This window comes from Solanum dulcamara, chromosome 10 (assembly GCF_947179165.1).
Source record: "Solanum dulcamara chromosome 10, daSolDulc1.2, whole genome shotgun sequence".
NCBI classification, from domain to species: domain Eukaryota; kingdom Viridiplantae; phylum Streptophyta; class Magnoliopsida; order Solanales; family Solanaceae; genus Solanum; species Solanum dulcamara.
This window is the reverse complement of record NC_077246.1, coordinates 39,435,373-39,507,461: the sequence shown is the minus strand read 5'-3', so window position 1 is coordinate 39,507,461 and position 72,089 is coordinate 39,435,373. Positions and strand designations below refer to the sequence as shown.

Sequence of the window (72,089 nt, the reverse complement as noted above, 5' to 3'; positions counted from 1 at the left end):
GCTCGAAATGCCTCTTAAGCTTCTTAGAAGTTACTATGTGAGTCAGATATTCTACGACACTATCAAATGACTTTAAGGAAGGGAGAATGTGATACCCCATAGTAGAGAAGGTTGGAAATAGAGTCATAAGAATTCGGAAGGAATTGGAGGCCAAGTGATGGGTTGTAGGATTCGATTTACCTACGTAAACTACTAAACTTAGAAGTTTTATACACTTGAGCTACTTCAGGATATACCAAGTTTGTGAAGTACGGATTACATAGGCTCTTAAAATAAGATGAGATTACGAACCCACGAGAAAGGGAAAAAAAGATATGTGGCAGCCAATGAGGGAGTGACACATGGCAGTACCTCAAGCAAATAGGTGAACCACCTGCTTGAGGTTAAGTAGGTGACCCACCTACTTGGGGGAGGTGGACCCCACCACCATGTGGCAGCCTCTTATTGGTAGCATGGATATGTGGCCTAATAGGGGTTGGACACGTATCACCATATGGGGATGACATGTGTCACCTCCAAAGACACCCTATATATGTGTAATATGTGACTAAGTACTCCATTATTCATCCAAAACTCAGCCAAGAATAAGAGAGAAAACGTGAGAGCAAGAGGCAGCCATGGTTTGAAAAGTTCAAGGTGAGTTTTTCAATTTTTCTCCATGAATTAATTATCTACAATATTCCTCAACCACATGGAGATGTATATATATATATCTTAGAATGTCTCGGAATTAATTCTTCAGCTTTGAACTTGAGAGGAAGTTGAAAGAACAAAGAGAAAAAATGTTAAGAAGTAGTTAACAAACCCATTTTTAGAAGGGACTATTGTTAGTAATATTGGTATAACTTCCTGTGTACACCTTCTTTTCGAGTGATTCAATATGTTTTGGAAAGGTATTTCATAAGTCTATAACTTTCATTTAGCCATTAAAATCCAATTTTGCATTTAGCTTATCGAAAAAGGGTGATGCAGTATAGAGGAGGTCTACTGTTGGTATTTTAGGCATATATTTTTGTAAGGAATTAATGTAGGGGTGATTCGAAATTGTATGAGACCCTCAGACACATTTATATAACTTTCATGAAGGACATACATCTTGTTTCCCTCAATTACCCCTTCAAAATGAAGCAACAATGCAAGATAGTAAGTTGTCCAGAATTCACGTTTTGATAGTTTTGAGTGAGTTGTTTGGGGTTTGTTTTGTGTAATGTTGGTGTGAATTGCTTGTATATATGTTGCAGGTTGTTGTTGTTGGTTGGCTGTAGCTATTACGGGTATGATTGGAAATTTGGATAAGGCACATTATAGGGGAGGTGCTGCCTAATTTTCATTAACGCCTTAACTAATTAAAGGACTAGTCGAGGAAACGAATAAGGAAATAGATTCCATGAATACTAAGGTGCAACTGAAGGTGCTGGAAAGTCCAGAGTGGTTGATATTCGCATTACTTCCATGTTGAATAGGTCCAAAGGATGTTGAGGCAAATGGGATAAAGAGTAACTCATAAAAGGTATGTAAAGCTTTCTCTTGACATGTTTTGGTATAAGTACGTACAACTATCTTTCTTTCCTTTTGGCAAGTCTTAGCCTTAAGTGAATTGTATGCGGAATGTGGGGATAATTCCATTCCCATAACTCCAAGTACGCCTCATAATCCCTAACTCCAGTCAGGTGTTGACACCCCTACAAGAATTGAGCATTGCTTGTTAAGGCTTCTACGTGCTAAAGAGTAGTGTATGGGAAACTATCTTTCCTTTCTCTTGATATGTACTTGGTATGAAAATGAGATTATGATGCCATAGTTGTTCACCGAGCCCCAGGATGGGCCGGGTATGAGATGTGTACATAATGACCACCTGAAGAAAAGTACAGGCTATATAGAGTTTACTCTCTTTCTTTTTTGGCATGTCTTAGTGGTAATTTAAATATGATGTGAGCTCCAGAGTAACACCATTTTTAATATCTCTTATTTACTTTTGAATATCGAAATCTGATAGTAGTGAACTATTTCCCTGGAATATTCTATATGTTAAGGAGGTACCAAATGTACAGGCCCTAAGTCTTAAAGACTATACGAGACTAAGTGTTTTGATTCCATAAATGATTTGGCCCTATGTTGATACATGTTCAGGGTCCCCGAGATTACTTTTGAGGCAGCCCATAATGGCATTTAGAGGACACTCGAGATGACTACACCGTTACTCGGGTCCTCAAACAAAAGCTTAACTATCTTATTTTGTCAAGTCTCTGATAATGATTTAAATTGCATATAGTTACTCACTACTCTACTCGTGTATATTGTAGCACTTCTTTCACCGAGTCCCGGGTCGGAAATAGTAATCGTGCATAATTCACTACATTGTACACCAAGCCCCTCACTAGAGGACCGAGATACGTATGTATATATATATGATGATGTATTATAATAAGGTGGTGATGGAATTAGGGCCATGATGGTTTTACAGAGGTGATTCACCGGACCCCCGAAAGGGCCGGCTATATGATATGATTCGAACATGCATGTTTTTGTAATTCACAATGTACTAGTACAAGTTTCTGATTTGATATCTTATCCCTTGTTCCTTTATCTCAGATATGCTTCCAGTTGTATTATGTTATGTTTTACATACTTAGTACATATATCGTACTGACCCCCTTTCTTCGGAGGGTTGTATTTCATTCCCGCAGGTATAGGTACAGGTACAGGTTTTGGGAGTTCGTCAGCTTAGGATTCCGCTCAGCTCAGCTGGAGAAGGCTCCATTGTATCGAAGCCTAGTTTTGATATTGACCATTAATAAATAGAATTGTTTTGTCTATTTAGGGGTACGGCGGGGGCCCTGTCCCGCCATATATTATCTTTAATATTTTTAGAGGTCTGCAGATATGTATATGTGGGTTGTGTATGTCATTTTGATTCAACTTGGTCTACATGATGTATAATATATGTTATTATGTTATGGAAGCCTTGTCGGCTTGCGTTCCCTCTCATGTTGTGATACAAATGAAAAGGGTCACAAGTTTATGAAAATATTATCGCCTAGTGGGGCTCTGTTACATGATATTGTTTTATTTACAGTTCAATTTGACCACAGCTGATAATTAGGTATATGGGGGGTCTAGGTTGGACCCCAGTCGTGGCCTATGGGGTTGGATCGTAATAGGTATCCACGATTCGTAGAAGTATCTTTGAGTTGCAGGTGGCCATTAGTAGGTCAGCCCAATACTTAGTCAACTCACAGTGGTCAAGGACCACTTTTACGACCCCATCTTATGATCCGTAGAGTGTTTTACGAGCTGTAGAAGTGGCTCGTGGAACCCCTCTATACTTAGCCAGATTTCAAAGCCAAAGATTAGTTCTAAGAGTGTGAGTTATGACCTGTAGGAAGAGTTATGAACCGTACATGAGGATCGTATATGTATATTAGAGACTTAGGACTTTTTATATGAAGGACGAGTTGGCATGACGGCCTGTCTTCAAGACTACGACCCGTAGAAAGGGTTCGTAGGTCCAACTTTAGAAAATTAGGTAAAACCCTAGCTTCCTACGAGCTATTCCCAATATCAATGAGTCATAAAAGGGTGGTCGTAGACCCTTTATACAAATTTTAGTAGGGTCTAATGTTGGACCCCTAGCTCTGCGAAAGGGATGCTACAATCTCTAGATATAATGACCCTTGAGGTTATTTTTGCCTTAATGCCTACTTTTCACCATTTAGAGCATTCATGTTTGGTCGCCTGATCGTTCGTTTAGGTTTTAGGCTCGTTTTCCTATTTTACAGATTTTATAACTTAAAAAGTTGACTTCAGTCATAACATCAGACAAACAACCTCAAAATAGAATTTTGACGGTCTCATCAGCTACGGAATGGCTAAATTAGGCTAGTAGTATGGTTGGTATGAGTATTGAGGAAATAGTTTGAGGCCATTTGACACTTTAACCTTTGAAATTTGGCCCAAGATTGACTTTGGTCAATATTTTTGGAAAATGCACTTGAGTAAAAATTCCATCCACGCTATTAGTTTTAAAATATCGAGTTTGGTTTAGAACAATTTTTTGTTCGCCTCCTAAGGCTGCTGGTCTAATCCTGAGGTCTGTTGTAAAATTTGGCTAAAAATGACACTTGAGTATGGAATCCACTTTTTGTTAAAATGACATCGTATGAGAATTTTAAATACGCCATTGTGTTCGGAACATCAAATTTGAGGGATAGTATATCTCGTTAAAGTGCACAAGATTCTGAGTAAATTTCGAGCACCCCATCGGAGATTTGGACTTGGCCAAAATGTGTTATTGCAGCATTTGATGGTGTAGGCCACCATGACCTTCATGTTTATGAGGTCCTTGTGCTTCGCGATTGCAAGCACCCTTACACGATTGCGGTGAGTAGTTTTCCATTATCTCGCGATCACGAGCCTTGTGCTTCATGATTGTAATGAGAAAATATGTCTGGTCTTTTACTTAAAATACAGATGTGTATCTTTTACTTAATGTTCGTATCTTTTATCAGAGGTAAAATTCATGAAATAGTTGATGCCATTGTTGTATTTTTTAGCTTAAATAGTAAATTTTATGCATGTTGTATTTGTCGCTGTTTCGAGCCCCAAATTATGTTCTATTTTCAAACACACATTTGGGGTAGTGTTTGAGACCATTTAATGGAGTTAATTTTAAAATTTCTACAGCGGGTCCCACATATCTATTTTGACTACAAAATTAGTCCATCTCTGAATTTAGGAATTTTAGTTTTAAAATGATCGTATTTACGTTGTGTACCTAATTTTAATAGTGTTGCAGCATTCAGAGGCTGTTCGAAAGGGGAAATCTCTGATTAAGTGAATTTAGAGCACCCGTAATCGGCCTACAGGTAGGCTATAATTTTCCTTTTTTTAGATTGAGTTTGGGAATGTAATTGTGTGTTGATTAGTTAGATTTGGGATTGGGTAGTATTGAATCATGCTTAGTCATTAGAAATCATGTTTTAGGTCTTTTGGGGGTTTTATCGGGTATTTATGACATGTTATTTGCCTTGTTGATCATCCATGCCTTGTTGTGCATTCATAGACTTATTCTATTGTCTATTTAAACCATGTTCGACCTTAGTCTAGGATTGACTAGTGCTTACCTTAGAAATACATGTAATAGACCAGATATGCCTTAATTTATCCCGATGTCGTTCGGCCAACTTATATCCCTGTAGACTAGTGTAGCAAACTTAAGTTTGATAGTTTGGGCCTTAGGTAGGCGATATGCTTGCTCAAATGACATTCTGCCCATACTTGAATGATTCTGCGGTGTCAGGAGTTTCAGCAGCGACATCGTGTTCCCTTCTACGATTCAAGATTACTGTGGGGTTCAGTTATGATGGTTTTACTGATTGAGTAAGTGTGGACGGCGATCCATGAAATTTGTCTTCTATCAATTGTTGGGAGCATTTGCAGTAGCTATATTGGGCATCCTCGTCAGATATCCAGATTCAAGCTTTGGCCTCGACCGTATTGGCACTTCGACGAGCATGCAGTTAGAAGGTCTGGCCTCGAACATTCGAGTCCTTATAACTAGTATCCGGCCACTATTACTAGATACTTGATCAATTTTTGGGGTGCTTCTAGTGAGCATCCATTGAGAGGTCCGGCCTCCGTGCTGTCAGAGTTTATTGGTTTGGGTTGAGGTTCTTGCTCTATATTCAAAGATCTTGAGTTCTTAATTTCGGTTCTCAATAGTTATAGCTATTATGTGTACTCGTCGGGCTTATAGGGTCCATTCGGATTTTTACTTAAACTTGTGCACGAGTGTACCTACTAGGCTTATGGGGGTCCAATTAGTTGTAGTTTAGCTACAAATTACTTTAGTTAGTTTTTCTGCACTCGTGTGTATCTTGTTATATTACCTTACTTTAGACTTCTGCTCTTGACCTCTGTTCTACTTTATTCTCTATTTTCATATCATTTTTACTTTCAAGCTCAGTTGGCCTATGATGCCTACTGGATACCTGTTATTTTGGTATTTATACTACACTCTGTATCTAATTTTGTGATGCAGGTCCAAGCAGCAGCGGACAGTGTTCATTCGAGCTTGGACCGGTCTGATCCGGAGGATAAACACTTGGCGTTTATACTATTCTGGTCTACATTTGTATACATATAAACTACATTTGTATATATATGCACTTTTGTGTATACATTAATTTTGGTTTATCTTTCACTTATCTATAATTGTTATTTATATTAGAATTGCTTATTCTTATTTAGTTTCCACCCTTAAACCTATTACTAGCTATTCTAGGTTAAGGGTTGGTTTACTTATATATGGATTATAGTAGGTGCCATCATGATTATAGAAATCGCATCGTGACAATTTGGTATCAGAGCCCTAGGTTCACCGGTCTCTTTTGTACAGAGCTAACATCTAGTAGAGTCGTGCGGATTGATGCGGAGACGTTCGTGACTTATCTTCAAGATGATGTCGTTAGGAAAAGTTCCCCTTTTGTCTCACTTTTATGCAGCGTGTGCCTTATTGGTTTCTTGAAATCCTACTTGTTTCACTTTTTTGCATGATATCTCACACGCGAGGCATATCGGCTGGGGATAATGCACTCGAGCCCGCAAATAGAGCCCTAGTTTGAGTTAAAGGCCGACTAAGAGTTTGTACTAGGGCTGCAGCACCGTCCCATTACAGAGAGGAGGCTCCTAAGATTAAGGAAGAGATGTAGGCAGCATATGTACCTCCATAGCCGATGGGGTCGAGACCACCGCAGCCACCACCCGCACCAACTATAGTACTAGAGATTTAGACTATACTCACTCAGATTCTGGCAGCTATAGTCAAGATGAGACATGCACCATCTCCAGCCTCGGCCCTATAAGGTCAGCCTGCAGCAATAGCCCAAAGGGATAACCTATAGTAGTAGCCCAAAGGGCTAGCCACCACCGACTCACTTAGACGCATAGACGGGTATAGATGATGGGGTCATGCCACTGCGCGAGCAGAAGATGCTTTGGGTATTTTAGAGGCTTTCCTTACCTATATTTGCTGTAGCGAAGGGGGAGGACATCTATGAGTTCTTAACTACATGCCAAGAGAAACTCCAATCCTTAGGCCTCATAGGGTCAAGAGGAGCCAACTTCACCGCACATCGGTTCTACGGGGCCACCAAATAGTAATCGCGCTTGTACTTATAATTTAGGCCGGCTGGGCCACCTCTCATGTCTTGGGATGAGCTTTTAGAGGCCTTTTTGGCCAAGTATATACCACAAAGCATTAAGGAAAGGCTTAGTGATCAGTTCTCTAAATTGGAGCAGGATCCGTGATCGTCTCAGAGTACGAGGCAAGGTTACATGAGTTTTCCCGCTATGCCACCATGTTTTTACCCACTGAGAATGAGAGAAATCGTTGTTTTATGCATGGGTTGCGATACAGACTGGGTTAACATGGAGCATCTGGCTTCAGCAAGCTATTTGTTTTTAGATGTGGTCGACCTTCTCTGGTCCATGGAGCATATTCATCATAAGGCTCGAGGGGGCAGTAATAAGAGTCCTCGCTACCGGGGTGCTACAATGAGTCCCAAACTAGAAGGAAAGACTTATATGATAGGTTCGACCAAATATTTCATCAAGGTTAGTCCAGCCGGCCTCTTCAGGTGGCATTACCTGCTTCCAAGAGCAGCTAGCGTTAGTAGGGTGGTCCTAGCACGGTCCAGAGCTCGAGGGGACCAAACTCGCTCCCTTTTTATCGCAGTTGAGTTATTATAGGGCGTTCAGCTTTAAGATGTTATGATTATGGTTAACTTAATTATTTGTCCCGATAGTGCCCTCTTGCGAGGGCGAGGAGCAATTATACTAGCTCCTCCAGTAGCTAGACTAGTGACAACTATGCCTCCTCCAGTTAGAGGTGAAGTTCAGGATCAGTATCGTCGGGGTAGTCGACAGAGGGCTAGAGGTGGAGGACGGGGAAGCAGGTCAGATAAATTGGGAAGAAGTGCTCAAGGTCATTTCTATGCTGCTCTAGCGAGGGGAAAGGTTGAGGAATCTGATGATGTCATTACAGGTACACTTCTATTATGCCACCAGCCTGCCACATGTTTATTTGATCCAAGATCCACTTATTCATATGTATTTGTATATTATGCTCCCTAATTAGGTATGAGGTCCGATTCCTTAGTAGAGCCAGTTCATGTTTTGACCCCGGTGGGTGAGTCTTTAGCAGTGGATCAAGTGTTTCATTCTTGCTTAGTGGCCATCTTAGGTTATGATACTAGAGTTGACCTTATTCTGCTAGATATGCTAGATTTTGATGTTTTCCTAGGCATGGACAGGTTATCCCCGTACCATGCTGTCTTTGATTATTATTCTAATACCGTTACCTTAGCCATGCCCAGCATCCCTCCAGTGTTGTGGCAGGTGCCTACAGTCACACATCGACGGGGACTATCTATTTTATATGGACTTGGTGGTTGTTTGCTTTGGATGTCTAGCTTACTTGGCCTATGTGCATAATGTTAGTAGCGATGGACCTTCACTTGACTCAGTTCCAGTGGTTAGAGATATTGTGGATATGTTCCTTACGGACCTACTGGCCTTCCGCTAGAGCACGTGATATTGACTTTGTCATAGACTTGGAGCCAGGCGCCCGACCTATTTCTATTCTACCTAATCAGATATCACCTGCAGAGCTCAAAGAGCTTAGTGTTCAGCTTGAAAACCTCTTAGGTAAGGGGTTCATCCGTCCGAGCGTGTCACTATGGGGTGCTCCTATTCTGTTTGTGAAATAGAAATACGGGACAATAAGGATGTGCATCAACAATAGACAGCAGAATAAGGTGATAGTGAAGAACTGTTACCCTATACCTCATATTGATGACCTATTTGATCAGCTTCAGGGTTGCCGCAGTATTTTCTAAGATTGACTTGAGATCCAGTTACCATTAGCTGGGGATTAGGGCAACAGACATCCCTAAGACTGCATTTAGGACTCGTTACGGCCATTGTGAGTTTCTTGTAATATGATTTTGGTTGACTAATGCCCCTACCGCCTTCATGGACTTGATGACTTGAGTATTCAAACCATATCTTGATTTTTTTTTCATTGTCTTTATTGATGACATTTGGTGTACTCGAGGAGCCAGAGTGAGCATGAGCAACATTTAAGGATAGTGCTCCAGACTTTGAGAGATCAGCGGTTTTATGCCAAGTTCTTAAAGTGCGAGTTTTGTCTTGAGTCTGTAGCATTCTTGGGGCATGTGATGTCCAAGAAGGGTATCATGGTTGATCCGGCAAAGATTGAGGCTATTCGAGATTAGGATATGCCTACTTCTGTTACTAAGTTTATAGCTTCGTCGGATTAGCTAGTTACTATAGACGCTTTGTCGAGGGATTTTCTACTATTGCATCCCCGTTAACTTGGTTGACTCGCCAGGATATTCCTTTTACGTAGAAGGAGGAGTGTGAGATTAGCTTTCAGAGGATCAAGGAGTTACTTACTATTGCTCCTTTTCTAACTCTTCCAGTTGAGGGCGAGGGTTTTACGGTATATTGTGACGCATCTGGTATGGTTTGGGTTGTGTAATGATGTAGCAAAGACAAGTTATTGCTTATGAGTTGAGGTAGCTTAAGTTGCATGAACATAACTACCCTATTCATGACTTAGAGTTGGCAGCAATAGTTTTTGCGCTTAAGATCTAGAGGCACTACCTATATGGAGTTCTTGTGAGATCTACACTGATAACAAGAGCCTTTAGTATATTATGAGCCAGAAGGACCTTAATTTGAGATAGCGTCGGTGGATTGAGCTCCTGAAGGACTATGACCTATCTATTCTCTACCATCCGAATAAGGCGAATGCAGTAGCGGATGCCTTGAGTCAGAAGGTGATGAGTATGGGTACTCTAGCCTTCTTCTCATTTTTAAAGCGATCGTTGGCATTAGACATCTAATCCTTATCTAACCGGATAATTCGACTTGATATCTCAAATTCCAGATGGGTATTAGCCCATGTAAGGTTTAGTCATCTTTGATAGATGAGATCCGGGGTCATCAATTTGAGGATAAGTCTTTGGTGGCACTCAGATATAGGGTGTTAGCCGGTGATGCTAGTCATGCTACTTTAGATTTGGATGGGGTTTTGAGATTTTATGGCTGATTATGTATTCTGAGAGTTGGGGGTTAATTCAGGTTATCCTTAACGAGGCCCATGATTCTAGATATTCCATCCATCCGAGCACAACTAAGATGTATTATCATTTGAAGCAGCATTATTGGTGGAGCGGTATGAGGAGAGACATCTCAGACAATGTGTCATGTTGTTTGTGTTGCAAGCAGGTGGAGGCCGAGCATTTGAGGCCTGGTGGTGAGTTTCAAATATTACCCATTCCGGAGTAGAAGTGGGAGCGTATTACCATGGACTTCATTGTTAGTTTGCCTCAGACTTCTAGAGGCGTTAGCAGTATTTGGGTCATAGTGGATCAATTGACCAAGTCAGCACACTTCCTACCCATTCATACATAGTGCCGAGAGGTTAGATCGTATCTACATTCAGAAGGTGGTTCATCTTTATGGTGTGCATTCAACTTTGAATGTACAAAGTATGTAGGCATGCATTAACATTAAGGAAATATTAAAACATTTATGTAATATGAAACATAATGCAATGCATGCATAATCAATCATATAGATATTCTTTAAAACATTCATTTTGTGGAAAGATGACCAATGACTATAGCCGACATTTAAGACCAGGCGAGCTATTACATGGAATCCAACATAACCCCCTATGTTGGCCGAGGAGACTACTTGCCGGTTAGAACTCTATCAACTTTATTCATTTTTTTAACTTTAACTTTAAGGGCTTTCATTGATCCATTAGCCTAAGCCTACAAGGGCTTCTATGTTGACACAGAGTTAATGAGATAAGGGATTGCTACAGGAATCCCTTACCGAATCCCACCTCAATACCTCATTCGGTGCTAAGTCAATTCCACAAAATAGTTTAATACTTGAAAATAGTCATAGCATATAGCTTGAGAATTCAAAAACATCGCATTCAATGGAATAGCTCATTAAAATCTTTAGTGATTCAAGAATACAAGAATTGTCCTTATAGCATAAAGAATTTATCATTTATAGCATTTCATCATTCTTTTATTTTATAAGACTCTTTTTTTATCATAGACATTGCTTTCATAAATATTTATTTTGAGTCAAAGCTTTCAGGTGAAACTTCATTGAAAATATAGTAAAACTAGGTGGTTCAAATCACTTCAACTTTAAAACATGTATGTAATTGAAATTATGCATAAATACTTTGACATCCATTAATTAAAAATCATGTTTTAAACAACCACCATGAATTTCAAAAAAATTTAAAGAGATAAATAGAGAAATTACTCGCAAACCATCAATTCATACATATGAAATTATTTTGCATCAAAATAGACCAATAATCATTAGTTTAACTATGATTCATGCTATTAAGTAGATATAAGAATTACCCATAACAAAATATTACTTAAAATCAAGATATTTAATTGAAAGAGTTTTGGACTACATAGGTGGAAGAACCCATGGATGAATACCCATATAACTTAGAGTAAAATTTAAAGAAAATAAACATAATTTATCATATAATCAAAATACTTTAGGCATGAGAGTGAAGGAATATTCTCATTGAAGCCTTACATATGCTAATATAAGATAGGTAATTAAACTTCAAATACCTAATAATCTATACATTTAGAATCATGATATGAAAATCCATAAAGTTTCATACTTGAATTAAATAGAAGACTTTGATAATTCATTTGGGCTTCATGGATGAAAGGATTCATGAATCAATACCAACATACCTTAGATCCAAAGCTTTATTCAGAATCAAAAGGACTTAATTAACACTCTTGAATCCCAACCTTTTCTCTTCGCTGGAGCATTTTATGTACTACCCGGAGTATATGAATCACCAAAATAGTATTTCTATACTACTAAAACCTAAAATTATATTTTGACAATGAATAAAGAAATGTATAGAAAGAAGAGTTGGTTGAGAAAGATTGATAGAACAAAATGATGAAACAAGGTAGATATTTATAGGTGTGAAGTATGGACCTAACAATAATTAAAATAATTATAAAGAAAAATCTGAAAATTTAATGGAGAATTGTAATGTCATAGGTAATGTCAAATGGAGGACTATTGATGTCATAGTGATATCAAATGGATCTAGATCTTTCATGGTTGGTGAGATGAATCTTTTTTTTACGTAATATCCTTTTTCAGAGCTACGTCTAAATAAGATAACTTCCTAATTAGGATTTGGTATCACATATGAATTGTATCTATAGAAGTCTCCTTTCATGTCATTCAAGAATCAACTAATTTGGAGCAACCTACAGTGAGATATGATTTTTCCTATACAAACACTCCATTTTGTCACAGCACCAGGTCTTGCAAAGATTAATTTATTTGACCTACTTAGCCTCCGAATATTAAGCTATTGTCTCACAAAAGTTGTAGTTAATAACGTTGGACTAAGTTTGTTCTTATGCCCTACATGTTCCTATAGTCAAGAGTTTGAGTTTGAGTTTCAATTTCAATAAAGTGAATTCTTGAGTTATTTATATAATTTCTTATTGAGTTATAGTTTATGTTTGATTTTTCTTTATTGAGTTGAGTTTTGAGATTATGGATTCATGTTTGCATCCACATGAATGCTAGTTGAGCCTTGCATTAATTATTTTATGCACTCCATGAGTTAAAGAATGATTATTTTCATCATTTAATTGAGAAAGAATTTAAGCATGAGTTGAGTTGAGAAGTCTCTTAATCATATTTTGAGCATGAGTATAAATACTTTTAAACATCTATTTTTAGATTGAGTTGAGAAGCTAATCCATACTTTTAATGCATTTATTGAGTTGAGATCATATCTATTTTAAAGAGACAAGATGAGTTGAGTTTTGAGTTAAGTCCAAAAAAGACTAAATCAGTAAATTGAGTAAATATACTCACTTAAGTTATGCGCATAATAAACTATATTTTTTAAGAGTAATATTGAGCACCGATTTGGTTAAGAGTATAGAATAACTTGAACCCCATAAACTATGTGGTCAACGTAGGATAGGATCGTACTGTTCATTCGCGAGACTTTTCATTGTCCCAAAAGAAGACTTTTATTGGATTCAGAGATAAGTGCATCTCTTACCCCAACAATGTATTGGACGGCTGTGGAAATGACAACAGTTCGTTGTATTATCACGTAGCTCATAAGTGATGTTTGTCGATTAGAGAAACTCCCAAACAATCAAAGTATTATATTTTCATATACCGAGTTACATTTGCTATTTTATTTCTTTTAAAGTATTTTTTTAATGATATTGCATGCTTTATTGAGTTGAGCTATTTTTAGAGTTGAGTTCCTTGAGTTTAGTGTCTCGAGTAAGTTTCTTTTTATCTATTTTACATACAGTACATTCCATGTGATGACACCATTTGGTGCTGCATATTTTTATGATACAGACACAGGTGATAAAGGTCCTCAACAGGTACACCATTAAAGATCAGCTTTCTATTCAGCTTTGGTGAGCCCTCTTTGCATTTAGAGGAGCACTTGAGTCTTATTTCAGTCTTTACTTTCAGACCTTTTATTTATCAGTTGGGTTAGCCTGGGCATGTCCCGGTACCCATTTCAGAATCAGTACTTTAGAGGCTTCATAGACTAGCCAGACAGTGTTTAGTTATTTATTTGAGTATGTTTTGAAAACATTGAGTTATGTCCCTTATATATATACACACACACACATATATATATATATATATATATTTGAACTTTATGATTTAAACTAAGAGTATTAAGTTTGTATATTTTATTGTGCCCATCTGAGTACTTTTACGAGTTAAAATCTTTCACTAGTGAGTTAGCCAGGCCAAGGGTTCGCTTGGAACCACAATAATTTTTGAGTATCGGCCAGGCCTAGAGTGTAGACTTAGGGTGTGACAACATGAAATATACAGTATGTAAAATATCTGAAAGGAAACATACTCAAAGAATGAGATGTAGAAGATACTTAAGGCTATGCATGATAATGAGATTAAAAGAGTCGAACTTGCTGCTTATCAACTCAATGATTTAGTGAAAATAGTTGGTATAATCAGTGGGAGGGAAGTAACGGTGAGGATATTGAACCAGCTGCATGGGATAAGTTTGATAGCATTCTTAGACCACTTCTTTCCCCAAGAGCTAATGGAGGCGAAGGTAGAAGTGTTAGTGAACTCGAAGCAAAAAGGATTGACTATGAAAGAGTACAGTCTCAAATTCATCCATCCATCTAGATATGCTCCAGACATGGTCCTAGATATGAGATCTAGAATGAGGAAGGTTTTCTCTAGGTTGGGCAAATATGTGAAGAAGGAAAATAAGGCTACACTTCTAATTTCTGACATGGACATCTCTAAGATTATGATGTATGCAAAATATATTGAGAAAGATAAGAAGAGTGATAGGGAAGAGTATTAGAACAAGAGATAAAAGTCGAGAGGACATGAGCACAGTCAGTATAGGAGTTGTAATGGAGACAGGTCATTCTTCGAGACAAGGTTATCAAGTCACGCGCCATCATCAACAAGCGCACCTACACTGAGTAATAAGAATGATCAGAAAATTTTAAGGCAGACAAAACTTCAAAGCTTAGGGCTCTCAGACGCAAGGTAGTATGGCATAAGGATCTTCTCAAAACCCACCTTGGGGTAAGTATGGTAGGCTCCATCTGGGAGAGTGTCGTGACAGTACTCGTGGTTGCTAAAAGTATGGGAAAATGGGTCTTTTTCTTAAAGACTATCCAATGTGGAAACAAGGTAATGAGGGTTAACAAAGCCTAGTCTTCATCGGCGGCTCCATCAGGTGGAGTTACCCAAATGGGTGCTATATTGGGATGGGTGGAGGCTCAAACCATCTTATGCTATGTCTAGTCTCTAGGATCCGGAGAATTCTCAAGACTTCTTCACTGGTATGCTTGAATTCTTCTCTCCTATTGTTTATGCCTTACTTGATCTAGGTGTAAATTTATATTTTTTGACTCCTTATATTGCCATGAAGTTTGGGATCTATCCTAAATGCCTTCTAGAGCCTTTCAATATTTCTACTCTATTGGTAAGTCTATTCTTGCTAGGAGAGTTTATTGAGATTGTATCATCTCGATCTATCATAAAGACACCATAACAGACTTAGTAGGTATGTTTATGTTGGATTTTAATGTTATTCTAGGTATGGATTGACTTCATTCTTGTTGTGCCTCAATTGATTATAGAACTTAGTAGTCAAGTTTCATAATGAGTCTTTCATAGAGTGGAACGGTAATCCGAATGTGCCTAAGGATCATTTCATTTCATACCTTAAGGCCAGGAAGTTAGTTTCCAAGGGTGTATTTATCACATAGTTTAAGTTAACGACTCTAGTGTTGAGACACCATCCCTTCAGTCAAGTGAATGAGTTTCCAAAAGTCATCCATGATGATCTTCATGAAGTCCCTAGAAAATAGACTTTGGGATAGATGTCCTTCCTGATCCTCAACTTATCTTTATTCCGCAATATATAATGGATCCTGCGGACTTGGAAAAGTCAAAAAAAGTACTTGAAAGTTCTCTTTGAAAAGGGTTTTATCAGACCGAGTGCCTCACCCTAGGGCGCTCCTATCCTATTCGTGTGACAGAAAAATAATTCCCTTAGAATATGTATTGACCATCATTAGTTGAACAAGGTCACCATAAAGAATAAGTATTCTCTTCCTAGAATTGATGACCTGTTCGACCCATTTCAGAGTGCTACTTGTTACTCCAAGATAGACCTCATATCCAGTTATCATCAGTTGAAAGTGAGAGAAAGTGACATCCCGAACAAGGCCAAACTTTCTCTAGATTTAGCTATTAAATGAAATAATTCAAGTAATCGTCAACCGAATCATCTCACATTTATCTTCTCTTTCCAGCAAAATAAGAGACCTATAAATAACTAGAGTTTGCAACTTCTAATTATTAATAAAAATAAGAAAAAATAGTTGAACCCATATCAAACCAACATTAGAAGCAACCAATACTCAATCACATAGTATAATTCACACATTACACATCCCTAAGAATTGGGGATTTAGCTAGACGTAACAAGAGAAATGATAAAATTACCATTGCTTCCAGTCATATTAGCCTTGTTCTCAACAATCTACAATAGAATCTTCAATTAAATGAAGACGCTCAACTCAATCTTCACCCAAACTTAGCTACTTGCTTTACAAGCTTCTCAACATCTCCAAAAGTGAAAAATAATATTTAAAAGTATAAAAAGTAAGGCTTTAATGCCACAATTCCCTATTTACAACTGAGGGGAATTCAGGCCAAAATAATTATAAATTTTGCCACTAGCACTAGTTTGATAATTTAGATCGGGTTCGCTAAATAGATTGGCGATGCACCATCACAGAACTATTCATGTGCATTTGGTTTTCATTCAAACATCTGTCAATTTTGGCGGCATATTTTTATTTCACCAAACCATTTTGACGACACAAGAAAATTGCTCTTACTTTGCCAATCTTTGAAGTACATGACCTGAACTTTCTGCTTACTTTGGCGATCCACAAGTAGTTTGGAGACCTGCCAAATTTCTTGGGCGATGTGGCTTTTTGACTTTGCCTTTGCCTTTTTCTTTTATTTTTTCTACTTTTTTTCCCTCTTTTTGATGCTTGAAAGCACCCGTGACGTCAAGTTTGAAATTCAAACAAACTATGTTATAAATAGTTCACAAATAGCATTTAGGGCATTGATTTCATATAAGAAATATGTTAAATTAAGTAAAATTTTGACTCATTAGTTACATATATTCTCATCACCAAACTACTTTGGTGACTCACTTTACTTGATTTTTTACTTGGTCAAACTTTGATGCATATGCGTTGAATTTCTGTTAATTTTTGGTAACTCACATGCAGTTTGGCGACACACAAACTCCTTGAATGATGTGGCCTTTTGACTTTTGCCTCTTTCTTCCATATTTTGCTTCCCCCCTTATTTTTGCTAGTTGAATGCATTTTTACTTCAAACCTGAAATTTAAACAATTAGATATTATAATTGGTTCGAAATAACATTACGAACATCGATTTCATGTCAGAATTAGGTTAAATAGTCATAAAATCCCCACTCATCACTAAGCATATATCGCAATACATAATTAGTTCTATTGCCTACTTCCTATCAAATTAAAGATGTATGAGTCTACTTTTCAACATATTATACAGTTTGTCAATGCGATTTTAGAATAAAAAGATATTAATATTTTTGTAAGACTAGTCAAGCGAACATGTCAGAGTGAGCCCTACGTCAGTAAAATGATATATAACAGATTTAAACTTCATAAAATCATTCCCTCTTCAAACAACTTTTCCAAACTTCATAAAACAATGGTCTAACCCCAAGGTAATCCTCATCAAAATACTCTTTTGAAGATTAGAATCTACTGTTTCTCTTACGGGGTATGTACATCAGGGTTTTGAAAAAATTAAGGGTATACGGTTGTAGCTATATGTTTTTTTAATGTAGGAGCTCTTATACATCTCTCCATCATTAATTTGAAGTTATACATTATTATCCACAAGAGGTTATCGACTTCAAAATTCTTTAATTTTGTTTGGATAATGAACTGGTTTAGGTGGCTATGAGGCGTAGAATTACTGTGGTTGTAAGTTGCAGTATATTATTGAAGTTATAAAGTGTAGCAAAGTTGTGCTATCATATAATATTTACATGGTATGTAAAGGCATAAATTTCTTTATTCGTGTCACGTGAATTCAAGTTATCGTATTGATTAATTGAGTCAAGTTTGTTGTTATTGTTGTTGCGAACTACATTGAGTATAGTATTAATTTGTAGTTGTTGTTATTGTACCTATTCTGCCCATATGAAATAAGAAGTATTGCAAACTTAATATCAAGCAAATTCTAATTATCGTTTGATCATCGTATTGAGTTTATTGTTATGTTATAATAAATCCTTTTTGAGATGACACTAATCATTTAACTACTTAGTTCTAAATAGTTTATTCATATCAAGTATAGAGATTTGTGGTTCTAGTATTCTTGTAACATTTGTGATTCTATTATTCTTGTAGCAATGTGAAATTCTATATCCTTGTAGTGTTGTTTTGTTGAAGCTTAGGGGGTTCGTTATTTATTCAAAGCACCTTATTGTATTAGCGTCCCACTTTGTAGTAATGAAAGTTGTCGAGACTGACATTATTGTTTAGAATTCAAATGTGAAGAACAATCCAAGTTAGTCTAAAAGTCATGTACCCCTAATAAAGTCGTTCTAAAGATAGTCGTGAAAGTCCAGTTGTTCTTAAACTTGAAGGTTGTTAAATCTTGTTCAAGCTTGTAGAGTTCATATTTAAAATTGACTAGAAATTCATTGTCAAGTTAGACAGTCTCAAATTCATAAGTTGTCTGTAGCCTTATGTCCTTACATATGTATGCACCCTCGAGCTATAATCGGGTGAAAACGGCCCTATTTGGCCATTATTATATATACACCAATCCAAGTATCGCATAGTCTATATGTCAGAGATTATATCATTGGCTCAAGTATCATTGGAAAACTTATTATTTTAAATAATATACTTATTTACCTTCTACTATAGATTTATTTATGTTTATGATATTATATTCAACATGTCATATTAATATAAATTATTTGTACTGGAGTTCCCTTATTGGGGTGAGGGTGGGGGAAGGGGGAGCCGCATTTCGTGCTACACGTTCAAATATAGGCCTAGATTAATCTTATAGAGAGAATTGTTGTATCGGTTGTTGGTAGAATTGTTGTATCCAGATATTTATATATAATTGATAAGTAGGTCAAAATTTTATGACGATCAATTAATTAATATTATTTTTAGAGACCCTGAACATACTGTTCAGACCATTAAACATATCTTGCCGGTCAATTGTATCTATTGTTCATTAAGTTTATATCAGGTGATTTTGGGTAGATTATTTTTTCCCTGTACCTTTTTATGCGTCATATGTCATTGACCTTCTTCTTCTTTCCCATCATAATAAACCCTAGTCAAAGCTTCATCACAGAAGTTCCGAGAAAAAAAGTAGATCGAAGTGTATATCATAATGAAAATGGATAGCCTTTTGCAATAGAAGAGGGAAATTCCGAAGGAGATGAATCAGATTCTTTCGCCATCGTTCCATCACCGGAAATTGGAATCCGAGTCTCCTATACCGTGGAGTGGCGATTTTGATTTCGACGGCAGCGATCGTAGATTCGCATTTTCACGGCAAAGTTCCTTTCAACAATCGGCTGAGCCACACACGCCCATATCAATAATCTCCAACGATTCTGAAAAGCCTTTGTTCTCTCGATCTGTTTCCAGTATTGATATACCTCCGAATATCTATCCATCCCATGGTTCTAATATTAAATTTAGGGGTTCCTTCTCTCTGTCATCCGTTATTCGAGGTTTAATGTCGGGAAATAAGCAGATGAGGAGATTGTTTATGTTGATTTCACTAAATGTAGCTTATTCTACCGCTGAGCTGTGTATTGGCCTTTTCTCTGGCCGAGTAGGTATGCAAGTTTTACTCTCTTCGTTTTTTCAGAGTTGTTTGGTTGGTTAGTTGTGTATCCTAGCTGATTCACTGAATGTGTTGAAATCTGATTTTATTTTTTTGTATATGTTGAACAATGTGTTGTTTTGTCCCAATCCAAAACTTAAGACACGAAAAGGCCACAGAATTCAATCTAAGGAAAAGAGATAGTAATAGGGTAGAAAAGAAGCAGTTCTGCTTCTTTGCTTTTTGCTCCAGTGATCATCAACAGCTTTAGATAACTGACATATGCTCTAAAGCCCAAAATTTCACTTAGCATGCCAGAGCAATAGGTTAGTGTTTACGCGATGCAACAATATTTATCTTTGAGCAATAGCAAGTAAGCAGGTACTTGATCTAGCAATGATGAGATCGGTGTTTGAAATGTAAATAGCATTTATATCGAAGTTGAGTTAGGAAGAATTTAAGTAATAGTCTGAATTAGTAAAATAGAGAATCAGTGCACTATGTGCATGTTTGTTTTGTCCTACTTAAAGTAATAGTCATGGCTGGTGATAGGAGTAAAAAATATACCAGGATAATCTTAAGATAATATACCAAAATATCAAAGCACAAAGACAATTTTTTTTGACAAGTTAACTTTTGGAATAGATCAAAACACATTATTATCTTGAAGAAAAAGTGGTTCTTGACTCCTTGAACTGTTTGCCTGCCGACAGTAATGATAAAATGAAAATCCTTGTAAAAATTAGTAATGGAATATCACTTAATACTAACCTGGGCATGAGGAAGAGATAAGAGTTTTGTAAATGTTGAAAAGGGAAGGAAAATACTTGGTAAATGCTCCCAGGCACATTCCTCAATGACCCATAATTGAGGTCCCTTCTGGACCCAGCCTCTCCCCTCTCCGGTGGACTTTCTCCATCGGAGCAGCTATCTAAAGCCCTTTTTTATCTTCATCTCAACCTACTTTTTTCATGAACAACAAAATCTTCTTCCGCCTTGGGGGCAAATCTTATGACATCATAGAATCTAAAACCAAATCTGGGATTTGGTATGACTGGATCGAAAGTGCAAGATACCACATGAGCAAACTAATACTCAACAAGGGAGCCATGTTTTGGATATGCAAAAGGCTCAAGGAGGCATAAGAAAACAGAGGAAAGACCTTCAAGTCTTGGAAATGCAAAGATAACACATTCAACTCGTAATGACATTAGGAGATGGACTCAACAAACATGGAATGGAGCCCAGGGAGTTCAAGTATACGACATGGATGAATCCCAATTCCTTTTCGAATTTTGTTCGAGAACAACAGCAACACATGTTTTAATGGGGAACTGGAAAAGGCAAAACATACTGTTGATTCTACAATAGTGGTCACTGACCGTCGGAACCCTACCTAATAGCTCAAACTTTGACTGGATCCGAGTGGTTGGTCTTCCTCTGCATCTTTGATCCAACTCAACCTTAAAGGAGATTGGGGATAGATGTAGTGGATGGCTGGAAACGAAAGAGGAGACAGAGCTAAAAAACCACCTTCGATGGGCTAGGATCCGTGTTAAGGGACCACGAGAGAAGATTTCGACAAACATTGATGTCGGAGATGAAGATCTAATTTTCTCACTCCCAATCTGGCCGGAGCTACCAGCTACCCATCAAAAACTGACCAACCACCGAAAACTAGAAAAAAGAGAAAACAACTCTGAGGAAGAGAGAGATTGGCACCCCTCTCGAGGTGAGGTACAACCTACTCTGCCTCAAGAGTATGTTGGATATGGACCTTCCATGGAAAAAGGGACATGCTCTGAATACACTCAGGCCAAAAGTGACCTTTATGCTAGAAAAGGTAAGGGGAAAGCTGACACACCCATGTGGGAACTTTTAAAAGAGGGGGTCCTCCACTTTTTGAAAAGCAAACTTTAGGGCATTTGAAGAAGGGAAATTTTTTGCGCTCTATAAGAGGGCCAAAAATTAAACCCTCAGGCCCAAAAGAGCTTTTTCCCGCTGACAGGAACACCCTAGTGGGGTGCTCAAAAGATTTTGAATTTAAAAATAGGGCACGTGTTACAGAGCAGCTAAAAGGAAAAGGAATTGAAGTGTTGGGCTTGGACCCTTTGGTCCATCAAGCTTTTTATTTAAATGAAAAGCAGGCCAGTTTTTCAGATTGGACCTCAGAGCCTTTGCTGGATGAAATCCAAGCAAATTACAAGGCTTTAATGTCACCAAACAGTAAAGGCGATCCATTCCATTCAACTCAGGGAGATGAATATGAAAATCTGGTATCTGCAACAATTATAAGGGATGACAATGATATGTTGATCATCCAAACAGAAGAAATAACAACCACGGAGACACAAGTAGAAAACAACATGTTACTGGAATAGAAGGCCGAGGGGGAAGGTATAATTGAAGATATCATACCACTAAATTCAGACGGGCATTGAATTGGCACAACAACAGAGAACGTAATTCCTTTATGGTTCCAATAGAACATAATCAGGATCAGTAAAGAATTTGGGGTGCATTTTATTGAATGTGAAGAATTAGCTCTGAACCTCTTCAGGACAATTGATGGCAAGAGAGAAGCAATTGAGAAGGTGGCTGGAGCTATAGTTCCTATGACTCCCAACAGAAAAAGTTCCACGAGAACTCAAGAAATTGGAACCAACTAGTAACTTTGTGAGCTATGGTACAAGGAGTAGAGGGGTGCTTCTTAGATGTTTTGAATGAAAGTTAACATAGTTACATGATATGTAAGGGGCCTCAATGATCCAAGGAAGAGGCTATTGATCAAAAACATGATAAACAACTAGAGGGAAGATGTGTATTGTTTACAAGAATAAAAAATTAATGGAGATATAAGAGGGGTTATAAAAGAGATATGGGCAAATAGAAGGGTCAGATACGCATAATTAGAGGCTAGTGGAACAAGAGGGGGTATCATTATTCTATGGGATAACATCATTTGGGAGGAAGAAGTTTGTAAAGTAGGGGCTTACCGTATCACATGTAAGTTCATAGGGAAAACGCAGGTTTTTGAATGGCATCTATCTAGTGTTTATGCTCCTAATAATAGAGAAGAAAGAGGGGAGGTGTGGGGTGAATTGGGGGCAGTAAGGAGTGTTTAGTGGACCTTGGGTGGGGGCTGGGGATTTCAATGTAGTAAGGTACTCATCAGAAAAGAAGAACTGCAAAAGATTTAATAAGGCAATGAAAGATTTCTCTGATTTTATAAAGGATATGGAATTACAAGATGGCTGGGGATTTCAATGTAGTAAGGTACCCATCAGAAAAAAAAGAACTGCAAAAGATTTAATAAGGCAATGGAAGATTTCTCTGATTTTATAGAGGATATGGAATTACAAGATTTACCATTGACAGGTGGTAGATTCACATGGAGGAAAGGGGACAGACAAGATATTGCAGCAAGACTAGATAGATTCTTGATATCTGAGGAATGAGAAGTTTCTTTTAGGAAGATTAAGCAATCAATCTTACCTAGAGTAACATCTGACCATAATCCTTTGTTGTTGGAATGTGGCTACTAGGAGAAACCAACCTCTTATTTCAAGTTTGAGAACTGGTGGTTACAGACTCAAGACTGCAAGGAAAGAATTAAAGAATGATGGAGTTCTGTAACTTATGTGGGAAGACCAGATTATGTACTAGCTTGCAAGCTGAAGTTACTGAAAGTCAAGCTGAAAGAATGGAGCAAAACACTTCATGGCAATCTTGCTATGCAAAAATAGTGCACTCTCAACCAACTAGCTGATCTAGATTTGATTCAAGACCACAGAGCCCTATCTGATGATGAGTCCTACTTGAGAGCAGTACTGACAGTGGAGTTGAAGGAAGTAGCAAAGAGGGAGGAAGTGGCTTGCAGGCTAAGATCTAGGGCCCTTTAGCTCAAGGAAGGGGACAGGAATTCAAAATATTTCCATAGGATTGCTAACTGTCACAAAAGGTACAACAACATTGACAAAGTGACCATAAATGGAGCCAATGTTATTGAACTAGCTGGGATCAAAGATGAAATAATTAGTTTCTACCAAAAACTATACACTGAAACAGAAGTATGGAGACCTCAGTTCAATTCTAGATTCCAACTTATGATTAGAGAAGATGATAATATAGCATTGCAATGCCAATTTGAAGAACAGGATATCAAAGACAATGTGTTCTCATGTGCAGGGGATAAGGCCCCAGGCCCTGATGGTTTCTTAATAGCCTTCTACATACAGTGCTGGGACATGATTAAGGAGGAAGTGATAGCTGCTATTCAGAATTCCCATGATCAGGGCTATTTTGAAAAAAGTTTTAATGCCACTTTCATAGCCCTGATCCCTAAGAAAGTGGGAGCGTTTGAATTGAAAGACTTTAGGCCAATTGGCCTGATTGGGAGCTTTTATAAAATCATATCAAAGATCCTAACAAAAAGACTCAAGAGGGTTATGCCAAAGTAAGTCGATGACCAACAAATGGCCTACATAAAGGGTAGGCAAATTATGGATGCCATTCTGGTGGCCAATGAATGTGTAGATGTGAGAAACAGATCCAAAGATCCAGGAATTCTTTGTAAGCTAGACATAGAGAAAGTTTATGATCATTTGAACTGGGATTATTTGTGGAGCACTCAGGTGGATGGGGTTTGGCAATACCTGGATAAAATGGATGAGGTTTTGTATAACCACAGTGAAGTTCTCTGTTTTAATCAATGGTTCACCATCTGGTTTCTTTTCCTCTGAGAGAGGATTGAGACAAGGAGACCCCCTTTCTCCTTTTTTGTTTATCCTAGCTATGAGAGGTCTAAGTGATATGTTGAAGACAGGTCAAGTGAACAGCAGAATTAGAGGTTTCAAGGTGAGTTGAGGGGGATTCACTGGGTGTGTCTATATCCCATTTACGATATGCTGATGACACATTAGTGTTCTGTAATGTAGAGAGTGAACAACTGAAACACTTGAGGGTTATTTTCATTTTGTTTGAAGCAATATCTGGACTTCATATAAATTGGGAAAGAGTTTTATTTACCCTGTGAATGAAGTACTAGAGATCAGTTCACTGGCAAACATTCTAGGTGGCAAGATAGGAGAGCTTCCCACCACCTATCTTGGCATGCCTTTGGGAGCAAAGAGTAAATCCTTGAGCATCTGGAACTATGTGGTGGAAAAATGTGAAAAGAAATTGGTTAATTGGAGAAGTCAATACTTATCCTTAGGTGGTAGAGTCACACTGATCAACAGTGTTCTTGAGGCCATGCCAACCTATATGATGTCTCTTTTTCCTATGCCTGGGAAGATCATTGAGAAGTTGGATGCTATGAGAAGGAATTTTCTCTAGCAAGGTAATGGAGAAGGGGGAAAGAAATTTCACTTGGTTAAGTGGGATGCTTGCATAACCAACAAAAAAGAGGGAGGTTTAGGAATGAAGAATTTAAAACCCCACAATAAGAGCCTTCTGTTAAAATGGCTTTGGAGACTAGCAACAGATGATCATGGCTTGTGGAAGGAAATCATCATTGCAAGATATGGTTAGGAAGGATCTTGGACTACTAAGGAGGTAAAGTTCCTTATGGTGTGGGTTTATGGAGAACTATTAGAAATCAGTGGCCAAGAATGTGGAGTAATTCCACTATCAATGTGGGAAATGGGAGAAAAACCTTGTTCAGGAATGATATATGGGTGGGACAAACACCTCTGAGACAACAGTTTCCAGACATTTACACTCTTAATCAGCAGAAAATGGCGACAATTCTAGAAGTCAGAAATGAACAAGGCTTGAACCCGACCTTCAGAAAGTTCCTCAATGACTGGAAGTGGAGAGAATGACTCTATTCTACAACACCTTGGAACAAGCCAAGAACCTTAGCTATGAGGAAGACAAATTGATATGGAAGCTGGATAAAGATGGCAAGTTCAAGGTGAAATCAACCTACAAACTACTAGACATTTCAACCAAAACCACCGGAGTTGTGGCCTTGGAAGATGGATCTGGAAAGGGAGGATACCACATAAGGTGGTCTGTTTCACATGGCTTGTTGCAAGACAAGTTGTTTTGACTCAGGAGAACTTAATGAAAAGGGGAAGACAGTTATGCTCCAGATGTTTTTTTTTTGTGAATCTGAGACAGAGACAATAAACCATCTTTTTTTTGCACTGTAGAGTGACTGAGAAACTATGTAAATTTTCCATTAACCTGAGGGGTATTAGATGGACCATGCCTAGGAATACTGCAGAAGTTCTGGCATGTTGGAATAGAGATAGAAATCAGTCAGGACACAATGAGAGATGGAAGATTGTCCCTGCCTGCATCTGTTGGACAATATGGAGGGAGAGAAATCAAAGATGTTATGAGAACAAGAGCATCCCATTCCAAAGCATTAAGTTGAACTGTTTAGTGACCTTTTACTTTTGGTGTATCCATACTATACCCAAGGATCTGGGGGGACATCACCCCACTTTTAGATAGTTTATGAGGGAGATATGTGTTTAGATTCTTTTTGACATTCCCTCTATACTTTTGATGTAACTACTGGAGTTCTCTATTGGTGTACTTCTTTGTTTATAATACCAATTAACTTTCTCAAAAATGTTGAAAAGCACAGATATCAATAGGTTCCTGTAAATGTAGCAAATAATACTCAACGAATAATTAGCATGTCAACAATTTTCTTTATGAATGAATGCCTTAATATTACCGTCAACATTTGGGCAAGGCTAAAATAAGCCATTGAAAGAGAAGATGCCTCTATGATTTGGGGGGCACTTGAATCAGAATGGTCAATAATGTTTCTTTGTGATGCTGAAATCCTGCAACAAATGAATAAATAAAAAAGCGAATAAAACAATAAAAAAATAGACTAAGCAAATAAATTGTTAAATAACTAAATAATTGCTTATATGTTATTCTACAATTGAATTGAAGAATAAAATGAGATATACCTGATTGAAATGACTTGCATTATCAAGTCTAGTGCTATAATAAGCCTGTTGAACCAACTTGGTTAGTCGAGTTCAAATTTTGTTCTTGAGCTTTCTTGCGCTTTGTGTTCACTCGATGGAACTTTTGATCCTTTTTTGTATGACAAAACCCATCTTCTCTTTTCAAGATTTTGACTTGTGGCATCACAAATCTTCTTTGTCATTGTGTCCTTGTATGCTCCTTATCCGATATAACATTGTGGAAACATATAACCTGCTTCTCTCTGTTTCATTTTTTCTTAGATAAGGTAAATAATTTTATTAATGATGCGGAAACCTGTATTCGAGTAGTTGACCAAAATGTAGAGAACCTACATTGCTTCTCCTTCCTTCTTCATAGCTTTTTGTTGTTTGGTTTGATGATAATTCTTTTGATCTTTCTTAGCTTGCGTTTGGACATGTGATATGAAGTCATGATTTATTTCTTAGCTTGTGTTTGGACATAGGGTGAATGTTTTATTTATTTAGTGAGTAATAATTATTTTTTGTTTTTGAACTTGGTTTTATTGTTCAATATGTATTTTTATTTATTATTTTGGTACTATACCGAACAAAGTATTAATCTGTGTTTCTTTTATGTTCTTTTTGATGTTTAGTGGATAACCTTGAGAAGCATGTATGATACTGCACCCAAAAAAGTTCTTATTCTTTTGGTACGATACGGTACAAAGTATTAATCTGTGTTTCTTTGATATTCGTTTTGATGTTTAATGTATAACTTTGAGAAGCATGTATGATACTGCACCCAAAAAAGTTCTACAAAATAAGTCTAAGAGCATATTGATTTTGAGCCTAATCTTGGACTTGAATTAAGCAGTGATGTGGATACAATCAAATTTTATAATGATTATGCAAGAAGAATTGGTTTTAGCACTCAGTACTCACAAAGAGTACATCAATATGAATAAGAAATTGATATATGTGACATCAAAAAAAGTTGTGTTTCAAAGAATGTTTTCGTGGAGATGATAAAAAGGTAAAAATCCACGGACAGAAAATAGAATTGGGTATCAAGCTAACATTGTTGTTATTTATCAACCATTTGGAAAGTTTCATATTACTAAAGTTGACATAGAACACAATCAACCTCTTGTTCCACTATTAACCGTTCATATGTTGCTATGTCATAGAAGGATAAGCTCATAGAATTAATTGTTCTGGCAAAAGATGTTTGGATTATTGTCTAAAGCTACTTCTGATTTTATGAGTCTTCAAGTGGGTGCTCAAAAAATTTGACTTATCATAAGGGCCCGTTTGGACATGTGATGTGAAATCAAATTGCTGCATATCAAATCACTTCACCAAATTAAATCGCTTTTTCCTGCTTCTCGTTTTCATTATACAAAAAAAGTTATCTAAGGCTGTGTTGATGATTACGGAGTAAAATGGAGCAGAGGCTCTCCCCCTTTACCAAAAGTAGAGACATAACAAAGGTCAGGATATTCACAATGGATTTGCCAAGAGTTTTTTGGTTGAATATCCTTTAGATGTTAGCTAATCTGCAATTTGAACTTTATGTATGCTTCAATAACAGCTCCATTGTCAGAATCCAAAACTTAAGACAAAAAAGGTTATGATTTTCACAATGGTATTCAAATTAATGTCATATACAACACTAGAGATTGCTCCTCTCATGGGGTCTCTGCTCCCGCAGGGGGAGGGGGGGGGGGGGGGACCAGGAAGAAAAACAGTAAGGAAAAGAACATCTAATGACACCTGATTATCCTAATTCTATCAATCTGTATTTCTTTCTTCTTCTGCTTTTTCACTTCTTGCTTGGTTTGTCTTATGGAATTTTATTTGATTGTTGGTTCATATCAGGGTTGGTATCAGACGCATTTCATTTGACCTTTGGTTGTGGCCTTTTGACATTTTCTTTGTTTGCAATGGCTGCTTCTAGAGAAAAACCTGATCGTGTTTACACTTACGGGTGAGGTTTAAACTCTAATCTTCCTAGGAAATTCTCTTTTTTGTGGGTTAAACCTTTTCTCCTTATCTATTTGTTAATCCTTTTACTTGTTCATGACTGAAGTTTCTGACTTGTCAGTGCACTTGTTAAATGGGTTGATACATACATCTCTTATGTGATGGGGAAGAATTTTAACGGGTAAATTTGTTTAAGGAGTTTCTGTGGTTATCACGGGAAAAGCAATTTAGGTTTACTCATTAAAGAATCAGACAAAAGAAAACATAAAATAGAAGGGCAAAAGACACCTCTCTATTTTTATCAGTTTGTCAATTCAATAGCTTCTGGTAAAATTGGAAACACAATCAGAATTTATAGGTTAAGCCAACTGTAGTTTGTCTAACTTCCACAATTAAGAGAATAGCTGACAGTTTGTCTAATTTTCCGAACCCTCATAACCAGTATGTTCAGTTGATCATTTATGATTACTAAGTTCGATTTTGTTGTTGTTGCAATTGTTCTCAGGTATAAAAGGTTAGAGGTTTTGTCTGCTTTCACCAATGCTGTAAGTACATGAAACAATCACAACTTTTTTCTTATACATTGTACTTCCACTTCTTCCATCAAAAGTGTCTTTTGGCACCTTTATATGCTAGCTGCAGTTTATATTTTTAGGATCACATAAATTGTAGCTCTCGTATTGCCTAGCTCTTTTCATGGAAGGACAGCGAAGGAGCTATTATTGTGAGAGATTTATATTACTAGTTTAGTATACGTGCGTAGCACATGTGTATCACGTCAAGCAATAAATGTATAAAAATTCTTGAAAATAATAATTAACATTAAAATAGATGTAATATTTGTCTAAATGATGGAATACATATTATTACATAACTTCTGAAGATGAAATATGATGAATTCTGTTAGTCAGTTGACAACTTCTTACAAAATTGTTGTTGGTTTATGTTCTCTTCTGTCATCTTGATTACATTATCATTATTGCAATTTTATTATTGTCTACAAGTTGCCTTTACTAAGCATTATTATTGTCTACAATGCTAAAATAAATACATAAATAAAGTGGGCGGATACCCAAAGTATATGTATATGTAGAATTGAAATAATAAGTGAGAACTTTGCCATATAATAAAGTCAAATTTAAAAGTAAAGTTAAAGTGAGAAGAGATAGAATCAAACAAAAAAAATGAAAAGGTTGATAATACCTGGATCTACCGTCGAGGGTACTTTTCTTTTCTAATTTCATATACTTTATTTCCTTATTATGAAAATTTATCGGGATCAATGTGGAAAATATTAGAATTGATTACCTATTCAAATATGGAAAGAAAGAGTTTCTATAAAGTAAAATTCTAATCAATTTTAAGATCTTAAATATATAGTAACTTCTTACATATTCAAAAAAGAAAAATATTTAATAGTTATAACTTTAATTGATTTCAAAGTCCTAATAGTCAAATAATAATTAAATGATAATTATTTGAAGAAAATAGTAAATGATAATTTTGTCTATTGCAGAGTCTTTTAATGAAGAGAAAAAGTTCAATCAATATTTCGAAGGGCCTTCATGTGTATCGCGTTGATTAATAATAAATGAAAATTAAAAGAAAAAATTATTGTGGGTACGTTATATTATTAAGTACAATTTTTTTAAAAATAAATTAAAATTTTACCTTAGATAGTTGTTTTCTTATTATCTTAATTGGGACGTCTAATGTCTATCAACTTCAACTTACCACTACTTTTAATTGGATTCTCTTTAGGTAATGCTTCTGCACAATTTTTGAAAGCATCAATGTATGTATACGAAATTAAGAATTATTTAATCTTTTCTCCTTTTTCCTCCAAAAGTATCAAATCTTTATAATTCAAATAAGGAAAAATTTAAGAAGTAAAATTAGTCAATTTTAAAGTACTAAATATTAAAATTTCTTATAGATGCAGAAGCAATCCTAGAAGTATTATAATCATGCTAGGCTTGCTGGTTTTTGTTCTTACATTTTCATACTTTTTGTAAAGGCGTTTTCTGTACTACCTAAGTATTGGTTTATAATACAAATTGTTACCTTCTCAAAAAAAAAGTTCTTATATCTTATAAATTAGTAAAGATTTAATAGCTTAACTTTAATTAATTTCAAATGCTAAGAAAACTAAACAATGATACTAACTCAATTATGAGCGGAGAGAGACAATATAACTGAAAAGAATAAATAAAGAGAAAGCAACATAATTCTTAATGCTTGAATCACCTACCACAAATTCAAAAAGAAAAAAACAAACTATTGGTTCTACTTACCTTTATCTCTATGTTATGTGTCTGCAAAGTAAAGCAAACATAGTAGAATTGAAGAAAAATGATAACAATTTATTTTACATAAAATATATATAAAGTAAAATTAATTTGTAGTGGAAAAAGTTAAGAAGTAGTACATGAGTTATTTTAGTTAGGAGAAATGTAGGAGGCTATGATGAAGAAAAAATATACCATCAAATTGTGAGAGCTTATCTATTAAGCTTGTTGATTCAAATGTAAAAATTAAAAAAAGAAAAGAAAAGAAGCAACGAAATAACGTGAGAAAAGAAGAAGAAGAAGACATAGGTATTTTAGTTGTGATATTTAATTGATAAGGAGATGCTTTAGTATCTGTAGCAGATGCTATCTATGTGAGAACTCCTTTGAATCTATTGATCATCTTTTCTGCACTGTCATTATACCTGGCAGATTGGACCTTGTTTATGTTTTTGTTTTTCAATGTATGATGCCTGAGAAGTTTAGAGGTTTATTTGGGTGCTGGAGGCCAATCTATGCTGGGAGTGTAAATTTGTACTATTGGAAGAAATGAAAGTCTGTTTTTAATTTCCTGGATGTGCTAGACTTAATAGATTTTATAGAGATTTGATGTTCCGAAGTCTAGCTCTGTTCTTATTTTTCTGCACTCCTTAAAAAAAGCAATCAAATTGTGCCACATGAAAGGTGGTGCCGTGTTAATATGCATATACACACACGCACACATCGTCACATTACATATATACATGTGTTTATATATATTTGTTCTAGGAAACTATCTCATAGTTTAATCGATTTGCTTACTTCTAAATCTTATCAAGTAGACAATAAACCATTATGATATTTGTTACATTGTCAGACGTACCCACCCTTAAGGAGAGAGACACAAGCACAATTTCATTTGTCATCTCCGAAATGTGTACTGCTTCTTTAGATGGTTTGGTTTGGTTCTGAGTGTGTTCTTGTGGGCGCTTTCACTCAATTGCATCTATCTGGGCTAACATGGCATGCTCTTCATGTATTGCTTATGTAGGCAGCTGTTTCTATTGTTCATGTCATTCTCCTTGTCTGTGGAAGCACTTCATGCCTTTATACAAGATGAGTCTGAGCACAAGTAAGTATCCAGAAGTGTTACAGAAAAAATTATAGTTGTTGTCCTTCTCAAAAAAAAATTATAGTTGTCCAAGATGTAGTTGATGTTATCTTTTATTAGATCATGACCTTTGTGTAAAATTATCAACTTAATTAATTATTTTGATAAAGGTAACGTTTTGTATATCAATCATCAATTATCAGCTTAAACCTGGGTATCCAAAAATTTGCAACATTTCCTACATCCACAGGTTGTCTATCAGAAGCAAAAGATAAAGAAAAAAAAAGAAAAAAAAAACTGCTCCGAGATCCTCCTTCATCTTTATAAGGATCCTCCTTCATCTTTATAAGGATCCTAAAATGTCTACAATAGTCGCAGGATCATCTATAAACTCTGAACTGCACCAATAGCAAAAAGTGATGATGCAATTCATTTTAATCTTGTGTAAGGGACTGCTTTTGTTTTCAAAACTCCTAGAATTCCTTTCTTTCCATATGGTCCACCAAATAACTGCGGGGACAATTCTCCATCTGTTCTTGTCTGTGCTGCCACTGCTCTCCATATTCCAGCTCTCTAAAGCCTGTTCTGTTCTCTCAGGAACAGTCCAGCTTATTCCTATAAAGTTAGTAAACAAATTCCACAACTGACCAACCACTTTGCAATGTAAGAATAGATGGTTGATTGTCTCTGCAACCTGCTCACAAAACCAACATCTTGGGCTCATCTGTATTCCCTTCTTCATAAGATTCTCTAGTGTAAGTACAACCTCTTTCACCACCAACCAAGTAAAAACTGCCACTTTATATGGTATCTTGACCTTCCAATTCAAAAAGTTAACTTGGGATCCCATCTGGTTCATCTCTCTATATGCAGAACTCACAGTGAACAATCCTTTGGTCTGGCATTTCCATTTAAGAGTGTCTTCTCCTTCCTTGAAACCTGGGAACTGATCAAGTGCACCGTAAAATTCAGCTAATCTCTCTATCTCCCAATCTTGCATCAGTCTTCTGAAAGTGAGGTTCCATCCATGTTCAGACCATACTTCATGGAGAGTAGCCCCTTGCTGTTGGTTCAGGTAATGAATATCTAGAAACATGAGTTTGAGACTCTTATTCCCTAACCAGTTATGTTCCCAAAAACTAATCTTCCTCCCATTATTCACATTAAATTCTGTTTTTGCATAGAAACCATGCCATAAGTTTCTAATTGATCTCCACACACTTGTTCCATATGTGGATGTCACTTCCATAGTCTTCCAAGGCCCTTCCTTCCCATATTTGGCCTGGATCACCTTCCCCCATAAAGATTGTTCTTCTAAGGGAAGTCTCCACAGCTACTTCATAAGAAGACATTTGTTTTGTTTCCTAAGATTTCTAATGTCTAGTCCTCCCTGTTTTTTGGAAAGCAACAGGGTCTTCCATTGGACTAGGTGGAAACCTTTATATTCCTTCTCACCATGCCAAAAAAAGTTCCTTCTCAGAGCATCAACTCTTTCTTCCACCTTTCCAGGAAGGTGAAACACTGACATTAAGTAAGTTGGTAATGCATCCAAAACAGAGTTGATCAGCACTAGTCTACCACCTCTTGATAAATATTGAGATTTCCACCTAGATAATCTTTTCTCACATCTTTCCACAACTCCATTCCATATCTCCTTGGATTTGCTTTTGGCTCCTAAAGGCATACCCAAATATGTTGAAGGTAGCTGTCCTGTTTCTCCACCCAAAATATCCACCAACTGCTGTATTCTGGGCACATCATTGATTGGAAAGATGTGACTCTTTCTCCAATTAATGTGCAGTCCTGATACTGACTCAAAGAATATGCGGATTATCTTCAGAAGTTTTAGTTGGCTGTCTTTTGCATCACAAAAAATCAAAGTGCCATCTGCATACTGCAGATGGGTGATTTCCAATCTAGTGTTCATCTCCTTGTCCACATTAAAACCCCTTATCCATTCATTCCTATGGGCTATTTTAATCATACTGCTCAAACCTTCCATGACTAGCAAAAATAAGAAAGGTCATAGTGGGTCTCCTTGTCTCAATCCTCTGCTTGCTGGATAGAAACCTTCAGGAGAACCATTAATTAATACTGAGAATCTGACAATGCTAATGCAAAACTTCATCCATCTAATCCACTTCCTCCCAAAACCCATACTATGCAACTATGCAAAATTCCAAGCAGATACTTCTGGTTGACATCATCATAAGCCTACTCTATGTCCAGTTTACACATTATATCTGGGATCTTATCCTTCAGTCTTGAATCAAGACACTCATTTGCAATGAGGACAGCATCAGTAATTTGTCTTCCTTTCAGAAAGGCCATTTGTTGTGTGTCAACCAGCTTTGGCATTGACTTAATTAATGAAAATAAGTAGGTGTCCTTTGATGCAAAATCATCACACTTGTCAGATAATTGGGTTCTATTGTTGTTTGATTGAGGATGGTGATTTAAGTTTTGATCAATTACTGTTCTATTACCCTTTAAGGCATAGGCTTTTACTTGATTCATCAGGCTTGCATCTGTCTGAATCTTTCAACACTTGGAACAAGCAAGCTATCCTGAGATGGTCACCTTTTGTTCGTTAGCTTATATTTCTCTACTCTGGTATTTTTCTGAATGACCCTTAAAAAATAAGATATTTTCTCAATAAGAAAAAAATTACAGTTGAAGTATTTCTTCAGTATCCACTCTTGAACTCAAGTCACTCTCTTATTGTGAATATGAATGACATACATAATTTCAATGTTGACCTTTGGTTTATAAGTTCAAATGGCCAAATGATTGCTCTGCAAATTCAGTCCTTGTATCACCTTGCACTTCCTGGCAGAATTTTGGCTGCTTTCTGAAGGTTTCTGTACATTGTCGTTGTCAATTTTATTGTGCTGTGCCTGATTGAAGTCTGCATGTAGGCATTACTTGATCGTCTCAGCTGTCACAAACTTGCTGGTGAATCTCATCGGTGTTTGGTTCTTCAGGAATTATGCACGTATTAATCTTGGTAAGCATCTTCATTGCAATCAAAATCAATTCTTTTGCTTGCTCTTCCTTAATGTGTGTGTGTGTGAGAAAGAGAGGCAGAGGAAAGTCGAAGTGTTAACACCATCATTCTATTTCATGAAGTGACCATCCGGTTGCTATGCATTTGGCTGCTGTGATTGGATTATGAATGTTATCTTTATTTTCTTAGTAGGTTAGGTTAGAGACATGACCTAGGTTCAACACTAGTCATGCTACTCCTTTGACCTTTTGCTATCTTCCATGCTACAATGTGTCTTGGATAAGTTCTGTAGGGTACCTTCAACATTTTAGCGTCTTTCCATGCCCACGTGATACCCTATTGGACACAAATACACCTATAAATTGTGAGCTCATGTAACACAAGTTTTCATTTCCTTTTGGAAGTCGAGCATGGTCGTTACTCATTGCAAGGAGTAGATAATGTATGAACATTTGTTTGCTTCACTCTGGCCACAACACAAGATCCTTTGACCAAGCTTCAAGATGCCTAAAGGATAAAGGTAGCACTGAACTCAATTTAAGATTTTATCTATATAACATGAAGTATATAGGTTGTTTGGCAGAATAAGATCAACGACGCCTAATTTCTAGTACTATCCAACAGTATAGGGAAGAGGAAGAGAGACTTGCATATGGTGTTTATTAACCTCGATTATTAACCTCGAAAAGCATATGACAAAGTCTCCGAGGGGTTCTATGGAGATCTTTGGAGGTTGGTGTACCTGAAACTTACATTAGGACGATTTAAGACATGCATGGTGAAGCCAAGACTAGAGTGTGGACAATGGCGGATACTCGAAGCACTTCCCATTCATGATGTGGTTGCACTAGGGATAAACTCTTAGCCCATTTCTATTTGCCTTGGTGATGTATGAATTAATGCGGCATATCCAAGGGAAGGTGCCATAGTGTATGCTATTTGCAGATGACATAGTATTGATTTATGAGACTCATGACATAGCTAACGATGGGTTGGAGTTTTTTTGAAAGATCGTGGAATCTAAAGGGTTTAGGTTGAGCAGCTACAAGATAAATTACATGTTCAGTGACATAACTCACGAGATAGATGTGGAAGTGAGGATTGATACATAAGTAATCTCCTAGAGAGGAAGTTTCAAGTATTTTGGGTCTATAATCCAAGAAAATGGGGAGATCAACGATGATGTCACACACCGTATTGGAGCAAAGTGGATGAAATGGAGGCTAGCATTCATGTCTTGTGTGGTAAAATGTGTTGCCTAGCCTTAAAGGTAAGTTTTATAAAGTGTTTGTTAGACCAATTATGTTGTATGAGGCGGAGTGTAGGCCGATCAAGAACTCGCACGTCTAGAAGAGGGAAGAAGCAAAAATGAGTATGTTGAGATGGATGTGTGGGTATAATAGGAGAGATTGAATTAAGAACGAAGATATTTGGAACAAGATGGGAGTAGCCCCCCGAGGTGGACAAGATGAGGGAGGCAAGACTGAGATGGTTTGGGTGTGTGAAGAAGAGATGCACATATGTCCTAGTGAAGAGGTGCGAGAGGTTGGCTATGATGGGTATGAGGAGAGGACGAGAGATAAGATGTAGACCGAAGAAGTATTGAGGAGCTATAATTAGAAAGAATATGACACATTTGCAACTTATCATGGTCATGACCCTAGCTAAGTGCATATGAAGGTCAAGGATTATGGTAGAAGATTAGTAGGTAGTCAAATGTTGTCTAGTTTCTCTTAGAAATATATGTTCTTATTACTCTTATACTATCTTGTCCTTCAATTTTATTATTGGTTGTTGTTTCCTCTGCTTCAATTATTGTATTATGTGTTGTTGTTACTGTTCTCTTCGCCACTCCATTATGTTCAGCGTGATTGCTTCACTACTGTATCTTCCTTTCCCTACTTGATTTTATTATGCTTTACAACAGAGGGTCTATAGGAAACAACCTCTCTACCTTCACAAGGCAGGGGTAAGGCTGTGTACGCACCACCCTCCCAAGACCCACCTTTTGGGATTACATTTGTTATCTAGGGGTCTCTCCTAGAAGTACCTAATGAAATCTCTGTTTATAAAAACCCAGGAGCACTTTTAATTATGGTATTCTATGAGGAAAGACAAGGCATGTTAAATGGAGTACAACATGACAGTCAAGTTTCAAATCCTTTTTGACTAAAGATGTCTAAATCATATAAAATTGTATTTGCCGTAAAAGAAAACCAACACCAGAATGAAAGACTACAGAAAACCGAAAACCAAATACTCCTTTTCTCGGTTCAACCAAATATTGTTCAAACGCCTGCTTAGTAATTCTTGTATGTTCCAATTTAAACAGAGTGATACTTCAGTCAGATATAGCTTAAGATTCCTGGTAACCTATTTTTGCGATCAGGTTGGGGTTCCCCCTTTTCCTTGTACAACTTTCCAGAACTTTACCAGGCGAGCTTAGGGTAAAGGATTAAAAAATCTTTTACCGATAAAAATATAAAAAGAAAAAGGTGAATGATGGAAAATTCCTCAGTCCTTACTGCCTGATGTGGTTAATGGCCCATTGCATAGATTTAGGTTACTCCATGACGCAATATTCAGGAGAGATAGAATAAATCATTATTGAAGACTTCATTACCTATTTTAGGTTGTAGGAGGAAGAAACTAGGCATCTAACATCTCTTTTTTTATTTGATTTTAACTAGGTCTTAACTTATGGTTGAGTTTTTTTACAACAGTTGTACACTTCATTATTATCTTATGTGTCGTAATTATAAAATTCCAAAAATGATAGTAGTAGTGTATGATTAACAATAATTTGATAATCCGTTGAGCAAGCATATTGGGATAAATTTCAAGATTCACTGGTTTCAATTTGCCCATGTTTTTTTTTGACAATGGTGGTGTTCGTACTTGCATGCACTTTGTGTAATATACGGGGATACGTGCTACCTCTTACTGACACATGTAGTGGGTAGCTCTGCCACCAGTAGACGAAAAAAAATTGCCAGCGGGTCCAGGTTGAGCAGAATCTGCTATGGTTCAATACGAAATGGGTTTGAATCTTTCATCTTCCGGAATGTGTCTGCTGATATTGCTTGATTCAATTTTATATTTAATGATGACCCGAATCCGTAGTTATTGCTAGTTGAGCTACTTAATCTGTCTTGACTTTTGTTGGGGTTTGTTGAAGATTCCTGATATGCTATTTTGTCTGCAGTCTATAGGAAAGCTGAAGATATGAATTATCACTCTGTTTGCTTGCATGTGCTAGCTGATTCCATTCGCAGGTAAGTGATTACCTTGGATTAGCTCATTACATGAACTGGATCCTCGGTGCAGATGCTATCTTATCAGCTGTTTTGCTTCTCACATCTAACTGTTTATCCTGGGTTTTTGATCTTACACGGTTCTTTTTTTATTTATCAGTGCAGGTCTCATCCTAGCTTCCTGGTTGTTAACACTTGGGTAAAAATTTTCGCTGCTTTATGACATTTCATGGCGTGGCCTGGATAAAGAAGTATAACTTGTTTACTGGCTGACCTCTTAGTGTTTTTCTATTTTTATGGGGCTTCAGAGTGAAGAATGCTGAAGTCTTATGTTTGGGACTAGTTTCTGCCACAGTCTTTTTCCTCGTCATGCCACTTTTTAGAACTACTGGTGGCATCTTGCTCCAAATGGCTCCTCCAAGGATCCCATCTTCAGCCTTGAGCAAATGCTGGAGGCAGGTAATTTATGTAGTATCACTATCGATTTTTTTTAATTTTTTTATTTTGTAAATTATTAATTTTGTATTTGATGCACAAAACATTTCAATTCAATATGAAAATTGTGCCAAACCCTCCCCATACTAAGGTTGGAGTTATTGATTGTATAGAATCAGGCGGGTAATCATCTCATGTTTGAGGTGACTGGTTATAGTGTTGGTTGTGAAGTTCAGTGTTCTCAAAGCAGAAAAGGGAAAAACACTAAATTATGTTGGTGCTTCAAGTGAAAAACACAAATCAAGTGCGGGCTTCAACGGAGAAAGATGCAAATAAAGAAATATGTATGTACTAAAAGGAGCAACTATAAACCCAAATAATATGTGGACAAATGGATTGAAAAATTAACTAGGTACTTTATTTATTGGTTAAAACTGCTCTTTTCAAGATAGAGTTGGCTAATAAGTGCATGCCTAAGCGCCTTGGTGCATGCTCTAAAAGGCATTGTTAGGCAATATTGTCTTGCGAATGAATCTTATTGGATATGCTAGCTCTCTTAAAAAAAAGAAGACAAACATTGTGAGTTTTGGTGTGAGGTGGAGTTAGCTGGATTACTGGTTTTAACAATGGTGTAATGGGGACTGAGAGTAAATTGCTGAAATGGGTAATGTTCCCATCAGTTTTGTAAGGTTTTCAGTGTTGACAAATGACTCACCTGAAGGATTCTTTCTTTCAAGGAGAGGACTAAGGGTGGGAGATGCCCTCTCTTCTTTTTTTGTTTATCCTAGCAATGGAAGGACTCCATAACATGGACCAAGGCAAATGGATTAGGGGTTTTATGGTATCCAACAAAGCTGGATGTGGGATGATGTTTCTCATCTGCTATGCATGACTCTCTGATCTTGTGTGATGCTGAAGTTGAGCAACTGAAACATCAAACTGATCTCAGTATTTTTGAAGCGGTGTCAGGTCTTCATGCCCATCGGAGGAAAAACCAGTGTTTTGAGAAGCGAGAAGTGGAAAAAAGCGACAGGGGCTCGCTTCATAGAAGCGAGAAGCGTGAAGCGAAGCGCATGCTTTTTTCAGAAAAAGCGCTATTTAGTATAAAAATATAAAATATAAAATATGCATAGATAATAAAATATGTCCCATTGGCATATTCACTTCAACTTCATCATCCATTTCATCATCATCAACAAGATTAACCATGGATGCTTCAGGATTCATTTGAGTTTTAAATTCATTTTTTTCGTAAAATACTCTTTTATTTCTTTCTTCACACTATTCGGGACCTTTGGACACACTTTAACATCTTATAACCACCAATAAGATTCTTCTTGTGACGAAATATTCCGCCATTATATGTCATATCACAAAAAACACATTTGATTTTTGTGTTACTTCCCATGGCAATTCCATATGCCCAAGCTGGATTCCTTTTTTGTGCCATTAAGAAAATACAACTTACTATAAAGAAAAAATAGAATAATAATTCAGTCACACAAGTCAAATTGTCAAAACAATAACAGAGCAGCTGCAGCAAAATTAAAAGAGCAACTGCAGCAAAATTAAAAAAATAATAATAAAGCAGCCAGACTGTGGATAAAAAAACAGAGCATATGCTTTATCTTCAAAAAATAATAATTCCTAACTGCTGAATAAAACTTGAAAAAAATAATTCTTCGCAGACGGCAGTTGCGCAAAAATAGAAAAAGAAGAAGAGAAGAAGAGATGAAGCGAAGAACATCGCAGCAGTTGCGCAGACGACAGAACTGCTGAATGGAAATAAAAATAGAAATAGAAAGAGAAGAAGAGAAGAAGAGAAGAAGAAAAACTAACCTGGTTGAACTGTCGAAGTTGAAGAAGAAGTCGCAGCAGCTTGGAACAATTAATTATAAGTTTTACAGTTTTTTTTAAAAAAACCCTAGTGCCGCTTTTTCAAAAAAAGCGAGCTTTTTTCTCACTTCTAGATAAAGCGTGCTTCTCGTTTCTCCCATGAAGCGCACACTTTTTTGAAATCGCTTCGCTTCACGGTGTTGAAGCGCTAGTGCCTCGCCTCGCTTCGCTTCACGCTTAAAGCGAGCGCTTCGGCGCTTTTTCACAACACTGGGAAAAACCAACTCTTTTCTGTCATTGTGATGCCTCAACTGTATAGGTTAGTAGGTACTTTGGCGTGTGAAATTGGGTTTCACGACCCAACCCCGTAGGCCGTAACTAGTGTCCGAGTTGGGCACTCGTGTACATATTTGTTAGACATCGTCAAACTGAAACCAAACACAATATGGAGGCTTTGTGAAAACATGACATCATCTCAAGCGTTACATATATCAGGGTAATCTGTCTCCTGAGGAATCACAATCAATTAAAATCTCATAATACACGAGCCGACAAGGCTGTCACTACATACAACATCCCAAAATACAAGTCATATATGCATAGCCGAACACATATACACACAACCCACACATATGTCTACAGACCTCTAAGAATATCAACAGTATCATATGGCGGGGCCCGTACCCCTGAATAAACATATATATACATCAAAAAGGGGTCTATACCCAAAGTCTAGGCTCCAAGACAAAGGAGCATTCCAAGATAGCTGAATAGGAATCCTAGGCTGGCGGATCACCGAAGCTAGTACCTGTACCTTCGGGCATGAAACGCAGCCCCCCGAGGAAGGGGGTCAGTACAAGATATTTACTGAGTATGTAACGCATGAAATACAATAGGAAAGATCATAACTGAAGTAGAGAGTCCAGGAAACAAGTACTATCAAGAACTCACTGTACCTGTGCCTTACGAAACAAATCATGCATATCATTATCATATACTGTACCCGACCCATTATGGGACTCGGTACCATAATCGTATCATCATATTATCATATCATCATATACATATACTATACTGTACCCGACTCTCTAATAAGGGACTCGGTGAACAAAGTCGTGCGCACATATACCGTACCGGCCCATATGGAACTTGGTGCCATAACCATATCATTGCATCATCATATCATCATATAGCGTACCTGGCCCTCTAGTGAGGGAATCGATGGATAATGTAGTAAAATGCGCGTGATAACATACCCGGCCCGGGACTCAGTGAGAGATGTAATAACAGTATGCACGAGCAGAGTAGTGAGTAAACATATGCATTTAGATCATCCTTTGGGACTCAATAGATAAGTAGATTAATCAATATTTGAGTATCAGGGCGATAGTCATGTTGAGTACTCTTTGAATGTCATTATGAACTATATTAGATAAAGCCACAGGGATCATAGACACGTATCAAGATAACGCGAGACAAACATTAATCATTATAGGGTCCTTAAGATAAGGGACTTTCATACACCAACTACTGTCCAATGTATATAAGACTCAAGGCAGTAGCTCAACTACTTTAAGAGTTTTAACGTCAAGAAGTGAGTAAGAATCATGAATCATACTCGGAACCGATGAATGGAATTACCCCAAAGCTCATATCATATATCACTTACATCTAAGACATGCCAAAAGAAAGAAGGGATAGATTTACATACCTTCAACGCTTATTCACAACACAACACACATACGCTACCCAATAGTGTCTCAACCTATATTAAGACGTCAAGAACTATGGTTAAGCTACGAGAAGTTTTCAAAACGCACTCCAACGTTAAGAGCTCATTTCTAGAAAATTAGGCGACATTTCCCTTATATTCAAACCAACTACATAACAACCAAGTTAACATCAACAACCACACGTTCAAGTGCTATATTAAAGTTAGCCAAGGCAAGATTGAAGAATGTTCCGAAACAGCCCGCACATTACGACGTTCCATAATCTTTAACATAACGACTACGACGTAATCAAGTTACTCTTAATAATCTACAGCCACAACACTTCATCGGATGACCTTACAACAGTCCAACAATTACAACACTACTATAGCTTTAACTACTCTTAGTCCTTCAATTCAACAAGAACAACAACACAACCAACCCAGATCGTTCTCAGTACAATACAATTATAACTTTAAATATCAAATTCCTTCACTTTCATCATATAACCAATGGCAACAACAACTCCAACATTAATCGAAATTAATCCATCATCTTTAGATTAGAACAACCCCAACAATTATAACCATACAATGTATAATCGTAACCACACTTAATTTTTCAATTCAACACAAACAGCCACACGTTACAATTACAACTCCAACTTGAAATATCAAATTCTTCCATTTTCATTATATAACTCATGACAACAACAACCAAAACGTTAATTAAAATTGATTCACCATTTCCAAATGAAACAGCCCCTACACGGCTTTAACAACCTTCCAATGCCAACATACATAATTTCATACCTCCAATTCACGTTTACACATTCACAACACGTCCAAATTCATCCTAAAACGTATAGAAAATGATTAATTCTTACCTTAACAACTTGGCTGAAATGTGTGGATTGCACGTTAGGTCTTCTTGCTACCCCAATGATTAATTCACGTTTAATCACCTCCAATTGGTTGAAAATACCTAATAAAAGCAGTGTGGGGATCGGAATTTGGGAGCTTGCTTGCTCAGCCATGGCCGTGAGTTGCCATGGCTTGAACTCTCTTTCTTATTTTCTATACTTTCCTCAAAGAAGAATGAGCTACATGAGCTCTTAGCCATTAATTTTTCATTATATATACAACCCCTAAGAGCGACACATGTCCAGCCTTGACACGTGTCCCATGGCCAATCCATGGCAGCCCCTAAGAGTGACACGTGTCCAGCTTTGACATGTGTCCATTGTGGACATGTATCCTACTATCATCCACCCTCCAATCACATTCTGCCACGTGTCTTGATGGGGGACCACTTAGTGGTCTAATTAACTTAATTAATCTCAATTAATCCCTAATCCCCACTTAATAATCTAGACCAAATAAAATCTATAACCAATTCGTGTATTAATTAAAATCGGGAATAAAAATCTCTATCTCGCATCCCTCAGAAGAAGCTTTTGTCAAAAACGAAAACACAAAAGCTCTTCATTTGCTGAATTGTAAGACAATCATCTCAAGCAAAGCACATGGGGGATTAAGCATCAGAAATTTCAGACAATATAATAGAAGTCTGTTGTTTAAGTGGTTATGGAAGATACAATAATGAACAATAAGTTCTATGGAGGAAGGTAATTATTGCTACGTACGGACAAGAATCCACTGGTGTACTATGACGGTGAAATCTTCATACAGGATAACCAATTGGAGGTCAATTTATGGTCCAGTTTTTTCACCGACACAAAATCAGGCTAGGAATAGTAACAGGGGGATGCCTTTTGGGATGATAACAGGATGGCATTGGTTAAATGACCACTATTCTGGTTTGTATTTGCTGGCAACAAATCCCCAAGCTACAGTGGTAGATATAGGAGGACATCAAGGTTGGAATTTGATTTCAGAAAATGGTTAAATGGTTGGGAAGTGGGCAGATGCTGAATTGACAAATCAACTGGAGCAGCTGCAAGACCCCACAAATTGTGAAGATTCTCTGGCATAGAAAGGATCAATCTCCAATTTTTTCCCAGTAAATCAGCCTATAATCTTATGAAGGGAAATTTCCAAGATGATAGGGATGTCCCTGGAAACAAATTTGGAAAGTAAATGTACCTTCTAGGATTTTAGGGATGGCCAGACAAGCATGTGCGAATCAAGAGAATCCAAGGAGGGTTTATGAGCTAGTTCTGGATGTTATCTATGTGAAAGGGCAGCTGAAGACAACTCTCATCTGTGTCTTCATTGTATTGCTACATCTCAATCATGGCAGATGTTCCCAAGCATGGTTGAAATGAATTGGTGTATGCCAGAGAAGACAATAGAGACCGCCAGAGAAGACAATAGAGACCTATTGGAGGTGGTGTTAATCAGAAGAAATGGTGGCACACCATCCCAACATGTATTTGGTGGACAGTCAGGAAGGAAGAAACTCGGTGTTTTGAGAATACAAAGAGCTCCACGTAGAGAATAAAATTGAAGTGTATATTAGTTTGTCTTTTTCTTTTTTGGAGTATAGGATATCCTGTAAATGATAGTGAATCCGTACTCCATATCATAGAATTCCTGTAAGGTTTTGTTGATTAGGGTGAATTTACAACTCTTCTGGATAAGTTTTTGTTTTTCTTGTGCTGATATTTTTAATGAAATGCTACCCTTTTTTTTTTCTTTAAAAAAGAAGAAAACAATGGTGTAATGGCTTTAGGGTCCAGGCTGAGGACACAATGATACCATTATTTTCTACACATTCTGCATCATTTCCTAACTGCATCTCTGATATTTTTGTTTCACGCGTGCTCAGGTTTCATCTCGTGAAGACATTTCAGAAGTATCTCAAGCTCGTTTCTGGGAACTGGTGCCTGGTCATGTCATTGGGTCCATATCATTGCAGGTGATCACCAAACTTTGTTGGGTGCCACATCCAACCTGCACGCACTCCCATTATGAGTTATCTTTAAGATGCACATTGCTTGCTTTATGCTAATTTGTAAGATATGCATTGCTTCTCTACTTTATGCCTTCCGAAAGCTCACTCTTTTATGGTTAATTATTGAACAGGTCAAGGAGGGAGTCGACGATCGGCCTATTTTGCAATATGTGCATGACCTATACCATGAATTAGGAATACAGGACTTGACCGTACAAATTGACTATACATGATCACCATTTTGACCTTTTTTTAAAAATCTTTATTTAATTGAAAGATGCGATTTACTGTTTTACCTCAAATATTTGGCCCATTCATTGTCAGTGCGAGACAACTTTCTCGGGAGAAGTGCACATTCTGATGTCGCCATTAAATGAATACCGGCTTTGTAATTTATTTGCTAGTTTACCTTCTTTGGGAAAAAGGTTGACTAAAATCCATGGAAAAAGGGGTGAAATTTGCCACAACCGATGATACCGCTAGATGTCAGTCGTTGCTAAAACCACCTGTCGGACGAATCTAAGTATCTATTAACTAACCCAACTATACAAGTACTCAAAGCAATTATGTGCAAGTCTAGATGTATTAATAATAATCCATGGTTGGAGAAAATGATCGAATGAAAATCCATAATCATTCTATTAGTTCAACGGTCAGTCCAATACTAATCCTCCGGTTCAAATTCCACAATAAAATTATGGAGAATCCAATAAAGCTACATGAGTTTAGTTGTTAGGCATGCAAATCCCCAAAAAGAACATTTATGCTATAAAATAGATAGAGTAGAAATGACGACCTCCATAAATAATGCAAAGGTTCACCTCAGCAGCAAAATCTACACAAATGGACTCGTTAGCCATTAGTCTCACACTTCATAATAGTATCTGCATAGACACGTAAGGAGTGAGCTATATATAAATATGATCCAACAAGATTCTCGACTCACTACATTAATATTCTGGAACAAGTGTTAGAAAAATACAACTACACAGTAAACACATAAAAGATATGCATATAAATATACGTTATTATATAAATGCTCAATAAGGTCCAAGCAAATGTTCAAAAGCGACATTATATTTAAACTAAATCGTCTCTCAAGGCTTGTCATAAATGACAATGAAGGAGATAGTCAAGCACCTCGACTAGTCCACATCATCATATATAATGCCTCAAAAGTATACAACGACAACATGTAGAAAACTCCTAACATATTTTACAACAACATAAATATGCCCATATTAGGACAACATTTGTATGCCCCTAGTAACTATATCACATTAGTGAAGGAAGGGTATCCAACACCCCAACACCATGCTACGATACCACACCACCTACAAATCACATTACATATTTTTAATATTCTTATTCAAATAATATATATGCGGCTGGTGAAAACCTCTGATTCTTGTCAGGCCTATGCTTGTCCCAACATACGGATGAGGTATACAAAACACATTTTCAAAATAAATTTGAAAAGAAAGCACCAAAACTGAATGTTCCACTTCGAATTCATAATCCAAACACCCCTTCTAATAAATCAAAACTACTCTATCACTTCAAACTACATCAAACAAATTTAAAATAGTCAAAAACCCTTTAAGTGTGCATCATCTAAATTTTCAGAGCAAGTCAAAAATCAGAGTCCAACTCTCAGTCCAATTAATCAAATTATGTACCCATATATCATGTGAAACGCAATACCTTCAATAATAAGAATAAAATTTTTGAAATAGTAGATTCTTAATCTATACCTTTAGTCATCCTCATTGTAACCATCAAATGCCCTAATTATGATCAAATATAACAATGATAGCCGTATCAATAGAACTAATTGTTTTCTACGGCAGAATTCGAAACCCATTATCATAAATCTAATTTCACTTACTATTAATTATTGTCAAATCAATTTGTTCTTCAATCATTAGCTAATTATAAGCTTAGTTTACTCCTTTCAAAACTTTTTGTTTTGTTGGCTAAATTACCAAATCATCCCTCATTAAAAGTTGAGTTAATACATTCTCCACTCCAACATTTAAAATAACGTCCGTTCTTGAATCGGCCTTTAATCAAACATGAAGTGTCAAATAAGTGAGGGTATCTAATTATATAATGTCTGCCACATACTCCTAAGCGGCCTCCTTGACTAGATCATTGTTGGAAAAAAGTATCAACTAATTTCCGCCCCTTTCGGACCACCTTCAAACAAAAAATAATAACAGAGAAATTTAAAGAGAATAACAACAACACAAGATTTAATGTGGAAACCCAATGCGGAAAAAACCACAAACCACCCAGAAAAATATTTACTATATGAAAAATTGTTACAACGATATTATACGCAATATTTCTCTCACACACCCTAATTCCTAAAATACTATTCCCAAGGAGATCTTGGTTCTTAATTAGTTAACTCATGGTCAAGAATCTGTATTGGAACCTCCTCATAAGTCAAACTCTCTTTCACCCCAATGCTCTTAGTCGGAAAAATGAGCGAAGTGTCCCCCCAAACATTTCTTAAGCATAGTTATGTGAAACACATGATGAAGAGCTGCTAACTCTGGTGGTAACTCTAACTCATAGGCTATATTACCCACCCTCTTTACAATCTAATAAGAACCAATGTAACACATACTCAACTTCCCTTTCTTGCCAAACCTCATAACTCCCTTCATGGGTGAAACTTTCAGATACACCCAATTATTTATCTCAAACTCCAAATCCTTCATTCTAACATCAATGTATGATTTTTGGTGACTCTGAGCAGTCCTCCAAATCCCTCCGTCTGTCTGTAGATGAAAAACAGTCTAAGGTTTACTCTTGAACCCAATTCTTTTTAGAACGACTTCCAAAATTGAGCAGTGAACTAAGCTCCCCTATCTAAGATGATAGAAAAAGAGACCCCGTGAAGTCTGACAATCTCTCAAAGATACAATTTGGCATAGTCCTTTGCGGTGTTTGTAGTCTTAACGGATAAGAAATGGGCTGATTTGGTCATCTTATCCATAATCATCCAAATAGAGTTATTTTATTTGTGGGATCACGGTAGACCTGTAATAAAGTCCATATTGATCATCTCCCACTTCCATTATGGAATCTCAATATTTTGAGCTACTCCACAAGGCCTTTGATGCTCAATTTTGACTTGTCGGCAGTTCGGGCACTTGGACACAAACTCTACTATGTCTCTCTTCATCCCACTCCATCAATAGACTTCTCTCAAATTAGTTATATTTTTGTAGAACCTGAATGGATGGAATACTTGGAGCTATGGGCCTCTGCCATAACCTTTCTCGAATGCCATCAATATTTGGGACACACAATTTGCCTTGGACCTCAACACTCTATCTCCCCCTTTGGTAAAAGCCATTACCCTATACTTGGGAACATCATCTTTCAACTGGAGGAGAATGGAATCTTGATCTTGCTTTTTCTTACCTCTGCAACCAAAGATAATTTGGCCCCATTCCGAACGATGGTACCACTCTCACTAGAGTTAATAAGTTGTACTCCCAAACGTGCAAGCCTATTCACCTCTTTAGCCAATTATTTCTTTCCCTCTTCTACATGGGCAGTGCTCTCATAGATAACCTGCTTAAAGCATCAGCAATAACATTAGCTTTACCTGGGTGGTAGAGAATGCTTATCTCATAGTCCTTGAGCAGCTCAAGCCATCTCCTCTACCTCAGGTTCAACTCTTTTTGAGTAAACATATATTGTAGGCTCTTGTGGTTAGTGAACACATCAACATGCACGCCATATGGATAATGACACCAAATCTTGAGAAAGAACACTATGGCTGCCAACTCGAGGTCGTGAGTCGGGTAGTTCCTCTCATGAATCTTAAGTTGTCGAAAAACATATGCAATAACCTTGCTCTTATGCATTAACACACAACCCAATCCAACTCTAGATGCATCACAATAGATAATAAAACCATCTGTTCCCTCGGGTAGAGATAGCACCGAAGCAGTAGTCAACCTTCTTTTCAACTCTTGAAAACTCTTCTCGCAAGCATCTGACCATTGAAACTTAGCCTTCTTCTGAGTCAGCTTAGTCAATGGTGATGATATGGATGAGAACCCTTCAACAAATCTACGATAATAACTAGCCAAACCCAAGAAATTTCTTATGTCAGTCGAGGATGTGGGCCTTGGCCAGTTCTTACCCGTTTCAATATTTTGCGAATCAACTCGTATACACTCGCTGGATACAACATTGCCTAGGAGTGCCAAAGAAGCAAGCCAAAATTCACACTTTAAAATCTTAGCATACAACTCCCTATCTTTGAGAGTCTGAAGAACAATTCTGAGATGATTAACATGCTCCTCCTCACTCCTTGAATAAATCAGTATATCATCTATAAATACAATCACAAATATGTCAAAATACTGTTTGAGCACTCTTTTTATCAAGTCTATAAATGCTGTAGGAGCATTGGTCAAATCAAAGGACATAACAAAAAACTCAAAGTGCCCATATCAGGTTCAAAAAGCTATATTTGGAATGTCACACTCCCTTATTTTTAGTTGATGATAGCTTGATCAGAGATCTATCTTAGAGAAATAGGTGGCACCTTGAAGTTGGTCAAACAAATCATCTATTCTAGGAAGGGGATACTTGTTCTTTATGGTGACCTTGTTCAATTGATGATAGTCAATGCACATTATTAACAACCCATCTTTGTTTCAAACAAATTGGACAGGAGCGCCCCAAGGTGAGACATCCAGCCTAATGAATCCCTTATCTAGAAGATCTTTTAGTTGTTCTTTCAATTCTTTCAATTCAGCAGGAGCCATTCTATTTGGCAGAATAGAGATAGGATACGTATCAGGATGGACATCAATCCCAAAGTTTATCTCTCTATCAGGAGGGACTCCAGGCAGATCTTCATGAAAGATTTTAGGAAACTCATTAACAATCAGGACAGACTTGAGGGATGGAGACTCTACACTATTATCCTTTTCGAACAATGTGATAAATACACTTTTTAGAGATAAACTTTTTGGCCCTAAGGTAGGAAATAAATTTACCCTTAGGCACAAAAAGACTACCCTTCCATTCTAAGACAGGCTCATTTAGAAATTTGAACTTAACAATCTAAGTCCTATCAATAGAGGCATAACATGCATAATGCTAGTACATGCCAAGAATTACATCAAAATCAACCATGTCCAACTCAACTAAGTCTGTCATGGCATTCTATTCATAGATAGACACATTACAATCTCTATAGATCCTCTCAGCTAAGATAAGCTCACCAACAGAAGTAGATACACTGAAAGTATCAAGAAGACACTCAGGAGTTCTATAAAATCTACTAGCCATATTAGGAGATACAAATGATAATGTGGCACTTGGATCCATCAAAACATAATAATCAAGGGTAAAGACTCGAATCATACCCATCACAATGTCTGGGGAGTTCTCTTGATCTTGGCGGCTACCCATGGAATATAGACGATTTGAACCTCCGCCCGTACCTGAAGTGGTAACTCTCTGATTACCTCTAGTTGGTGGTGCCGTGGTAAAAGACTTGGCTTTATTTCTCTATGTCGGACACTCTCTCTAAAAATGGCCCAATTGGCCACACTTGTAACATCCATTCCTTCCCTCGCCGCACTTTTCCAGATGGAGCTTACTGCACTTGCCACAAGGTGGCTTTCCCTTCAAACCTTGAGACACACTAGCTTGGGATTAAGAACCCTGGGCTTTAGGATTCTAGTGAATATGTACTTGCTGATCATACCTGTTATATGTCATTGGAGTACTTGCCGCTGATGGAGCATAGTTGGAAGAAGAAAGATCTATTGCCCTTACTCTGCGTTTGCTCATTCTCATGCCTAACTGATTTGGCCTTTTTGCTCAAATGTTCTTCTCTATATTTCTTCTTATCATCCTCGACCTGCTGAGCATATACCATCAATCTAGAAATGTCTATGTCAAAAATCAGCAGTGATGCCTTGCACTCCTTCATAAGTCTGCCCAAACTGGAGACAGATTTCCTCATCTTAGACCGAATACCTGGAACCATCTCCCGAGCATATCTAGAAAGCTGGATGAACTTAAGGTTGTACTCCTTCATAGTCTGCCCCTCTAACTTCTTATTCATAAACGTTTTGACTTTTACTTCCCTTAACTCCATGGGAAAGCAGTGATCCAGGAATGCTCCCTTGAACTCGTCCCAAATTGCAGGCTCCATATTCTAACCTCTACCTTTTTCCCACTAGTTATACCAGAAATTAGAAAAATCCTTGAGATGATAGGAAACCAACTCAATCCCCTAAATTTTAGTAGCATGCATTGCTTTTAGTATTTTCCACATCTCATTGACAAAGTTCTAGGGGTCTTCCTCAGCCTAAGAACCCGTGAAAACTGGTGGGTTTATTCTTAAGAAGTCCCTAATCCTCGTGGAAGCAGATGAATCTTAAAAACTAGAGCGAGGAGCTGGTGAATTGTGGCTACCATTTTGGGCAGCTAATAAGCGAGTGAGCATAGCAATAGCTCCTTGGAAATTAGCCTCTAAAGTCGGGGCAGGCTGAGTAGTAGGCTCTTGGGGAGCATCAATAGACCTTGTAGGTCAGCCCATACTTCTCACTCCTGATGGTGGGGGCTTCTAAGATTGTGGAACCTCAGTATTGGTGGCGTTCCTCTGGATAACAGTGCATTTAGGGGGCATTATCTGCAAGCGTGTAACACACAAATTAGGAAGGGACTTTTAGAGTTAAAATCTTTAGCATGAACTCAGAATATAAAAGAAGTGAAACAATTCTAAATTTCCTATAGCCTCTTGATTATAAGTGTGGTGCACAACACACCCATAAGCATGACACTACTAGACACGACTTCATAGATTCTCTAAGACGCTTGAACTCTGTGCTATGATACCATGTTTGTCACTCCCTGAGAGGGTACCTAAGGCATGGCCATCGTTGTTGGTCCCCAAGAAAACCACTTGGTCTAATCACATATTCATTCATTCAGCGGAAGACTTAAACAACAAGAAAATGGACAATCAAGTGGGCTAACCAAATTAACAACTTATGAAAGAATAACATATTTAACTATATCACAACTCAACTCCATGTCAAAGATTATTTTTGAAAACCAGAACACTAACTCAACAACATCACTATCTGTCTATGAAGCCTCTAAAACTATCAAGAAGGTACCAATAACAAGTCCATAGCTACCCAAAAGAAAAGATAACAAATCAAGAATGCCTTCGGATGTAAGGAGGACTCACCAGATCTGAGAATAGAAATGATCTTCAATGATGTACCTGTTGAGGATCTCTTACACCTGTATTTGCATCATAAAATTATGCAGGCCAAATGACTTCAGTACATAAAATGTATGAGTATGTAAAATGGAAGAATGAAATATGCATAATGTAAAATAACATCAACTCAAGTAACTCAATCAAGAGTAAGAAAATCAATCAGGATGTCATAAAGTCTGAAACCAATCATATACATTCCAATCCAATCAGAGTACTATCAATACCTATATGGGAGTTTCTCTTATCCAACAACCATCACTTATAAGCCAGTGGTAGTACAACAAGCTAACGTTGTTTCCATATCCGTTCAATATCTTGCCAAGGTATGAAAGACTCAAACAATCATGATTCAAAACCAATTGAGTCCTATCATGTCAGGATAATAAGTTAGGAAATATCCGACTTAATGGTTCAATCCTCTCCTACGTTTGAAAACATAGTTATTACGTTTGAGTTATTACTTACTCTTACCCAATTTGGTGATTAATACTCCTCTCAAGACTCAAAGCTTATAGGACAATCAATCCAAATCAAGAAGTCTCAAATGGAATCTTATCAGTTCATCAATTCTATCAAATCAATCCTTTCAACCAATCAATTTCTCAATTATTTATTCAAGAGAAGTTTGGACAATTATTTAGTTAAGACCATTCATTGGGGTACAATTATGAAAATATAAAGGACTATCAAGTTTCATCAACACTATCATTATGTCACACCCCAATCACAATCATGCATTCACAAATTCAAAGCTCTAGACTTAATCCTTAAGCATATACATTCAATATCCATCAATATGTTATTAGGGTATATGAAACAAGTAGTTCAACTCATTTGTTCAAGAAACTAGTTTGTAGTAAAGCATTAATTTCTCAATAGTTAGTAAAATATGTTAAATTTAAGAAAGAAATTCTCATAAAACACAATCATGGGGACTCAATCCATTTACAATCAATCTATCACGATCATGGGAACATGGAGGAATAAATTCCATGTGTTAGTTTAGCCTTACATACCTGGAGGTTATAGGGAACAATCAAACTCAAAGGAATTGCTCGATGACCTTGAACCCTAACTTTCTTTCTTTTCTGCAATTGCTTTTCTTAAGAAAGTACAAGTGTGAATGAGAGAAAAACTATATTGGGTATGATAAGGGACTGATATTTAATCCCTAAATGTGCAGGGTTTAGTTGGATAAAGTTAGGAAAAGATTGAAATACCCTTCATGAAAATAGGGCGGAAAATCTTCAAAAAAGGCCACCACGGCCCTGAAGGTCACCATGGTCTGTGGTGATGAACGTGGTCCTGGACTTGGTTCCTACTAAGGGGATCAATTTTCACGGAGGCTACCATGGCCTGTGATGGCCACCACGGGCAGTGAAGGCTCTCGTGAAGTCAACCTATCCTAAAAGTTCTGAGGGTTAGGTTTCATGGACCCTCTCCATGGTGGTTGTGAATATCGACCATGTTCTTCGTATACTTTAGGGTCCTGGGGGTAAGGATCACAAACGGCTTCATAGTATGTGGCGCGTATCACAGGCCATATAGCTCTTAGTGGTCCTTTCATTAGCTCTTTAACTAATGCCAGGTATCCTTCATGTAGCATCTTCATGAGACTTAAAGCTCAATACGGTCTGTGAAGGATACCATGTTCATCCTATCGTGCAAGTTTCTAAGTCATTCAGAGTTAGTTTAGGCCAAGGACTTCGGGGGTGTTACACTATTCAACTTAATAGAGTGGAGGGGAGGTTTGTTCCATTTGATAACTCTTTAAACTCTCTGCTCAATGTTTTTTCACAGTCCTTGCATATTGCTCCACATTTCTCTCCCTATGTTATCTCTTTAAACTTCTTTTTCAGAACCTGCACAAGAGTATTTAAAATATTAGTCTTGGTTTTATAGAAGGATACCCTCAAGTTTTCAAACTTTCTACTGCATTTTGCTTTCTATAGCTCCCAAACTTTGATTAGAGGAAGTATTTTGGTTATATAAGTTGCAAAGATGTTGTGGGACATGTATCTCCACCAACTAATCATCATCATCTTGTAGTTCCTACTATTTAGATCAATTCCCAAATATAAAAAACTCCAAATTCTTTTAGCATGATCACCTTGATGGAAAATATGGTTAGGTCTTCTATGATATGATCCACATTGTTGTTGTTACAATAATAACAGCTATGGTCAACTTGAATTCCCAATCTGGAGACTCTTTCATTGGTAAAAAGTTTATCTCTAATGATTTTTCAGTTGAGGAATGAGATTTTAAAGGGAATATCTTCATGACAGATATTATTGATAAAATTATTCCTGTTATTCTTTTGTCTATAAAATTTCTAGGAGGAATTAATAGTCAAATTTCCATTAGTGTTAGGGTTCCATATGGCTTTGTCTCTCATTTTACTCTTTCATACAATATTGAGCTTCTAATCTTTTCTTTAGTGTCTCTGTTAGGTTGAATCAACAACTTTTCCCATTTCCACATTCCATCAGTGTAGACCTCTCAGATAGTGATTTGTTGATGAGGCTCATTTCCAGGAACCAAAAGATATAGAGGGCCAATATTAGTCCAGTTGTCATACCAGGAATCCACATCTCCTCTCCCAATGTTCCACTTGATGTTATTATCTTCTTTTTCCTTAATTGTTCGCAAGGCTTTCCAACTTTGTGGTTGTCCTCTATTCTATTGAGCCTTGATAGGATGTATAGTCTTGAAGAATTTGGATTTAATGAAGTCCCTTCATAGTGAATTGGTAGTTCTGAGGTTCCACCATTATTTTGTTCGAAAGGTATGGAAAGTGTCTTCAAGATTTCTGAAATTTTTGCAGCTTCATCATAAGGGAAGTACAGGTTCTTCCAAGAAGCCTAGTGATACTTACCTCTATTTTCTTACCCATTCAAAAAGTATCTAACAATGTATTTCTCTATTAGCTCAATTGTACCTTTGGGAGGGTTGGTAGCTGCAAGGAGATGTACTGGAAGGGCATAGAGTACATGCCTAATCAAAATATCTCTTCCATCAGAGGACAAATATTTGGTCTGCCACCCTCTAAATTTGATGATGATCTTACTAACCATATTTGAGTAGTGAAATATCTTTTTTTCCTGCAATAAGCGGGCATCCCAGGTGCTTAAAAGGAAAAACTTGATGCTTCATACCTGTAATGTTCTTGAGCCTATTAATAGTGGAAGCTTTAGTGTTATTAGCTACTGTAAAGCAGTTCTTGTCTTTATTGAGTAGTTAGTTGTCCAGAAATATCCTCATAGATTTTCAGAGTTTGAAGCATCATTTCAAGAGGCTTCTTACTACCATTACAAAAAAAATTATAGTATCATCTGCAAAGGATAAATGGTTTATCTTAGGTCCATTGGTGTTCATATAGAACCCTTGTATCCTTGTTTATCATATAAGTTATTCAACATTTTTGAAAGCAATTCAACACTAATAATAAATAAGGAGGGGGGTACTAGGTCACCTTGTCTCAAGCCTCTACTAAATTTAAAGAAACCATATCTTCTCCCATTGACAATAACAGAATACCAATTACTAGAAATAAAATTGTAGATCAACTGAGTGCACCATTCATAGAAACCAAATCTCTTTAAAGTTTGGCATAGAAAATTCCAAGAGACTATCATAATCTTTGCCCATGTCTAATTTAAGTACAATATTTCCTCCTCTAATAGGCTTATTAATATCATTGATAATTTCCTTTTCTAGGAGGATATTTTTAGAAATTCCTCTCCTTTTGATAAAACCAGATTGGTTCTTAGAGATGATAAAGAGGAGAAATATGGAGATTATTCGTTGAAGATTTAGGAGATGACTTTACTAGAAACATTGCAAAGGCTTATAGGTCTCAGGTCACCAAACTTCTGGAATGGTCAATCTTGGGAATCATAACCAGAAAAGTATGTATGAGAAACTTCGGCAGTTTATCTCCCCTGAAAGAAAGACTTCATTTCTCTACGAAGATCATGGCATATGATGGTCCAAGCAGTTTGATAGAATTGACCACTCAGTCCATTAGAACCTGGAGCACTATCTTTGTTAATAGAAAAGATGCATTCTTTTATCTCTTGTATAGTGAGGGTAGCATCTATCATCTTCAGTGATTCATCTCTCAATATAATGTAAAGCATCAAAATTAGAATGATAGTTATCTTGAGTAAATATATTTTGAAAATGTCTGACAATAACTTCAGCAATGTTATCATTTCCTTCAATCCACTGATCATGTTCATTCATAATTTTAGAGATATTCAACCTTTTTATCCTATATTTAATAATATTATGGAAATATATAGTATTGGCATCCCCTTCCTCAAACCATTTAGTTCTAGCTTTCTGTCTCAAGATACTATACTGAATCTTGAGATATCTGGTGAATTAAGCCTTGCATCTAGAAAGCTCACTTCTATTTTCAAGGGTGTTATTATTCACAAAATTATCCTCAAGGATTCTGATATTTGCTTCTAGTTTTTTGGAGTTTCATAAATATCCCCAAAAGTTTATTTGGACCACTTGCTTCAGTTTTTACTCACCCTTTTGAGTTTCTGATTAAGTATGTACATAGGGTTTCCATAGATATTTTCTTTCTAACTTTCTTGGATAATCTTAAGATAATTTGGGCGATCAGTCTAGAAGTTAAGAATTTGAAATATCTTATGTAGGGGTGGTGTCATTTGACAAGAAAGGGAGCATGGCCAGAGTTGTTTCTGGACAAATAAGTCACTGAGGTGTTAGAGATGGAGTCAGACCATACATAATTTTATAGACAAGTCTATCAAGTCTCTTTCATATGGTGGGAAAAGGGTCCCTATTATCACGCCAAGTGTAGATGGATCCATTGTAGCATACATCCTGCAGACCATAGTCATTAAGACACTCTAAGAAATCAAGGCTTTCTTCTAGTGTATAGCTTCTGCCTCTTTTTTTTCCTCACTAGAGGTAATAACATTGAAATCTCCAATGGTACCCCAGATTTCTTGAATATTGTTAGCCATCTATCTCGAATCATTTCATAGATATCTTCTTAGATCTTTAGTGCATTTAGCATACACTACAATCAGGAAAATGGGATGACTGCTAAGGTGGGTGGCTTTGATCAAAACATATTGTTCCTTATCCTAAAGGATGGTTATGTCTACCTCAACTGTCCACAAAATCTAAATATTATTAAAGCAATTGTAGTAACCATGGTCCATTCTTAACCTTCTTTTGAATCTTTCCATCTTGCTAGTGTCCACCATTGGCTCCTATAGACGTATTAAAGGCATTTGACATTATTGCTGAATTGTTTGGAGTGTTTCAAGATATTCTGCTTATCCTATCCCTCTTATATTCCATGAAAGTGTATCAATAATTGGATATCTTCAAGGGTAGCAATACTTTGGGTATCTTTGAATTCTTCTATCATGGTATGGCGTTGCTCATAAATCTTGCCAGGATTCTAATTGGTCCTGGCGGATAAATTGTTAAAGACTCCGATGCTTTGTTGAACTTGGGAGTCAAAATTTTTGTTAGTTCCCTGAAATTTTGAACTGTTGGTTCTCAAATGGCCTCATCATCTGACATGTATTTTCCTTTCTCTCTGGAATCAACTAGATCAAACTCCGTATCTATTGATTCCACATCATGATATACTTCTTCATATTCCTCTCTATTTCTAGGTTCTCTCTGGTGCTTCTCTGGGTGTTCATGTTTATTGTTGTATCCACTTCCTTTCTTCTCATATATTTTATGACTTCCAGTCTCTTCTTCTCCTTTTCTATTATTCCCATGTACAGTAGTCTCTTCCTGATTCCTTATTTTTTAAATGAGAGGGGCCCATTTGTTTTAGTTGATCTTCCTCTTATCTTCTAATAATTCCATCATCATCTTTGAATTCTATTTGAAGCGTGACTTCTTTTGGAATAGTAATCTCTTTGGTGAACTTCTTCCTTTTGTTTTATATGTTTTTAATATCTTTGGGATCTTTGATACTAATCTCAACATTTTGCCTTGTAGATCTCCCTCAGGATTGATATTAATAGCAGCGTTTCCATTTCTTGTACTTCTAACATTTAGCTTTGGTTGGTGCCTTTCGCTAGCCTTGCTTTCTTTTTCACTTTGCGCTTTGTCCCATCTTTACCTTCTCACCATATTTCATTGTTTAGAAGAAGTATCTTGTTCTTCCAAGTTCACTTGTCTAGGTTCAACAACTTCTATGTCCCCATTTTCTTCTTCTTGGAGGATATTGAGAAAGTTACTGGTCTCTTTGATAATATTGTTGCTACTGGTAAATTTTTGCCCATTTTGTGTCTCCTTTATTTTAGTTTCTTTTCCTCTTCACTTTACCACATTATGCCATTCCTCCTCTTCTTTTTTATTTTGGTTAGGCCTTTCCTCCATAGACATGGTTTTAGCGCTATTTTTTTGCTCCATTGGCCTAATGTCGTGGTGTCTTTGGATGTTCTGACTTCCTCCTTTGATGTGAGTGGCCATATCCTCTTTTTTTCTTTCTCTTTGGTATATTGGTTTTCTCCAACCTTAGTTGTTCCTATTTGGACAACCTTGTATTTTTTAGTAGAATGGTTCTCGACTTTGCAGTGGGAGCAGTAGGTGGGTAAGGCTTCATATTCAATTTTCTACTCATAAGTTTCTTCTTTCCCAACTGTATTTCTTACTTCCTCTCTCACTTTTTAAATCCAAGGTTTTTCAAGATCAATTTGAACTCTTTGTTTTGCCATAGTTGTCCTTGTTTTAATAGTCGTTGCTTTGTCCATGGCCAATGAAATGCTTATGGGATTAACAATTCTATATAGGGCATTCTATTTGTAGTAGTGTCAAGGTAAATCCGGTAGATTTATCAACATAGGGGCTAAGGAATTTTCAGCATTTGTTTTGAAACTTGGTGATCATTTCAATATCTTCATAACCACATCACCATCAAACACAATATAGTATCTGGATAAGATATCATTATCGTCTTCTTCATTTTCAACATTAATGAAACATGATATCTATCCTTAGCCCCAATTTTAACTTCCTCCTTCGTAGAGCTGACCTTAGCAAAATTAGATCTAATTTTATAGACTGCAGACCCTCCTTCTGCTGAAGTTACTGATTGTTGTCCAACAGATGGTATCTGCAAGAATCTCGTGTTCCTCCTTTGTAAAAACCACCACTACTTTGCCATCTATGATTTCGTGCGCTCTTGGTGGTAGTCTTATTTTTAGTTTGGATTGATTTCCCATTCTATAACCTAGAGAACCTGCATATGCGTCCTTTCCATTGTGATTGTGGGTTTGGTCTATTTCCATGGGTTTGGTTCTAAGCTGGGGAAATTCCTTTAGTTGCGGAGGTCTTTCTTATGAGATGGGTATTATGGGTATGGGATTTTGGTATTGTTTCTTATTTGGTGTTATGTGTGTTGCCTATCAGGATCATCAGAGTTGGCTGGTTTTAGTCGTTACCAGCTCAAAAGAGTCGTTAGAGATGGTTTGATTGAAGTTAAAGAAAGGGGGAGGGGGAGAGAATTGTACAGAGAGATAATTATAACAGTAGTTAACTTACATGTACTGGAGGGAATATGAGACTTGGTATATTTGTTGGGATCAAGATTTAGGAACTTGATTATAGATTTAGGTGAGTGTTTGAGTTTAGGATAGACATATAGTAATATGAGTATTGTTAGTTTTGAAATCTTATTGTGATTATTTATTTAAATAGATTTTATTGATTTGGAAGCCCAACGAATGGGGAAAGCTAAAGTCTCAGAGTGATTATTTGATTATTTGAGTCAAGTGGATTTCTAGACCCTTATTAAGTGTATATAATTGTGTATTTCCTTTTTGTTTGTGTTGGGGAGTAATGTGACTTGGTGATGGGTTGACTTGTCCATATTGGATGATCCTAATGATGAAAAGGTGTAATAAAAGATGACTTGATTTATATATATATATATATATATATATATATATATATATATATATATATATATATATATGTGATATGTAGAGAATGATTTGAAAGGTTTATTGATTCATTGTGGATTTTGTATCACGAGTATGTTGTTGTGGATTATTCATTGAAATGAAAATGGTCATCCTATTCTCATTAATTGTATGAACATGTCTATTTGCATCGATTATGGAATATGTGATGAGATCTAATTGATGATATGATGATAAAAAATGGTTTCGACAAGAGTTATGAATGAAAAAGAATGATAGAGGAAATCAAGGAATGTGCCACACGCCGTGGTAGATACTATATGATATTTAAGGGACATGCTACATACCGTGGTAGATACTATATAATATTTGAGGGATGTGCCATGCTTCGTGGTAGATAATATAAGATATTCGAGGTCAGACATGCATCACTACTTGACATTCCACCTCATTGCATTGCATATCCCTATCATTTGTGAAATTGTGAATGCCTTTTTATGGAATTCATGATTGATGAACTTGATGTCGTGTGTTGCTGATCGATAATTATTGGAGTGTTGTTATTGAGTTATATGCATATGCCATGTAAATTGTGAACTGTAATAAGGTTGGGATGGATTTATGCAGGTTGTAGTTATGAAGGTTCAGTTGGAGTAGGAGTAGTACCCGTATTTTATATTACTTGATTTTGTGTTTAGGAGTTTGTTGCTGAGTATTGTGTTATTTGGTAATCACCCCTTTCTTGTACATTTGTGTAGGTTATGAGCCCGAATCTTTGTGACACTCTCTCTTCTCTTCTTGTCCGAGCTTTCTATGAAGATTCGTGAGGTAACTGTTTGTCATCTCAGCAACCCTCTTACTCTTATTTGTGATCTTGTTCTACTTTAGAGACAATGTGAGACTTGTGTTTTTCTTTAAAATCTATTATAATACATTAGCCGCTTGTGCACGTGAAAACCACATTTTGGGGGTTCAATTATTTGAATTTTTTATACGTATTTTTATGTTATTTCCCGCATTTTATCATAATATTTAGATTTTAGGCTGATTTATCTTGGTGGGATAAGAAAAGTGCCATCAAGTTCAATTTTGGGTCGTAACACATCTTAGGTTAATGCACCTAAATGAGATATTTGGCTTCAGTTCTATGCTAGGTGGACTAGTGTAGGCTTTTGAAAGACTAGGGCCCAAGTTGACAACTTGAGTTGGAATTATGACCACCATTGGACACATAATGAACCAATAAATTGTCAGTCATCCCAAAAGAGTTATATTTAAAAAACAATCGCAAGATTGCAAAATAATTTTTTTAAATATAAATAAAATTAATGCCATTTGGAGGAGTTCATGCCATTATGCAATGACAGTATAAATATAAATTAAAAAATAATGAATAAATAATAAATATGATTCATATATAATCAATAAAATTTACAAGGCACAATATATGAAACAAATAAAGAATTAAGAATAGGCAAAATTATAAAGCAATCTCCTTAACTGAAAAAAATGAATCCATAATGGTTAGAATCTCTATATTCCCAGTGGAGTTGTCATTCTATTAACATCCTTATATTTTCAAAAAAAGGCGCAATGTCATGGGACTCATAAAAATCAATTCAATTGTTTCAAAAGAATTTAAAGAAAATCATTGAAGGAGTCTCCACCTAATTTTAGGATAATTAGGTAACCGGTTAATTATTTAACAAAAATGTCTACAAAATTAATAAATTCTAGATAAGGGTTCAAGTTATTCTAAAGTGAAGGTGTCACGAATCGAATTTGGGCCATGATGGCGCCTACTATAACCCCTGAGTAGGCAAGCCAACCCAACTGAAGGAGAAGTCAAACCTCAATTTAAATAAATAAACAATAACATAAGAAGGCGGAAGCAAGACGAATATAACAAAAGAAATTGGGCCAATGTATAAATATGTAAATAAGATACAAAATATACAAAAGACCCAAAAGTGACCAAAAATGACGAACGAATACTAGACCAAATCCTGAAACTCGTGTCATCTATACAGAAGCTACTAAATAAAAAAGCTGACAATATACACATACAAATGTACAACGCAAAACTGACCGTCCAAAATACAAGATACAATTAGAGAAAAAGAGGGCATACAACAAGTCTTTGAATGTCAGGAGCTTATCACAATACGGATCCGACACATCTACAGATGATCAGGCGCGCGCTGAGGATGGTTCGAACTGGTAGCTGCATCAAAAGAAGTAGAAGTGATGTATGAGTATCAAAACACGGGGTACTCAGTAGGCATCATAGGTCGACCGAGCTCAAAAAATAAATATATAATGAGTAGCACAATGATACTAATAATAACAGGGGAGAAGCATAAAACTACAGTTATGGGGAAAGAGGGTAAGGGAAGATCATACAATAATCAAGTAAATCCAATAAATCATGTAATCACATCACTAATCTCAACTCATAAAATACTAGAAGAATGCTCAAGTGTAAACTCGTAGTTATGGCTCATTATGATTTAAAAATATTATGAAGTGCCCGAAATAACCCTCGATCTCATCAATAAAAGTGCTGCCTGAAATCATATTTCGTGCTCATAAACATTAAAATAATAAATCAGAATATGTATCAATGGGCCACTCGGAACTCACACCTCAAGCTTATCAAATGAAATAAAGTGTAGCCCAAAGTCAGTAAAAGGGCCGCCTAGATGCATGACTTGAGCTCATCAATCATAAAATGCCATAAATAAGATGTAACCGCATTTCCCTAACTTCCTCATATTTATTCATCCGCCAAAAGTCTTCATCTCATCATTTATTCTTCCTTTTAAAAAAATTTCTTTTAACACCGTCGGGGTGAATAAGACATGTAGCATGTAAAAATTTATATATCACTCACTCGAGACTCCGGTGTGCCGAAAGCATAGACTCAGGCCCAACATTTCAATACCATGAGCAAACAAGGCACAAACATAAGACAAAAATCATAAAAAGTGACCAACCAAAATCAAACAAGTAAAACAAGCGGCATCCTAAGTTCAAATCACCTAGGAGCAAGTTCTAAGGATTCTGAACGATGTAAACAAGTCAAGCTAGCACCTAGACTAAGGATCCAAAGGCTAAAACCCCAACTAGCAACTAATGATGATCATCGGTTTCAAAAATACTCACTAGGGTATCAACACCGAATTCACCAACCTAATCACACGTTACCACCTAAAATATATCAATCTCAACCAAGCCGAGTCTAACAAAAGGAAGCCATAATCTATCTCAAAGCTGAAACCGCACACAAATAGCTAAACCTGAGCTTTTCCCTTCTGGGCTGCCTCCAAATAAAGCCACTCTATCAAATTATTGAAGAACACATCAAAACAAAGCCAACGATACCCATATTACTATAATTAAAACAAAACAAAAAATCGGGTCAAAATTTGACATTGGACCTAATCACAAAATCAAGAAATCAACTCCATCAGAAGGTTCCAAATAATTCAAGGAACTTATGCCCCAAAATGGGCACATTCTGAGCACCGAAAGTGCTCAAACAAACCTACCAATTTCAAGCCCTAGAATAGCCAAAAATGCCACGAAAAAGGGCAATTTACCTAAAAGGAAGCCTTTGCTCCTAATTATGAACGTACTAATGGATTTTCCTAAAATATTCACGCAATTTAGCCTTTTGAATAACCCAAATCGCCCAAATATAGAGAGAAAAATTGCGTTTGGAAGTTAGGGATCAAATCTAAAAAAGAAACAAAAATAGGCCTCTGATGTCGCTTAAGCGAAGCCTCGATGTTCGCTTATGTGACCACCTTAAAGAGGCGGGTATCGCTTTAGTCAGACCAGGTCTCTTAAGTAGCTAGTCGCTTTAGCGATGGGTTATCGCTTTAGCAACACCCAACCCTAGGTGCCTTGTTGCTTTAGCGAAGGCACCAGATGTCTATTGGTGCAAAATAAGTAGGACATGCCAAATTCTCTGACGGAGTGTTATGAACTCGTTCGAAACCCCGTACGCGCAAATAAAATATGCTACCTTATCAAATTTGGAATTTTGGACTTAATGGTGCATTTAAAATTTCAATATGAGGTTTTTTTACCAAAAATCGGGTTCCACACCCAAATGCCATTTTCCATAATGGGTCTTAGGATTAGGCCAGAAGCCTTGGGAAGCGAACAAAGGGTCATTCTTTATCAAAATCGACATTTCAGAACAAACCGCCCTATCAGAATTTCCAAGCAAGCACAATTTCCAAGGAAGAAAAGTACTTGGTAGCTTAAAAAGGTGAGGATATCAGGTCCGCATATCTTGCTCGGTCTCCCAAGTAGCCTTATTTTACGGACGATGCTTCCACTGCACTTTCACCGATGGAATCTCCTTAGACCTCAATTTCCTAACATGCCTATCCAAAATAGACACAGGCTCCTCCTCAAAGAGTAAAGACTCACCAAACTAAACCGAATCCCACTGAAGCATGTGAGACTTATTTGGAATGTACCGCTACATCATAGAAACATGAAATACAGGGTGAACACCTGGAAGTGATGGGAACAAAGCTAACTCATAATCTACCTCCCCTACCCATCTCAAGATCTCAAAACCCCAGGAGTATATGATAAACCCACTACAAAGTCCATAGCTATCCGCTCCTACTTCCACTCTGGAATGGGTAGTCGATGGGTCAAACCACCTGGCCTCTGATGCTCAAACTTAACCTGTTGACAGGTTAAGCACCTAGACACAAAATCTTCAATGTCTCGCTTTACCCTACACCACTAGTAATTTTGCCGTAGGTCACTATACATCTTCGCCGCACTGGGATGAATGGAATATCTAGAACAATGGGCCTCCTCAAGGATCAACCTAACTAAATCTCAAACTCTAGGAACACATATACGACCCTCAATCCTCAAAATGCCTTTTAGATCTAAGGTTTCCTTCCTAGCCTCTCCACTGAGTACCTTATCATGAATTACCCTCAATTGTGGGTCCTCAAGATGTTGTGCTCGAATCTGCTCATTAAGGAAGACCTAGCCTCTACACAAGCAAGTACCCTGCCTAGCTCAGAAATATCAAGGTGAACCATCTGGTTAGATAAGGACCGATTATCTGAAGCTAAAGGTTACTCCTCAACTAATAAGAATGCCAAACCCTCATACTCACCGCTTTCTGGCTCAAAGCATCTGCTACTACATTTTCCTTGCCCGGGTGATCTACGCTGTCTCAAATTAAGGTATTTCTAGTAGAATATGTACTGAAGACTACAGTGGTTAGTGTAGATCTCACAATGGGCTCCATACAAATAATTTCACCAAATCTTCAATGCGAAGACTACCACCGCCAACTCTAAATCATGTGTTGGGTAGTTTCGCTCTTGCAACTTCAGCTTTCTGAAAGCATATGTAATAACTTTACCCTATTGCATCAAAACACATTCCAAGACAACACCTTAAGCATCACAATACACTGTAAATCCTTGGTCCTCGACAGAAAGAGTAAGAATCAAAGCTAAAGACAACAAGGCTTTGAGCTTCATGAATCTCGCCTCATACTTGTCAGACCACTGGAAAGGAAACATTCTTTTGAGTCAATCTGGTCAAAGGGCTACAATAGAAGAGAACCTCTCTACAAACCATCTATAATACCTTGCCAACCTAATGAAATTGTAGACCCCGGTAGGAGAAATGAGCCTATCCCAATCACAAACTACCTCTATCTTCATCAGATCCCCCATAATCCCATCCTTAGGCACCACGCATCTTAGGAATGCCACAGACTCAAGCTATAATCACACTTAGTGAATTTGGCATACAATTGCTGATCCCACAATATCTGAAGTACTATCCTCAAGTGCCTCTCATGCTACTCTCTACTCCATAAGTATACTAGGATGTCATTAATGAATACAATGATAAGGAAATCCAAGTAGGGCCTAAACATATGGTTTATTAAATCCATGAATATTGCTGGGGCATTAGTCAACCCGAAAGACCTGACTAAGAACTCGTAGTACTCGTATCGAGTTATGAAAGCAGTCTTAGGGATATATGACTCCCTAATCCTAACCTGGTGATACTCTTATCTCAAATCTATCTTAGAGAACACCGCGACACCATAGAGAAAAATAAGTCATCAATCCATGACATCGAATATCTTTTCTTGATACTCACCTTATTCAACTTCCTGTCGTTAATACACATATGTAAGGTACCAACCTTCTTTTTCATGAAAAGAATAGGAGCACCCCAGGGAGACAACTGGGCCTAATAAACCCCTTACTCAAAAGGTCCCGGAGTTGTACCTTAAGCTCCCTCAACTCAACTAGAGCCATCCGATACGATGGAATAGAGATTGGTTGTGTACCCAACTCAACATTAATGCCTAAATAAATATCATGCTCAGGAGGAAGAATAGAAAGATCAGAGGGAATACATTAAGGAACTCTTGGATCACCAAAAAAGAATCGATAAAAAAGTGTCAGTACTAGTGTCACGAACATAAGCAAGATAGGCTAGACACCTCTTTCCTACTAACCGCTGGGCCCTAAAGAAGGATATCATACCACATGGTACATGACTAACTGCACCTACCCACACGACAGGAGGAATACTCGGCATACACAAGGTAACAGTCTTAGAGAAATAATCCAAAACCGCACAATAAGTAGACAACCAATGCATGCTTATAATCAAGTCAAAGTCTGCCATATCTAGCACAATCAAGTCCGCTCTAGTATAATATCCCATAATAGCCACCATACAGGATCGATACACTTGATCTACTACTAAAGAATCACCTATAGGGGTAGCTACACACATAGGCACAGGAAATGGCTCACATAAACATCCCATTGAGTAGTATAATGCATAGACACATATGAGTAAGTGGACCGTGGATCAAATAAAGCATATGCAGGTTGATAAGACACAAAAATTGTACCTGTGATAACAACATCCTACGTCTCTTTCTCTACCCTACCTGAAAAAGCATATATGTGACTGCGTCCACCTTTACCACCCAATACACTCTCTCTAGGTGGCTGAACTGGGGCCTTAGGGTCAAAACCTGCTGACCCTACAAAGCTTGTTGACTCTAGAATCTGCGATGGATGATAGTAGGACACTCCCTAGAAAAGTGGCCTATCATACCATACTCATAGAAAGGACATCCGAATGAACCTCTCTATGATGTCCCAGCTAGACCAGAATGGCCACCACAGCCTGAATACCCAAAAAGATGACCCTGAGAAGACTGGTCCAAAGTCTGGCTGCTCTGACCGCCGGCACCTAATGATCCACTATTGGTAAGCTATAAGGCTGCCTAAACCGATCTACTAGTTGGGTACTTTTATGGATGACCTCTGCCAAAAGAATGCATACTGTGTGACTAGCGTCCATTGAAGCTGGCCTAGTAGTGTGGCCTCTTGTCGCAACCTCCGTAGGCCAGACAATGTATAACCTCAATAGTACGGGTATGGTATACTATCTATAAGAATGAATAGCCAGATATAACCATCTAATCTGTAGCCAACCTCAAGGGAACAAACAACCCTCTAACTAATCGGCACACCCGCTCCTCCTCTGTCAGAATAGTCAAGGTAGCATATATGGATAGCTCATAGAATCGAGATTCATACTCTGTGATCTTCATCAATCCCTATACTAGCGCTATGAAATCATCCCTCAGCCTCTTTCTAAAATTACAGGGTAAATACTTCTCCAAAAAGGCCTCGGAGAATTGGGTCTATGTCATCGGCAATAATCCCACGGGTCTACAGCTAAGATAGGCTCTCCACCACTGCTTTGCTGGTCTATCTAGCTGGAAAGTAGTGTAATAAACTTCTTAGGACTCCACAAATATGAGGTTATGCAACCTCTCCTAATATCTAACTAAAAACTCATGAGCATCCTAGTCTGCGACATTTGAGAACCTAGGAGGGGCCAATTTGATAAACCTGCCCAACATTTTCTTCTCCTCTATAGTCATAACTGGTCCAGCTTCCATTTACTGAACAACTGTTGGAATAGGCTGAATCACCAGAAGAGGAGTTGTAGTAATAAGCTGTAGAACTGGGGCCAGATCATATTGTGCCCCTACCTTCCCTGAAGTCTGGGCCTCCTCTCGGACCTGGGGTCTAGCCAAAGTGCTAGGTAGTGTCCCTACTCGGGAAATACCCTCTATGAAGTTAAGGATATGGGCCATAGTATCTTATAACACTGGTGTGGACATGAATCCAAATAGAGGCTGGGCTGGATGCTCCTCTACTAGTTGAAGCTCGCACTACTCAACCTCTATATCTGGCCCCGATAATAGTGCTATGGATTGAGATATGCCGCGACCTCTGTATCGACCTTGATCCCTACCCTGAGCTAGAGTTCTATTTATAGGGACAGGTGGTCCTCGTTCGGCCTGGGTGGTTCTCATCCTCGCCATCTCAGAAAGGGTGAAACAAATAGGATTTGGAGGTGTTCATCATCATTAATGCATAATCAGAAATAAGAATAGTGAATTAATTCCTAAATGTGTCCTATAGCCTCCCTAAGATTGGATACGGAGGTCATCATACCGATCCATGGGAATCTACTAGATACTTTGTCATGATCCAATCCCATAGGTTGCGACTCATGCCCGAGTTGTACAGCCATACGTACCCTTAGCCCAAATTAGCATATTAGAAAAATAAAAAAATATACAAATTAATTAAGGTCACTAGATAATGCATGAAAATAGATGCAGCTCATGAAAGACAATAAGGCCGTCACGGAACACAAAAGCCCAAAACATATACAGAACCCACAAATATATATCTACATACCTCTACAAAATGCTAGCATAATCATATGAAGAGACAGAGCCCTGTCGTACCCCTGACTAACGTACACATATAGGCTATAGAAAGGTCAATACCAAAATATGGGCTCCAAACAAAAGAGCACTGTCAATCAGCAGAGTGGATGTCCTAAGCAAGCGGATCAGCAACTTAAACGTTTGTACCTGCAGGCATGTAACACAGCCCCTGAGGGAAGGGGTTCAGTATGGAAAATATTCTAAATATATAAAGCATGGACGGTAATAAATAAAGTCATAACCAAAATAAAATATACAGAAAATGAGCAAAATATCCATAATGTTAAAATACTTATCACAAACACAGATAATGCATGCGAAAAAGCATATGTCATATTCGGCCCCATTACGGGATGTAGTGAATAAAATGTGGTCTCCATCCCGTCACTGGTGCCACAGTATAGCATAACTCCAGAGTAGGAAATATCTCTATAATAGATCATATCATGTTAGAAGGCCATATCATATCATATCATATCATATCATATCATCAGACATTAACATATGTGTATATGGCACAACATAACTCCACAACCTATGTATAGGGCATACCTGCCCCCTTACGTCGGGGCATGGCGAACAAGGCAGAGAAGTATGCATGATCATGTATCTCCTGGCCCGGGCTTAGTAAAGGAAGAATTGAGGCATCTACGAGTAGAGTAGTGAGAAACTAAATGCAATTTAAATCATATTTGAGACTCGATGGAATGATCAAAATGAGCTATCATTCAAAAATCAAGACAAGTGCCATATCAAGTACCTTTTGAATGTTACTATGGATTGCATCAAAATAGAACCTCTGGAAATCTAAAACATTGGCCATCCAAGTGGATTTAAGAATAGGAACTTACTTGGAAGCATATAAAAATCATATATTTGTTTTATAAAGACCATGCCAAAGAAAGGAAGATAGCTTCACATTTTTTCCTACTCTCCATCATATAGAAGGCTTGAGAGCCATAGCTCTATTATTATGGAAGTTCTAACATTAGGAAGTAGATAAGGGTCATAAATCACGCTCGAAGATTTATGGATGGGATAACCCCCAAAACTTACATCATGTATTACTTATCTCAAAACATGCCAAGAGAAGGAAGGGGTAGCCTTACATACCTATGCCAAAAATATGCCAAGAGAAAGAAGGTAGCTTCACATACCTCTTATGGATTACTCTTAACCACGTTAGCCTCGTCGTCTTTTAAACCTATTTCACATGAGAGTAATACTAACATTAATAACCTTTCACTTTCCAATTTCCAACTCTACAATCACGTATCCATAGGAATCATTTCCTTATCCATTTCCCTTGATTAACTTATTACTAGCTCCAAAGTTACCAAAAATTAGGCAGCATCTCCCCTATAACTTTAACATCTCTGAGATTTCAACTCTGCCAAAATATCAACAAACATACCAACAACAACAACCAGCAACATATTAACAAGTAAATCACTTCAACTTTACACAATACAAACTCCAAACAACTCGCTTAAAACTACGATACCAAAATAGAATTTTTAATCTTTATTTCGTAAAACCTTTAACAATATGAAACAGAGGGTCGTGTGGCTGCAACCAAAAGCATCCACACCCTTATTAGAACACTTTCCATCCCTGCAACATGCAATCAAACTAGCTTCAACCACAGCACCACAATCACAACACACTACTCGACTTCGATTTAACTCTAACGACTTCAATTTAGTTTGTTTCTAAAGTCAAGCATACTTATGCAATTTGTACACTTACAACCTTATTTAAAACATGTAATATACCTCATAAAATCATCATAAACTCCAATTTTAAAGAGAAAACCTTACCTTTCTAGAAACTCGCCAAACTCGCCAAAACTCGCCTCGAAAGTTCCTTTAGCGCGACTAAAATTTTATCGCTGCTTGTTGTCCTTTTGGTGCTGACCCAAATCATAAATTTATATTACTAACACATTTATACCCTCGTGGTATACCCTATATAATTAATTTACGGAAAAAATTGGAGGACTTACCTTTTTGGCTCTAAATCCGTGGCTCCCTCTCTCTAGTCTAGAGTTTCTCTTCTCTTTTTTTTCTAGAATTTTCTTGGAGATAAGAATGAGTTGTTTGGATAAGGATAATCATAAAACATATATATATATATATATTTAGGCCACCTTAGGGGGTTACACATGTCATCCCCTAAGTGGTGACACGTGTCAAGCCCTTATTGGGCCAATGCACCCCCTCCTCCACCCATGGGCTCCATGTGGCATATGGGGCCCACCCCTTGCTTCAACTGCTGCCACATGACACTTCCAACTGCTTCCATGTGTCACTCTCTCTTGCTTCCATGTGTCACCTTCTTTACCTCCTCGTGGGTTCATGATCTTGTCTTTCTTTATGAACTTATGTAATCCTTGCTACGTAAGCTTGGTATGAATTCAATTAGCTTAAGAATGTAAGATGGGGTGTCATATTCTCCCTTACTTAGAGTTGTTTGGTAGCGTTATAGATTATCCGGCTCACATGGTGACTTCTAAGAAGCTTAAGAACCTTTCAAGAAACTTAAGAGCCTATAAAGAAACATAAGAAGCTTAAGAACCTTCCAAGGTACAAAAGTATGGGGTATAACACACTTGCTCCTGGAATGGTGAGACTGGTGAACCTAAGCTCTGATACCACTCTATCATGACCCAAATCCGGGCAATGATAAATCCTACTATAACTCCTGAGTAGGCAAGCCAATCCAACTATAAATAAAGTCAAACCTCAATTTAAATAAATAAACAATAACATAAGAAGGCGGAAGCAAGAAGAATAAAACAAAAGAATTCAGGGCAAGTTATAGATATGTAAATATGATACAAAATATACAAAAGGCCTGAAAGTGACCACAAATAAGGAACGAACACTAGACCAAACCCCAAACTTGGTGTCACCTATATAGGAGCTACTAAGTACAAAAGCTAACAATATACACATACAAATTTATAATGCATAACTGATTGTCCAAAATACAAGA

General features: G+C 37.2%; 1 protein-coding gene across 3 annotated transcripts; it reads left to right on the top strand.

Moving 5' to 3' along the window:
• Positions 1-18,935: 18,935 nt before the first annotated feature.
• Positions 18,936-45,425, top strand: LOC129870115 (metal tolerance protein C2). Of its 3 annotated transcripts, none has more exons than XM_055944723.1 (10): positions 18,936-19,603; positions 28,389-28,497; positions 28,999-29,038; positions 31,816-31,892; positions 34,790-34,878; positions 38,084-38,153; positions 38,293-38,331; positions 38,414-38,587; positions 44,906-44,995; positions 45,163-45,425. In XM_055944723.1, exons 1-10 carry the CDS (start codon positions 19,198-19,200, stop codon positions 45,224-45,226), a joined length of 1,158 nt encoding a protein of 385 aa, XP_055800698.1. In that variant the 5' UTR covers positions 18,936-19,197; the 3' UTR covers positions 45,227-45,425. The 3 variants fall into 3 exon arrangements, with proteins under 3 accessions (XP_055800698.1, XP_055800696.1, XP_055800697.1); XM_055944721.1 differs by having other exon boundaries at positions 18,946-19,603; positions 38,414-38,591; XM_055944722.1 differs by having other exon boundaries at positions 18,953-19,603; positions 38,441-38,591.
• Positions 45,426-72,089: the final 26,664 nt, after the last annotated feature.

Bases quoted from the DNA above. Each gene is read 5' to 3' on its own strand.
- LOC129870115 (XM_055944721.1), top strand. From the start codon at position 19,198: ATGAATCAGATTCTTTCGCCATCGTTCCATCACCGGAAATTGGAATCC. The intron at 19,604-28,388 runs GTATGCAAGTTT...GGTTCATATCAG, and splicing joins CCTTTTCTCTGGCCGAGTAG to GGTTGGTATCAGACGCATTT. The intron at 28,498-28,998 runs GTGAGGTTTAAA...AATTGTTCTCAG, and splicing joins GATCGTGTTTACACTTACGG to GTATAAAAGGTTAGAGGTTT.